This window comes from Pinus tabuliformis, chromosome 9 (genome assembly GCF_031772625.1).
Source record: "Pinus tabuliformis cultivar Carrire ecotype Pingquan chromosome 9, CPIR1, whole genome shotgun sequence".
NCBI lineage: Eukaryota > Viridiplantae > Streptophyta > Pinopsida > Pinales > Pinaceae > Pinus > Pinus tabuliformis.
The window spans coordinates 1,777,801,693-1,777,873,781 of NC_142307.1; positions in this window are offsets into that span (position 1 = coordinate 1,777,801,693).

Sequence of the window (72,089 nt, forward strand, 5' to 3'; positions counted from 1 at the left end):
AGTGATGAGTAAGAGGTTCCCAATCTCCAAGTGGAAGCAAGAACCTCCAAGTGGAATCATGAACTGACAGAGGGAGAGGACACTAGTCAGATCTCAAGCTGACTCATCCTCTCTCCAAACATCTATATATGGATCTCTCCTCCATGAGATCTAGGAGGCTGGAATTTTGTTATTGCAAAGAATTGTTGTTGGTTTGAGATTGGAATCATCGGGTGCTTAATGATTTGAAGGAAGGGGAAGATAGGAATTTCATTTGCTGGGAAGGAGATGCTGGATTGGAGCCCTCTGGGTTGTATCTCTTCCTGAACCTTGTTATTCATCAATAAAGCTATCTTGGTTTCTCCTATATACTGGTGTATCTTTGATGTATGATTGCATTAGTATGTTTAGTTTATTTCTAATCCTGAACTAGTTATGAATATGAATCTATGTCTTTTTTGTAGTGTTCTCTTCTTTTGATCTTGCAGAAACCTCTTGAAGCTGGGCGAGCGAGAAGGCAAGTAGCTGGGAACTCCCAAAGAGAAGAGAAACCGGATCGAGGGACAAACGGAAGACACCGGTTGGTCCATCCATCTCTCTTCATTCTTAATTCATAAAGGAAGAATACTAGAATAGCTGTTTTTGTTTGTTGCTAAGGCACTGTCACACCTTAGGTGGATAGGATCGTCCTGCATAGGCATTTTTCCCCACAACAATGGGGTAATTCTCTGAACCACTTTCTAGCCTCTCCATCGAGGCTCTGGAAAAATACTCTCATCCACACATCATCTTCACTGATATCCAGGTTATCAGCATAGCTATAAAAGGACTCAAGGTGTTCTTCAGCTGTTACTCCCTCTGTACCAGTAAATTTGAGCATGTATTTTTGATATTCTCATGCAGGCATGGCATTCAAAGGAACAGGAAATATCAGGGGTCCATACCTAGTAGCTATAATTCTTTCCATCTTCGTGGGAGCTTGCTGACCTGCCATGGCTGGGCTAGGTGGAAGGATACTGGCAGATTGAATGGTAGGAAGTAATGAAATAGGTGAAAGGGACAAAAAAATATGATGGACTGTATGGGAGGGTTTCTTTGCACTGAGATCCAAAGGGGAACTAAACAAACAAGGAGCTTTATTAATCTCTGAAGGAATTTCTTGACTAACAATGTTGGGCTCTAAATCTTCAAATTGTATATCCTTAGCTATAACCTTATCTTTCAAACATACATAAGTTTTCTTAGGCTTCCCTGATCCTGATGCTCCTTTTTGTGATGTTTTCCTTTGCTTAGCAATCTTCTCAGGGTCAGGCACTGGGTCAGCTGGTGATTTATGAGGATTTCTCCGAGTATGCCTCACAAACTGAGCCAGAATTGAAATATGGAGTCGCCACCAGGTAGGTTCTCCAGTAGAGTCACCAGATAGATGATTACAACCAGAAATGTGTCCAGACTTTGTCTATCATCAAATCATGGAACTGTGTCATTCTCCTAGGGAAGCTGAGCTTCAATCTCCTCTCCCCGGCAACAGTGCCAATCAATGTTATCACCCCAAGAAATTCTCCTAGGTTGTAGCTCAGAGATGCTCGGGAACATTACAAACTCAACTCAATGTTGGAAATGCATGAATGGAAGGAATGATGCTTGTTCAAGCCAGATAACCACTCCTACTTTTCTTAAATCCAGACATGTGTGAACTCCCCCAGACTACAAGGCTTTAAACCACCAATTACTCATAGTTTAAGGGTTGGGTGAATATGGAGAATACTGACCGCACCAGCAGATGCACAAGACCATGTGATGGCCAGCTACAACTAGTAAAGAGGTCTGCAAATCTAATTCCCCCGTGCCCAGATAGGATGACAGCTCTCTGTCACTAAGTGAAAAGAAACCTAATCAATACATTCACTGATACATACAAGATTATAACACAGAGGTAGGATGACAACTCCTCTAATGCTAAACATCAAGAGTTCAGGAAAAATGCATATCAAGCACAGCCTAGAACAGAATAGAAATGGAAAGTGAGAAATTAACAGCAAAAGAAGCTTGTATTAGCTAAAAATGAAGACGAGACGCTGCAAGTATCAAAGTAGTTACAGTCTCCAGAAGTTGAACCTTACATCAAAACAACAACCATCAACCCTGATTACATCTTGTTTCTGGGTATATATAGAGTTTCATTACAAAGATGTTCTGTTATTCTAGGTGTGGAGGGGTCATAATTGACCACCAACTACTTTAACTGTCTGATGGAGTTTCTGGTGCAATCTTCCTACTTCAGTGAACGAATTTGATCTTCTCAGGTGCTCTTTTGTACTTCTCAAGCAGGTGGAGTGTCGTAAAGAATAAAATTCCTAACTGCTGAACGTCTTTATCTGCTCGAGGCTGGTCCTTTCTTTCTCGGCCAGCCTTCCTGTTGAATGCAGTTGTTGAGGAGTAACTGCGCAGAGTACTGAACACTGGCCATCTTCGTCCTTTCGGGAGTATGGAATGGTTGAGTACGAGAGGACTACATGGCAGACACATGACCAGGATGTGAATAGATGTTGGTCGTTGGATCAACTGAATGAACGGTGGAGATCTCTCGGCGGGAGGAATCGGGAAGAAACGAGAGCAACAAGGAGTGTGAGCCATTCTATCTCTGGTGGACAGATCCAACGGTCATCGGGCGAAGGAGATGTGTGGAGTTTAACGGGTGAGGACGGAGGACGGGTGGTAAGCAGTATTGATCGCACCGCCATCGGGGGTCGGGTGGTAATCGTACACGGCCGAGCGATACCTATCATTGGGCGATGCGTGGCGGACGGGACGTGACGAAACCACTTTGATCGTGAGTTAACGGGTGGTTGATTTGCGGGCGCGGGAAGAGCGAATGCCGTCCAATTGAGGCGGAGATGATTGGATGGTGGGGGTTTGATCACACGAGTTTCGTTTGATGTGACAGGAAAACGGCAGGTTAGGGGTTTTGTGAAAGCGCGTGGTTATATGGGTTTAAAACTTAGCGCCCAGGGACTTGACGAAACAGGGGCTTATGCCAAGTTTTGGAGGAAAACAAAGATAGAGGGGGGTTATGAGAGTGTAAGGAGAATGAAGGAGAAGAAAGAAACAGACTGTTGCGGGCTCCCTTTGAGCATAAACACACGGCCAAGCTGGTATTTGGTCCTCCAAAAGTCAAGACATGTAACAAAGCTAATAGTCCCCCCCTCACCATCTGATCTTTACCATCGAGGGGGTCCGAAATGGATGGTATTAAAACTCGTGCCCAGCGCAACGTGTCACCATCTCATGCTTTCGCACCCCCCTTGCTGAAACCACTAACCACCTCCTCCCCCCCCTCCGAAAATTCTTTTCTCCGCCATACAAAACCATTGTCCTATCCATTACGGTCCCTCCAATTCCCCTTGCCACCTCACCTATTTCTTGCTCCACCCAATCACATCCGTTCCCTCCCAAATAAACCCATTAATTAATTAAATTACTTAACCATTAATGAAACTGACCTGTGCCATCATCAACGGGAAACCCGGAAAGTTATAAACTTCCTCCTTTCACCCATTCACAGGTTACTGATATCCAACTCTGCCGATACCATTTTATGGGACCAGTTTTCCAATTCAAACTGCAACTGTTTTACTCATCCGAGCATCACACCTACTAACTTTCGTTCAAACTATTACCTCTTCTTTCCTATCTGCTTAAATCTGAGTCCTCTCTACACCCTGTAAACTCGCACAATCAGGATTTCACCAGAATTCTAATCCTAATCCGATCATGCCTCCTAAAGATAAGGCACAGGAAGAACCCGTATGTCCTCTAATCCACCCTCCCATCGATTTTCACCATATTCCTCTAGTGGAAAGGGCTACAAAATCCAGAAACCCTATTTGAATTTGATTCATTCGAAATGTATTATTGGCTATAAGACAATTTCATTGATAAGTCTGATGCTATTAGGCTGTGGGAATCCAATTTTCCCCATTATATCTTTCTTGTACCCACAATTCCCTTGAATTCATGAGGAAATTTCACGCTTGTTATCTACCCAGTCAAAGAGTTGTTATTACCCTTACTGGAGAAATTTTATTTACCATAACTGCCCAATAAATAGATCAAATGATGCAAGCTCCTATTCCAGAGAATGCCAATCCTTTCTCTCATGAATCCCTCACTGAATTGTATCAAAAACTGGACTTCACAAAAAGAGCCAAAACCCTTGAGCTTTTCTTGATTGAAGATGCCCCTTTACCCAAGAAAAATCCTCCCTATCCGTCGTCCATTTTCCCTGATATATCTAAGCAGATCATCATTGTCACTTCCTACCTCCTTGGTTATTACTTAGATCAATGGGTAGATGAGGCTATTGTAGGTTTTCTTTCTATTTTCTCCATAGATTCCAAGCCTTCCATCTTGTTCAATTTCAGCCAATTCCTTATAGATTCCATCCATGAACAGTTTGCCAAATTCCAATTGAGGAAGTATTCAAATATGCTTCTGTGTTAGTATACATGGTTTTGTATTTTTATGGAGACAACCTTAAGCTTGCATTACAAAAGTTGGATGAAGAGGGAAATCAACAATTAGTCATCTTCTGGAATACACTGGTAATGAAGGAGCAAAAAGAATACTCACACAAACAATTCATAGAAATGTTTGTACATCTAGCACTCAGTCTCCTAAGCAGCAGTCTAAAGCCAAGAATCAGTGAAGAAATCAGGAAAATTTTGCAGTTATCAGACCAAGTCAAAATAGGAGATTGGTATCTTTACCAAAATTACACAGAACTAAGAATATATGGGTGTGAACTTGCTCCTTACATGCTGCCAAAATTCCTCCCAATGAGGATTTTTGCCTTAGAATACATAAGGAAAATGCTTAATGTTGATGAGATTCATTTTGTGTCTACCAAGAAAAAATCTCAATTCAAGATTAAAACACAAATAGGACCTTTTTTTGTAAAATTAGGGCAACAGGGGAAGAAGTAGACAAATTATTGAAAGAAATGCAATTCAACCTTAGTTTTACATGGTCATATGATCCATTAGGAGTCATCTCCAAGTTAAGGGTAGAGAACAAATCTACTCCTTATTTTCATACATCTAGACCAGAGATTGAGAAATACAAGAACAACTATAATGGACTAAAAACAATCTACAAGAAGCAGAGGAGAAATTGGTGTCAACTTTAACGTTAGAGACTCCTATCACACAGGAGAAAATAGGAAAAATGACCAGAGAAGAAGAGTCACCTTCAGTGACTGATATTCCGAGTGAAGACTTCAAAATCATGTACACGAAGAGGACCAAGCTCAATTCCAAACTAAACCTAAGCAAAGATTTGGAGCAAGAGGATATTATCACCACTAAAGAAACAACTATTTCCTCACTAGTAGGTGATCATACTACACTTTCTTCTACCACTTCTACAGCTTCACAGGATCAACAACAAGTTATGAAAACCAGCACATCTACCATAGGGGAGACATAAAAGAGAATATTTGATATATTCAAGGACATTAAAGTGAGAAATGAAGCTTTAAATATCAATACATATAATCAGTTCTGGAAGTAGACTTCTACTTCTCAAAGCAGACTACTATTAGCCTTTGACTCTGAGAAAGGAAAAATGCAGATGGCCTTCCTCCAAGCACAAATAACATAGCCCAAGGTAGCATCAGATTACAAAAAGACTTCATTTGAATTTGATGTAAAAGACATACATCCCATTGATGAAATGGAGATGCACAAACAAACTGGGCAAATGATTTCATCCACACTCACTAACACTGCTATGAGTTTGTCTAAATTTTAGGTTACTTTAGCTAATGTTCAGTCACAATTGAAGATGGAGAAAGTCTCTTCACTTTCCAAAGGCACAAGGATCAAAAACTTGGAGGACTTGGTAATCAAGATAGGATATGATCCTACAAACATCAATGCAACAGAGGACATCATAAGAAAGAAGAATACTGACATAGAAGCATTGAGAAAATAGTTGAAATTAATAGCCACAGAAGATCCCCTAGCCAAAGACATTAAAGAAATAGAGTCACAGAAGGAAGACATGATGAAGCTCATCATGGAGCAGAATGTACAGTTGAAACAAATGGAAATAGAGATGGAAAAACTAATCAAAGAAAAGGAGCAAGATGCCAGAATGTCTATTGTCCCTTTGGAAGTTGTACCTCTTACAGTAGTTCCTACATCTACATCTTCTACAACAAACACAGGGAATGATGCAGATCAGTTGGCAAGTACAGTGTAGAATATCACTCTCAAAATGGAAGAAATTAAAATATTGCAAGCTCAAGTTAACATTCTGCAAGACCAGAAGGAAAAGACTGAAACTTTCCATGTAGCAGAACTATAGAGAGCACAAAACCAGATAGAAGCATGGAAAAAATCTGCAACCAAATCCTCCATTTCTCGCACACTTGCTCAGGTTAAGGAAATTATATGGAATAATATAATTGAAGCCATGGATGAAATCTAGCCATGTAGTCAAATTATATTTGAATAGAGAGAGTTGATTGAGAAAGCCAATCAGGAAATTTCCACTTATAATAATCAGTGTTGGGCATGGAATCCCCCCAAGGCATGTTTCGTGGCTCAAAGCCCAATTTTTGACCTGATATTGTCGTAAAGACTCCGCGAATTGCGGGCACGAAGCGTGAAATGTATGGTAGAGTCACAGGGTTGTCTGCCCTAGTCTTGTAATGTAATGTCGGCCTACCCATGGTCTGCGGACCATGGGATTGTATAAATATAGCGAGGCTCTAAGTGCAAAAGATAACTAATAGAAGCATAGCGAAGAATTAGAGAGAAGAAAGAGTCTAAGTATCTAAGTGTGTCTTTGGGTTGTAGGGTAGGAGAAGGCTCTATAGCTGAGTGCGCAGAGGCCTAGTAGTCCGCAGCTGAATGTGCAGACCCTTGCAACTGAGTGTGCAGGGTGGAGTCGAGTCTGTAACCAAGGAAGGAATTAATAAAGAGAAGTTTTATCATAATTATGTGTATCTGTTCTTGGGTTATTTCATGTTTGACATAAATTGTGAATATACTGTTTATTTACTACACGCACCTGTATGAATGGTTTATATTGTTAAGTATAGCTTAAAGAATGCAAGTAGGCTAAGATAATCAAATAACATCGGAGTATCAGTAAAACCTCAGGTAATAACACATAAGCACAACGATCAGCCCTTGAGTAGGGTTGCGCGAAGGCAGTATCTCAAGCTGCGAGGTACAAGAAAGTGCGCGAAGTGACTTGCATGCAGGGTCGAACTGCAGACCACTTGAACTCATCAGACATCTCCAGCGTGTGAAATCCTAGTTCTAGCACCCTCCCATACTACTTCGGGTGGGACCTCAGTCCGCACCCAGTGGACTGTTGCCAGAAGGGCCAGTAGTACGGGATTTGTTTGGCTAAATCAACTCTGAACCTGGGTCAGGCCCCAACAAGCCAACAAATGGTTCCGTTGCCCAGACCGGGATCTGCATAAGAGATGTCTGATGTCGTGCCATTGGAATCTAACAAAGAAAGAAATTGAAGAGTGATTGGAAAGGAAAATTCATGAGTTCACAGCACAGGAAAATAGGAACCCATAAGTATCAAAGGAAGAGTTGTTAGAACACTACTTATACACGGAAATCCATGAAATTTTCTTTACATCCTTCCCCTCTGAGTTGTATGAGTGGATCATGAAGCTAACAGACAGTCAAGGAAGGTGTAGGCTCAACAAACCTATTGTGTGGACTCCATAGTTGGTGCGCAAACTAGAAGCATCAGAAGATAGGATCGTGCATGCTGTGGATCATTGGCTCGATCAGATTATAGGAGGGTTTATCACTGAGTTCGCGGTAGATACTTCAGCTAGCTACAACAAGGCGGAATGACGCTTCCTCAAAGGACTGCGAGGTAAGTATGTTAAATCTTTGAATACTTGGATTAAAATGCTACTGTGTGAAAAGTGGGTTATGCGAATAAATTGATGTTTGGGGCTACGCAAAGCAGGAGGATCTACAGAAACGAAGGTAGGATCACAAAGGTAGAAACTATCCCTTTGATTTCACCTCCGCGAGGAAGCAAGGAAGAGCTCACGAAGGTTTCACCCAGAAGTACGATTAGTTTGATAAGGCAGTAGATTCCACGCATACCACTTCCACCTACACCACCGCCAGTCTTACCATCTTCACCCCCATCTTCATCCACACCACCTCCGCCACCACCACAGTTCAATATGGCAAGCACAATAAAGTTGCTGGTATTTAAAGGAGTAGGGACGAAGATCCGAACCAATTTTGGTTCATGGTAAAGGTTGTATGGTAAGTGCAGGGAGTCATGGATGACAACATAAAGAAAGCAACACTAGTCAGTACCCTACAGAACCGTGCACTGATGTGGTACATTAAACATTCCAATGACAATACAAATGCACGGATCACGGATATCCAAGCTATGCTGGACAAGGAATTCAACAAGCCAAAATCAGAGACATAGTTGATTATCGAATTTAAGGAAATCGCGATGCTTCCAGGTGAGACCCCCTGGGAGCTGGATCAGAGATTGAAGGGTATGATTCATGAACCCAACATGACCTTGATAGATGGGAAACACCGTGCATGGTTTGTAGCATCGCTAATGTCACATCTAAGGACCATGCTATCACAGTAGAAGCTATCCACTCAGGCTAAGGCCTTGGAGATGGCAATGAGACTGCACGAGACCCCAATACAGGATCCTAACCTGGCAATCCAACAGATCCATGAGTAGTTGAAAAACTTCTGCCTTGATATGCAGAGTTTGAAACAAGACAGGACAGCTTGCCCAGAAGCACGCGAAGAGGTATGGTGCATAAAGTGCAAAGGCCAGGGACATGACAAGGACCATTATCTAGTCTTCCCGAACTACCTGATGGGAGGAGGGCTAATGCCATTGAGACCAAAGGCATAAGCAGGACCAAGCATGGTGCCTGAATTATGGTGCGTGATTTGTCAGATAGGAGGAAAGCATGCTATAGATAACTTCCATCTATTACAGAAGTATATGCAGACTTCCCAACAGTTATTCTGTAATTTCTGTAGGTTGGTAGGCCACGATGAGCGTACCTGTAGAAGTTATGAACTGATGATGGATCAAACTCCTAACTACAGGGTGCAAACCGAAACATGAGCCTTCGATCAAAACGCAGTGATGGCATGCACTGGATTTCAGGGGCGTGGATGAGGTCAAGGTGGAATGGGGCCAGGAAGGGGCCACGGACAACTGATCTATTAAAATTGCGCAAGGCCAGGGCATTATGCCCGCGATTGTACAAATATGACGAGAGCATCATGTTTACATTGTACCCAGTCTGATCATGAGACAGAGGATTGTCCCACACTGATAGCAAGGTTACGCAATAAAGAACACTCCAACCTCCCCCAACTAAGAACCTGCAAATGATGAGGTCTGAGCCGTGCGAGGAAGACCTGAATGTAAACATCGTGCTCCAAAGTGGTATCACGATAGGAGATGACAAGGGCAAGTAGCCCAAAGAGAGTGCCTGGGTTCGCAAGGCTCCAACAAAGGAACGAGAGTTCAATTTGGAGTGTGCGAAGGAGACATTCATGGAAGCTAAGAAGAGCTTCACAAAGGCCTCCACTTCAGGTAGTAATGACAAACTGGAACTGGAAATGGACCCATCAATGCTCACTACCTTTTTGGAGACATGCATGAAGTTGCTGCATGACAACAAGGTTGTGAAGGGGCTGCAAGAACTCGTCACTAGATGTGCTGGTCTAGGAGAACCACGTGTAGTCCGGAAGCTCGGGAAGCACACCACGTGAATAGGAAGAGAGATGAGATTGACCGCATAGATCGAGGAATATGAAATGGATCAAGTGATTTTGGATCTAGGATCAAACGTGAATGTCCTGCCAAAGTAGACATGGGAGCGCATGGGCAAGCTCGCATTGCAATGGTATCCTATTCAATTGCAGATGATGAACCAGCAAAAGATCCTACCTATGGGAATATTGCAGGGAATAACAGTAGATATCGAAGGTACGAGCGCGTTTGCAGATTTCGAAGTGATAGAAATTGTTGATGACAATAATTCCTATCTCGCGCTACTAGGAATAGATTGGGCCACTGACATGAATGGAGTGATAAATCTAAAGAAGTGCAAGATGATTTTTGAGAAAAAGTCACTACGCATAGTGGTACCTTTAGACCCTGTGGAAGGATTGCGCTACACAGAGCTGGTGCGCAACTGCGACAGCGATGACGATCTAGACTGCATCTACAAGATAACCACTCAGGAGTAGGACTGCGTGAATCCAATAGCGGATGGCAGGATTTCATGGGAGCGCAAAAGATCTTGCACCTCAGATTCGGACAAGGAGATAGAACAATGGCAGAATTGGCTACACAAGGTAACCAGGCTCAACTGCAACATGATGATAAGGTCACTGCACTATGTGGCAATGGATGCAAGAGATCTACCTATGTATGATGGGTTGACAATGGTGGATGATTTCCTGAACAAATTTGAAAGAGAAGTGCCATAACAATAGCATTTCTACGCTCTAAAATGGGCACTATGCGCATGTGGGGTATGCATCAAAGGAGTTTTGAGGACTAGCGCGAATGTAGAGGGATGATGGTCATATAGTTTGGAAAGCCTCAGATGCGGATGAAAGCTCGGTATGATGGACGAAATAGCTTGTGTGCCCACCTCTCCAGATGGGTACAGGTGTATGGTACGCAACCTACACGAACGTACAATGTCCTCGCTATAGGAAACAGGACCAACAAGTAGGAGCGGGCAAGATGAGGGCCTAAATAAAAAAGTATGATAAGACCTAGCGCGCTGAAGATCATCCATGTGGAAGCCTTTGACAAAGTGTGCGAAGTACTGAACACAGTCCACCATGTGAGACGCGCTGACTGGGACCTATGTATACCAACGGTTCTATGGGTTTATAGGACCATGTGCAAAACCCTGATCGCATGGGAACTTCCGACGTTGAAGTATGAAGCAGATGTTGTAATCCCTAAGGAGCATGCAAAGCCTAGTCCGTGTATAGAAGCACCCATAGATACAATGGCTCGTGAAGCCCGGAAAGAAGGAATCACACAACGTGTTGGGCATCGAATCCCCCCACAGCATGTTTTGGGGCTTAAAGCCCAAGTTTTGGGTCAAATGTATTGTAAGACTCCGCAAATTGCAGGTGCGGAGCATGAAGTATAGGTTGAGTCATAGGGTTGTCCGCCCTAATTTTTGTAATGTAATGTAATGTCATGTTGGCCTACCCATGGTCCACGAACCATGGGATTGTATAAATAGAGCGAGGCTCTAAGTTGTAAATATAGCTAAGAAGATGGGAGATGGATGAGTATGAATGGTTCGAGCATAGAGTAAGAGTCTAAGTGTATTGGGTCATAGTAGTAGGAAGAGGCTCTACAGCTAAGTGCGCAGAGGTCTGGTAGAGTCTGTAGCTAAGTGCGTGGACCCCTGCAGCTGAGTGCACAGGGCAGTGTCGGGTCTGTAACCTTGAATGAAGAATAATAAAGAGAAGTTGATTCCAATTGTTGTGTATCTTCTTTTGTATTACGTTTTGTGCATTTATATTGTTTTGTTTATCGTGCGCCCTTATATGAATGCTGGATATACTATTAATTATCTCTAGACTTACACAAATAAGCTAAGTAACTGAATAATAACAGGTTAATAGTAAGGAACTTGGGTAATAATATGGATCGCGCCCCAAGTAGGGTTGCGTGAAGGCAACATCACAAGTTGTGAAGGACTAATAGATGCGCGTAGCGACGTGTGCGTAGGGTCAAACCGCGGACCACTTGATACCATCAGACATCCCCAAGGTGTGGGAAACTGGTTCTAGCACCCTCCCATACTACTTTGGGTGAGACCTCAGTCTGCGCTCCACGAACTATTGCCGAAAGGGCCAGTAGTACCGGGATTTGTTTGGCTAAATCACCTCCGAACTTGGGTCAGGCCCCAACAAGCCAACAAATGGTTCTATTACCAGGATCGGGATCTGCATAAGGGATGTCTGATGTTGTGCCACTAGAATCCAACAAAGAAAGAAATTGAAGGGTGGTTGGACAAGAATATTCACGAGTTCGCAGTGTAGGAAAATAGAAATCTGCAAGTATCAAAGGAATGGTGGTTGGAGCGCTACTTATATACGTAAATACATGAAATTTTCTTTGCGTCCTTCCCCTCTAAGTTGTATGAGTGGATTGTGAAGCTAGCAGACAGTCAAGGAAGGTGTAGGCTCAACAAACCAATTGTGTGGACTCCTAAATTGGTGCGCAGCCTAGAAGCATCAGAAGAGAAGCTTGCACGCACTGTGGACCATTGGCTTGATCGAATTATAGGAGGATTTATCACCGAGTTCACAGTAGACATGACAGCCAATTACGGCGAGGTGGAATGATGCTTCCTCAAAGGACCGCGAGGTAAGTACATTAAATCTTTGAACACTTGGATTAAAATGCTACTGTGTGAAAAAATGGTTATGCGAATAAATTGATGTTTGGGGCAACACGAAGTGGGAGGGAGTATAGAAACAGAAGTAATGAAGAATTACAGACCAGTCCCTTGATTTCACCTCCATGGGAGAGCGAGGAGGAGCTCGCAAGAGTTTCACCGAGGAGTGAGATCAGTCTGATAAGACAGTGAATTCCGCGCATACCACCCCCACCTACACTGCCACCGGTTTCACCATATTCACCTCCAACTTCGCCCACACCACCTCCACCACCACCACAGTTTAATATGGTGAGTGCAATAAAGTTGCCATTATTTAGAGAGTAGGAAACAATGATCTAGACCACTTTTGGTTCATGGTAAAATATGTATGGGAAGTGCAACGAGTCACGAATGATAATATCAATAAGGCAACGCTCTTTAGTGCGTTGCAGGATCATGTGTTGACATGGTACATTAAGCATTCTAATGACCATCCAAATGCAAGGATCGCAGATATCCAGACCACGCTGAACAGGTTATTTAGCAGGCCAAAGTTGGAAACACAATCAATCATTAGGTTTAAGGAGATCGTGATGCTCCCAGACGAGACCCCCTGGGATCTGGACCAAAGACTAAAGGGTATTATTCGCGAAGCCAACATGACGTTGACGGATGGACAACATCACGCATGGTTTGTAGCATCACTAACACCGCACTTAAGGATGACACTGTCACAACAAAAAATTTCCACCCAAGCCGAAGCTTTGGAGATGGCAATGAGATTGCATGAGACCCCTATACAAGACCCTGGTCTGGGATTCCAGCAAATCCATGCGCGACTACAAAATCTATGTTTGGAGATGTAGAGCTTAAAACAAGACAGGACACCCGAGCTAGAGGCGCGCGAGGAGGTATGGTGCATAAAATGAAAAGGCCAAGGGCATGACAAGGACCATTTTCTAGTCTTCGCGAACTACTCAACAAGAGGAGGGTTGATGCCATTAAGACTAGAGGCACAAGCAGGACCAAGTGCAATGCCTATATTATGGTGTGTGATCTATCAGATAGGAGTAAAACACACTATGGATAATTGTCATTTATTGCAGATGTATACGCAGACGTCCCAGCAATTGTTTTATAATTTCTGCAGATTGGTAGGCCATGATGAACGTACCTGCAGAAGCTATGAACTAATGATGGATCAGACTCCTACCTACAGGGTGCAGACTGAAACGCGAGCCCTCAACCCAAATGCAAGAATGACACGTGCTAGATTTCAGGGGCCCAGTCAAGGTCAAGGTGTTATGGGACCAAGAAGGGGTTGCGGACAACTAATTTGTTACAATTGCGAAAGGCTAGGGCACTATGCCCGTGATTGTACAAACCCGACAAGGAAATCATGTTACTATACTCAGTTTGATCATGAGGAGACTGCCCTACATTGATAACAATACTACGTGAAAAATGGGTACTCCAGCCCCCTCCGACTCAGAATTTGTAGATGATGAGGTCTGAGCCGCGCGAAGAAGACCCGAATGTAAACATGATGCTCAGGAGCGGTATGACCACTGGCGATGATAAAGGTAAGCAGTCAGAAGAAAGTGCGTGGGTTCACAAGGCTCCTATAAAGGAACCTGAATTTGATTTAGAATGCGCGAAGGAGACATTCATGGAAGCTAAGAAGAGCTTCACGGAGGCCTCCACTTCAGGTAGTAAGGATCAACTAGAACCAGGGATGGATCCTTCAATGCTCACTACCTTTCTAGAGACATGCATGAAACTGCTACGTGACAACAAGACAGTAAAAGAGCTACAGGAACTTATCACTAGGTGCGCAGGGTGAGGAGAACTGCACGTGGTCTGGAAACTTGGAAAGCATACATTACGCACAGGAAGGGAAATGAGGTTGACTGCACAAATCAGTGAGTATGAAATGGATTGGGTAATCATGTATCTTAGATCAAACGGAAATGTATTTCCAAAAAAAACATGCGAACGCATGGGCAGACCCACACTACAGTGGTATCCTATTCTGTTACGAATGGTGAAACAACAGAATATCTTGCCGATGGGAATATTGCAAGGGGTGATAGTAGATATTGAAGGTGAGAGCGCGCAGACAGATTTTGAAGTGATAGAGATTATCGATGAAAATAATCCCTATCCTGCGTTACTAAGAATAGACTGGGCCACTGATATGAATGGAGTCATAAATTTGAAGAAGCACAAAATGATCTTTGAAAATAAGTCACTATGCATAGTAGTATTGTTAGATCCATCCAAAGGAGCGCAATACAATAAAACAATGCGCGACGATGATAGTGATGATGATATCGATTGTATTTACAAGATAACCACATGAGAAGAGGATTGGGTGAATCCAACAGCAGATGGTAGGATTTCATGGGAGCATGACAACTCCTGCACTTCGGATTCAGACGAAGAAGTAGAACGATGGTACAACCGGTTACACGAGGTAACCACACTCAATTGCAACATGATGATAAGGTCACTACACTGTGTAACAACAGAGGTAAGGGATCTGCCTATGTATGATTGGTTAACAGCAGTGGATGAATTCCTGAACAAATTTGAAAGCGCAGTACTAGAACAACATTGGTTCGGTGCTCTGAAGTGGGCACTACGCGCAATTCTCATATGATGGTGGGGTACGCATCAAGGAAGTTTTGAGGACTAGCATAGATGGAGAAGGATGATTTGACTATGATTTGGAAAACCCTAGCTTGGGATGAGAGCTAGTCTCCATGGGCAGAACAACTTGCGTGCCCACCTTTCCCGATGGGTATGGACATATGTCGTATAGCCCGCACCAGTGCACACCACTCCCAGAATAGAGGATCGGAACAAAACACAGTAGCAGAAAAGGCGATGTGTGCTACCAATTATCCATGAAGAAGCATTCGATAGGGTGTGTGAAGTACTGAACAGGGTTCACCAGGCAAGATGCACTGATTGGGACCTGCGCATACCAGCGGTTCAATGGGCCTATAGGACCATGTGAAAAACCCTAACTGCGGAAATGATTCCAAAGGTGCGGAACAGAGTAGGGACCGTAATTTCTAAAGAGAATGAAAAAGGGAATCCACACATAATAGCACCCGTAGATGTGATAGTGCGCGAAGCCCAGGACGAAGAAATCACATAGCTACACAAGGTCGAACACATAAGGCTTCAGGAAACCATTTGAGCGGCGAACCTTAGACTTTGTGAACTTGATAAAGACTGAGTACGACTGAGGAAGAAAAGAATTTTGATGGACGCAGAGGTCAAGAGACTGGAAAACGAGATCAAGAAAGCATGTCTTGTCGATAAACCAAGGATGACAAGGAAAGGTGCAGAGGATCATACCACTGAATTAAAAGACTATAGTTGAGAATTTATGACTCTGCTACTGATGAGCCCCAATTTTTGGTAACAATTTGGGCTCATTTGGCCTACTTACCTTGCTCAACCCTTCATCTTTTTATGACTTATGCATTCATTTCTTGGTATATTCGTGTTATTTGTAGGAAGAAGGGCAGGCATTATATCTATGTGGCTAATACATGATGATTTCAGGTTTTTTGGCATTAAAAGGGAGCAAAAGACCACGCAAATGGAGACGAGGAGACAGCCAAGGTGGCATTGCGGGTTTTTAGGGAGGTTTTCCACAGTCTTGATGACCTTCCTCGTGATTTCCACCCTAACTCCGAGCTCCAACAGCTCTCCCCACCGAGCTTAAAGGCAGCCAACGGATTCTACAGGAACAACAGTTTAACTTTCAGTTGGACAGCCAAGCTCCACTTATTGAGGAAGCCAGCTTGATCCTCATCATGTATAAATATTAAGGCCGTAGCCTTTGATAGGAGCTTTTTGAACTTTTGAACTACTGTTGCAATTTCTAAGCACGAGCTACAGCTCGGTTTTTGCTTTTTGTAAGCCAGTTTTGGCATGATGTTAGACTCATGATTATTCAATAAAGGAAGGCAGCTTTGGATTCAATTCTGAGTTTTTAAGGGAGCTATAGCTCTCAGGTTAGGGCCCAACCTAAGAGCAATAGACCTCCTTTTCCTTGTATTGTTACTTGTCTTTCCTTTCAGCACTTTATTCCTCTGTTTTGACATGCATTTGGAAATTACAGTCTGTTGATTTGATTTCTTTAATGTGATTGAGTAGGATTAGTTTATGGTTAAGGTGCTTTCAATAGCTTAGATTAGAGTAGTTGGATTAGCATTCATTTAGAGCTCCAAGAAAAGGTTGACAGTGCACTCACTGCCATCTCTGTTTAGAGATTGGGGGTGTAGACCGTACCAACCACCAAAAAAACGCAGTCTTACACTTTCATTCAAGCTGCAACACAGTCATTTCAATTGTAGATCCATCCATGCATTCTGATCTTGAGCAGTACTTCTTCATTCCAACTCCATGCACGATTTTTCTCTGAAGTTTACATTGCTGTTCGTTGATTTAATAACACAGTTAGGATAGGTTGATGAATTCTCAGTTTTGTGCAGATTTGTTTCCTTTACACTGCGTAGTATCACTCTGTTATCTTCTTCTTCTTCTAAACCACGCCCAAGTCACCTACCCAACCTCTGTTCAGCTTGTTTTCCTTCCAACACCTCTACTGTTCACGTAGCTCCATCTTTTTGGACTTTTCATTGCTTCCACCCTTCTATCCACCAACCAATTGTACCCACTCTTTCCTAATCTCATATCTCTGTCCCTGAGCCATCATAAGCTCCCTTTCCATCCTACCTACCTACCCATACAACTCCTCCACTCCTCCATCACCCAAAACACCAACCACAGAACATCCCGTAGAAGTTAGCAGACTTCCTGTAGAAATCCCGAGCTTCCTGTAGGATCCCCTGCAGACATCCTGTAGAAACCTGTAACCTCGGTTGCCAAGCATCTGAATGTTGTGGACTTCTGTGGAACGATGTTAGGGATCCCCTGGAACCTCTCCTAGCCCTCCTGACCTTTCCCAAGCTTTCTTTCCCTTCGAACTACCCCTGCACAGTCAAACCCTAATAAGAAACAAAATCATAATAACTCCAACCACTTAAGCAAAAATATAAAAACAATGTTCTTTTCAATGGAGGTAGTTTAATCTCATGCATCTCATATCACTAGAAGTAATGGCATCATTTTTAGGAGTTACATTCCCATCGTTGCATCGTAAGGACTAAGCTAGTCAGATTAGGGTTTACTAGGGTTTCCATGTTTTGTTGGCTTTCAGTTCATTCTTGCAAAGTAGGTTAATTTCCTTTCAGATAGTCTTCGTTCATCATTTAGAAAGCTTCTTCTGAGAACATATAGAAGTTGTCTTGAGCCCTAGCGGACTTGTGCCAGCTGACCAAGTGACAGCTGCGACAAGAGCTAGTACTTGTGCATACAGCACCGTCGCTTCCAAGTTTGTAACGAACTACCGGGTTGATAAAATTAGAGATAGGAAGCTCCAGGAGTTGTAGCATTATTGCTACAATACTGGAGCCCACCATCTTTTTGGCGCCGTTGCCGGGGAAGCGTCAGAGTATTAGTAATTGTTGCTTTTCTTCTACTTTCCTACTCTTGCTTTCTGCCAAGTAGTTTATTTCATTTCCATTCTGCAAAAGTAGCATAGACATTTCCTGCTTTCATAGATTAGCATTTCCTGCTTTCATAGAATAGCATTTCAATTCTGCAATTTCATTTCTGCAAGCGTAGATTAGCATTTCCATTCTGCAAGCGTAGACTAGCATTTCCATTCCTGCAATTTCATTTGAGCAAAGTAGATTAGTCCTTTCCTGCTTTCATTTCAATTCGGCATTTTTATTTCAGCAAGATAGTTAGTTGTAGATCAATCTGTTTCAGTTTTGCAGGTACCAAAGAAAAGCAAAAGCAATCAAAAAAGTCTTTCCATTTCATGCCTCGTAGGAATCGAGATAAAACATGCAAATTCTTACCCAAAACCCCCACCACATCACTGAGTCACCCTTCTCTCTTCTTCGGTGACAGTGATCCAGAAGAACCTATAGGTGAACCTCCTGAGATATACGAAGATCCTATAGCAGAAGAAGAATTAGAGACCATCCCATCTGAAGCTATGGCTGACAATAGAGGAGAAGATGAGAGAATAGAAGGTGCCTTCCCCATCCGAGAGACCAATGGAGACATGAAAATGAAAAACATTAGTCCCTCTGCCCTACCTCACTTCCATGGACTGACTACTGAAGATCCTGATACCTTCCTGTTTGAGTTTGCTGTCCTTTGTAGAACCTATGACTATACTGAAGATGAGCAGAAGCTGAAACTCTTCCCTTCAACTCTTAAGGATGCAGCATTACGCTGGTTCATGGGCTTACCTAGGAATAGTATCACTACTTGGGCTCAGATGTAGCAAGCTTTCAATACCAAGTACCGGGACTACTGTAGGTCCAAGGAAACCAAGGGAGAAATATTTCGGATGACCATGGGAAATGATGAGTCCTTAGAGGATTATGAGGAGAGGTTCCAACTTAGCTATAAGCGGGCTAGGTGCACACTTGACCCTGAATCCCTCAAGTTGGTCCTGCTCCGAGGAGTCCCTGAAGACCTCTTAGATACCCTTCACATGTTAGCTGGGGGGATATTTACCAACTGCCTTATGAGGACATCAAGACTGTGTTTAGAAACCACTCCAGGGCAGCTCGGAAACGAGGTAGAGGAAACCTCCTCTCAGCTGGTGTCCCTTTCTCCAAACATGAGTTTGCAAATCAATTAGAAGATCTTAAGAGTGAGGTGAGATAGACCATTGCCATGCAGCTAGACACATTCAGGATCCAGCAGAAGAAGGAAGAAGCTGAGAGAGCCTTGGCTATCTTCTGCCCTAGATGTACAAGGAGACACCCTAAGAACGAATGCCCATTGCATTCAGTCGAAGTGTGTTTCGTCTGTGAGGAGGACCATCCCAAAAACCAATGTCCAACCTTACCTGGATTTAAAGCCATGTACCAAGGGACAGAAGCTCCCACTGAACCTCTCTATTTCCTCAACCAAAGAAGGCCACAAGGACCTAGACCTTACCAGCAAGGGATGCAAGGGGCACCCCAAGCTTATTACAGCCCCAACCAATTGACTCCTATGCCTTCCTGGGGTCCCCCTGCTCATCCTTCTTGGTCCATGCCTCCTCCATGGTCTTACCCACCTCAGTACCCTACTCAACCCACTACTCATTCATATCACTCACATGCCCAACCACAACCTCAGTGGAATGCACCTCAGTCGGGGTGGAGGCCCCAGTACAACGCTCCTCCTGCCATTTTGCCTCCACCACCAGTTCAACCTCAACCCTTACCTCCTGCTCCTCCAAGGCAACCTCAGATGCCTGCTCAACCGAACCCGAACCCCAACAATAGATAGGCCCAACAGGTATACACTGGGGAAACATCATGCCCTACTTATGCTGTGGAGATCCAGGAGATCAATCTTCGATCTGGAAAGACTCTTCCGGATCGCCAACCTCCTCCCCCAGAGGATGAGGAGGATAAACAGGAAAGTGAACCAAAGGCTATTCCACCCTTTTCTAAGAGACTAACAGCCACCACACAACCCAACCGAGAGAAGGATGAGCTTCTGGGTGAGCTCAAGCAGTTGTGTGTGAAAATACCACTTCTCCAAGCCATCAAGGATGTGCCAATATACAACAAACTGGTTAAGGAAAAGTGTTTTAAACACCCAAGCAGGCGAAAGAGAGATGCTTCAACCATCAATGTCTTAGGACAACTGTCTGACCTTATGTTAGGACAAGTCATCTGCCCAAAGTATCTAGATCCTGGGAGTCCTGTAGTAGATGTCCACATCAATGGCATCATCATACCTCACACCTTGATTGATCTGGGGGCTACCATTAATGTGATGACCAGGGATACCATGCTCAAACTCAATCTTCAGGGTTCCTTGAGGAAGACCTCGACAGTTCTGCAACTAGCAGATCGCTCCACTGTGACTCCCGAAGGGATTATGGAGGATGTCTCGGTCTCTGTCGACTCTTGGGAATACCCTGCAGATTTCTTGGTTCTGCAACCCAAGGCAAAGCTTACTGGATATCCTCTTATTTTGGGAAGGCCTTGGTTAGCCACTGCAGATGCTTACATAAGTTGTCGTGCAGGAAATATGACCATCAAAAATGGTCCTATGTCCAAGCAGCTAGTCCTATACCCTCCTGCCCAACCTTCCTTAGAGCATGACTTACCACTTTGGTTGGAGGAAGGAGAAGAGGATGAAGTGTACTCAGCACCTTTGTGCACCCTAGATACTACTAGAAGAGACCCCCCAACCGAGGATGACTTGATTGAGACCTTGATCCAGAATCCACCTTCCAATCCACTATCCTTAGAGAAATTGGTGGAGGATGCCCAAGCCAGCACCTTAGTGAATCTTTTTACGACCAACCCGGTCACTCCCAGAGTCAAGAATGTAGAGTTCAGCCCTGAGAGAACGTTAAAGATCAGCTCCTCCCTATCTCCTCCCCAGGAAAAGGAGTTGTGTAGCCTGTTGGCCAGTCACCTAGATGCTTTTGCTTGGAGCTATAAGGAGATGAAAGGAGTCCATCCCTCGGTCTGTACCCATCACATATACATTAAAGAGGGATGTAAACCAGTTAGGCAACCTCAGAGGAGAATGAATCGAGCCCTTAAGGACATTGTCAAGGAAGAATTGCAAAAACTATTGGATGCCGGATTCATTTACCCCATCTCAGATAGTGAATGGGTGTCCCCTCTGGTGTTGGTTCCCAAGAAAAATGGGAAGTGGAGAATCTGTGTGGACTACCGAGAACTGAACAAAGCTACCAAGAAAGACCATTTCCCTCTACCTTTCATAGATCAAGTATTGGATGGACTGGTAGGAAAGAAGTTCTTCTCTTTCATGGATGGGCTTAGTGGGTACAACCAGATTCAAATCAGCCCGGAAGACCAAGATAAGACCACCTTCACTTGTCCTTGGGGTACCTTTGCCTACCGAGTTCTCCCCTTTGGGCTATGCAATGCTCCTGCTACCTTCCAGAGAGCTGTCTTGAGAATCTTCTCGGAGCTGGTCCATGATGCAGTGGAAATCTATATGGATGACTTCACTCCTTATGGGGCCAATTTCCAGGAAGCATTGTCCAATCTGGGAAAAGTCCTAACCAAATGCATTGAGATGAACCTGTCCCTTAGTCCTGAAAAATGTGAATTCTTGATGACTGAAGGGACCGTGCTAGGCCATACCATTTCTTGCCAAGGGTTACAGGTGGATCCTAACAAAATTGCTCTCATCAAGAAGGTTCCACCTCCTCAAAAGGTAAGGGATGTTCGGAGTTTCTTAGGATTAGCAGGGTATTACAGGAGATTCATTAAGGACTTCAGCAAGCTAGCCTCGCCATTGTTTGGCCTGTTGGCAAAAGATGTGGAGTTTAAGTGGACTGATGATTGTCAGAGGGCTTTGAATGAATTAAAGGACAAGTTGGTGTCAGCCCCAATCTTGAGAGGTCCAAACTGGGCCCTACCTTTCCACATCCACACTGATGCCTTGAACAAAGCCATAGGTGCAGCTTTAGGACAAGTTGAACAAAAACTTCCATATGCCATTTACTTTGTTAGTAAAAACTTGTCCAAAGCTGAACTGAATTACACTGTAACCGAGAAACAGTTTTTGGCTATGGTCCATGCACTGAACAAGTTCCGACACTATATCACTGGCTATCAAACATTTGTACATATAGACCATGCTGCAATTAGATATTTAATGAATAAACCAAATGTGAATGCTCGTATTATTAGATGGTTACTTTTGTTGCAGCAGTTTGATTTGACCATTGTTGACAAACCAGGTAAAGAAAATGTTGTTGCTGACTTTTTATCTAGATTGGATTTGTCTGCAGATGAGAATGGAACAGTGGATGACCAGATGCCCGATGAACATCTGTTTGCTATCTCAACACTCTCTCCATGGTTTGCTGATATAGCAAACTACCTTGTTTCAGCACAGTTCCCTCCGCACCTATCTTCAAGAGAGAATAGCAGAATCATCAAAAAAAGTGCCTCATTTACTTGGATCGGGGGAAATCTATTCAAGCTTGGCCCTGATCAGATCTTAAGGCGTTGTGTAAGGGAGGAGGAAGTCTTTGATATCCTCCTCACCTGTCATGATGGGCCTTGTGGAGGAAATTTTGCAGCAAAGAGAACTGCCTTCAAGATCCTGCAGGCAGGCTACTATTGGCCCACACTTCATCAAGATGTTAGAAGATATATCAGCCAATGTGACCAATGCCAAAGAATGGGGAAACCGACTCAAAGGGATGAGATGCCTCTCCAACCTCAAGTGACTCTTGAGCCATTTGAGAAGTGGGGTATGGACTTTGTGGGTCCAATCAACCCTCCTTCGAGGCAAAGGTCTTACATCATTGTGTGTACTGACTACCTGACAAAGTGGGCAGAGACCAAAGCAATCAAAGCAGCAACAGAAGAAAAGGTGGCCGAGTTCTTAAGAGAAAACATCTTCTACAAGTTTGGCTACCCAAGAGAGCTAGTCACCGATCAAGGGAGCCAGTTCACATCCAACCTAGTTGAATACCTACTAGCTCATCACAAGATCAAGCATAGGACTTCCACCCCCTATCACCCTCAAGCAAATGGGCAGGTGGAAGTCACCAATAGAGCATTAGAAGGAATCTTGACTAAGGTGGTGAGCAGCAGCAGAAAGGACTGGGCAGATCGCCTGGTTGAGGCCACATGGGCTTACAACACAACCTGGAAGACCACCACCGGCTTCACACCTTATGAGCTGGTCTATGGGAAGAAAGCTTTGCTGTCCATTGAATTTGAATACAACACTTTGAGGATGGCAGCTCATCTGGACCTAGATCTCAGCCATGCACAGCAGGAAAGGTTATTGCAGCTAAATGGACTGGACGAGCACCGGATGCAGGCCCTCCTTCACTCGGAAGTGGTTCAACTTCAGAGAAAGGTGTGGCATGACCAACACCTCCATGACAAGCAATTCCAGCTGGGAGATTGGGCTTTGTTGTATGACTCCAGATACAAAGATTTCAAGGGGAAGTTGAGAACCAGATGGCTGGGACCATATGCAGTGGAAAAATGTCATGACAATGGATCTGTTCTTATTCGGACCATTGATGAGGAAGCCATCCCCATGCTTGTCAATGGACCTCGATTGAAGATCTACAGGAAGCCTCTCTCAAGACAAGAGTTCATCAAAACTATGGAGAAATCAGTGCTGGTCATAGAGAAGGGTTCTGCCTCTGCTTTGGGCATACCCTGAAAGATCTAAAAAATAAATAAATAAATAAAAAATAAATAAATAAAAAAAATAAATAATAAAGATCCTTGGGTGAAAACCTCTCTGAGGCGCCCAAGGCAGGTGGTAGGGGTGAAAACCTCATTGAGGCGCCCCTATTGTCTTTCAAAAAAAAAAAAAAATTGAAAAAAGATCCTTGAGTGAAAACCTCTCTGAGGCGCTTAAGGCAGATGGCAAGGGTGAAAACCTCATTGAGGCGCCCCTATTATCTTTCAAAAAAAAAAAACAAAAAAAAAAGAAGAAGAAAGAAAGAAGAAAATAAAAAACAATAAGAAAAAAACAAGGTCAGCAAATTCATAATGTAAAGTTGCATGCAGGTTGCAGGTGTACTATGGAGGAGAGGAAGCCTCTCAACTCAAAGCTAAGGTTCCTTACCATGCTGTCAGGAGGCCTCACCAGCACCTCCTCCAAGAATACTCATTTTCTCCAAGGTATGTGCAATTTTATCACGGCTTGAGTCTTCTACAGGAAGACGCAGATTTTCTATAGGAAAATGCAGATTTCTACAGGAAGGCGCAGACTTTCTACAGGAAACGCAACCTTTCTACAGGAAGCTCTGTATTTCTACAGGAAACTTCCTGTAGAAGTTCAGGACGGCCCTTAATCCATTTTATGAGGAGATCTAACGACTGACGATCAGTTTGGACGCATGCAAGCTATTGTTATCTCCCTTGCACATTGTTGTCACCTCGTCCTGCCATCCTTGTCGACATGCAACGAAGTTACCTGCACCAGCAAAGCAGATTGTTGAGTTATCAAGAAAAAACAATTTTTAAATAAAAAAAAACGCTGAGATCTCATACCATATCCATCCCAGTCATCCAGAAGCCCTGGGAGCGTGATTGGGAGGCCAGATCCTTCATCGTGCAGCATGCACCCGAGGAGGAAGAACTGTTACAAGACATCCCACGGGAGTCCTGTAACAGTTAAGCCCGCTGGAGTGTATACTATTCACAGCGCTGGCCATATGCAATGAAAATGCGGTGCATGCAGCCAAGCATCAAATCCATCATCGGCAGCCTGTAAACGTGAACCTTCGGGCCTGTGCAAATTCACTAGCAGCAGATAGATCCATTCATCATCGTCCAAAACCCGAAAAATCGTGTTGCAGCCGCGCAGGTAAGTGTCTCGACCCTTTCTTCCGTCAGATTGCATGAATTTTACTTTGAATTGTTTGCAAAGTGTGAAGTGAATGGGTTGAGCTACTGTATGGCCAGTTGACTGGCCACGTTGACCGGTTAATGGTCCAGTCGGATGTTTGGGTGGCGGCCGTGACAAAAGGAATGGGCAGCACACACGTGAGAGCAATCCCCGTTGGGAAAAACGGATTTAGCAGAAGAAACGGCGGCGGATCTGCTGGAGGGATGACGCGGTAGTAAGTGAACTCGCAGACAAATGATGGAACGACGTCATCCAACGGTCCGGCGAGGACAGCTCACCCCCGCACCACGGATTCTGCCGATTCAAATCTAATCGACTAGATTGCCCGCATGCATTTATCATTCACCGTTTGAAACTCGAGTGAACATTCGGATCCCTCTGCAGTTCGAAACTCCGAGCCTTTGGCTATCAGAACGTCTATGAAGCAACACCGAGAGTGCAGACCAACTGCAGTCTTCCCCAGGAATCATGCGCTACTCCTACAGGAAAGCTATTTCTACAGGAAGGCGAGTTCCTCACATAAAAAGGTGGCAGATAAAAAGGTAACCCTGAACTCTCCATGCAATTGGTTTTTAAAGGTGGCAGAATCGTTGTCTACAGTCTGGTCGTAGGAAATGGTTGCAATTACTGTCGTTCTACAGGATGTCAGTGTAATTAAACTATGTTAAGGTCCTCAGGGATAAGTTTCGTGGATTATGTGCATGACAGAAGCGTAATTCTACGCTCTGTCTCAGTAGGCCAAATTTCGTCCGCATTCGCCACCTCTAGCAACAGTTTTTATCATGCCGGGTGGGTTTATTAGACGGGAACCCACTGATTCATCAAAGTTAAGAGAAAACCAGGAGGTGGTGGAGCTCTTCACACGGGTGCAATGGATATCCTTTTGTGACAAGTTGCAGGGTTATGACGACGAAGTGGCAGAAGAATTTTTACAAGCTTTGAGGCTGAAATCCAAAACATTGGCCACCGTGAACTTCAGGGGCCTAAACCTCAAGCTCACCCCGCAATATATCAGTCGAATTGCTGAACTTCCAATGGGTTTGCCATGGGATAAGGAAGAAAGGAAGTTGAGCCAGCAGGCCAAGAAAGAATTCTTTCCACCTGAGGAGGAATTCTCGGAGGACAAAAATAGGGTACGTAGAACCAGTTTGCTGCCACCATGGAATGAAGTTAGCCTGCAGATCATGAAGTATGTAACCTGTGAAGGCCGTTTTAGCATTGTGTACGGGTATCACTTCAGGTTGCTCACTGAATTGAGACACCAGATTGATATTCCTATAGAAAACAAACTGAGCATCCCTTATTTCCTACTACAGTCTCTAATTGAGTGTGCCACAAAGTTAAAAGAAGGCATACCAGATCAGGTAGCCCACCATGGATTGATCAAACTTCTTGTGGAGGATGCGCTTCATTCATATAAGGTTCCCCTCTCATGGGAAGCATTCAGAAATTTGATAAGAGATGGAGACATAAGGATGTTGACTGAAGAAAGTGGTTACTCCAGTAGTGAGGAAAACGAATCAGTGGTCGCGGGAAAGAAAGAAGCAGGCCAGAAGACCTCGACCACAGTGCAGAAGAAAAAACAAGAGAAGAAACAAAAGAAAAAGGATGCTGAGGAAAAAGGTGACACACCCATCTTGTCAGCAAGAGAGAAAAGGTTGCAGAGCAGAACGGACAAAGCTGAGAAGGTCCACATCAACACAAGTACCTCATCAGCACCCGCAACCAAACCAGAAAGCAAAACCCATGCAACAAAGCAAGCCAAGGTGGTGACACCTGTGTCTACAGGAAAGCAAAAACAAGCTTCTACAGGAAGCCCGAAAACAGAAAAAGGGTCTTCTACAGGAAGCCCGAAATTGACCAAAACAGGGTCTTCTACAGGAAGCCCCGGAAAAGTGAAACCCAAGGAGAAGAAGGCGGACATTCTAGCAAGGGAGGCAGCAGCTGTGCTGGCCGCCCTCAGCACGCCACCTAAGCCAAAAGAGAAGAGAAAGAGGGAGACCCCTCTATACTTTGAAGCTCGAAGAAGTGCGAGAATAAAGACGGGCAAGCCACAGCCCCCATCCAGCAGCCAAATCACTACAGGGGATGCCCCTACTTCACCCAGTGAGAGGTCCCCCTCGAAGATATCGGTCACCTACGAAAGGGGGAGCCCAAAAACAACTACTTGGAAAGGAAGGGTAGACCAATCGGCTTCAAAAGCCCGACTCAAGGTCAAGGAAACAGAGAAGAGGGAAGGAGCGGCACCCTCATCGCCACCAAGGGCAGAACAGGTAGAGCCACCAAGAGTAGGAAAGAAAGAGCGTATTCCGGAGCCTAGTTCTCGGCCAAGGACAAGGAGCTGGGGCAAAATTGCTCAAGGATGAGCAAATATTTTAGCTGGGGGGTGATGATGAGCCCCAATTTTTGGTAACAATTTGGGCTCATTTGGCCTATTTACCTTGCTCAACCCTTCATCTTTTTATCACTTATGCATTCATTTCTTGGTATATTCGTGTTATTTGTAGGAAGAAGGGCATGCATTATATCTATGTGGCTAATACATGACGATTTCAGGTTTTTTGGCATTAAAAGGGAGCAAAAGACCACGCAAATGGAGACAAGGAGACAGCCAAGGTGGCATTGTGGGTTTTTAGGGAGGTTGTCCACAGTCTTGATGACCTTCCTCGTGATTTCCACCCTAACTCCGAGCTCCAACAGCTCTCCCCACCGAGCTTAAAGGCAGCCAACGGATTATACAGGAACATCAGTTTAACTTTCAGTTGGACAGCCAAGCTCCACTTATTGAGGAAGCCATCTTGATCCTCATCATGTATAAATATTAAGGTCGTAGCCTTTGATAGGAGCTTTTTGAACTTTTGAACTACTGTTGCAATTTCTAAGCACGAGCTACAGCTCGGTTTTTGCTTTTTGTGAGCCAGTTTTGGCATGATGTTAGACTCATGATTATTCAATAAAGGCAGGCAACTTTGGATTCAATTCTGAGTTTTTAAGGGAGCTATAGCTCCCAGGTTAGGGCCCAACCTGAGAGAAATAGACCTCATTTTCCTTGTATTGTTACTTGTCTTTCCTTCCAGCACTTTATTCCTCTGTTTTGACATGCATTTGGAAATTACAGTCTGCTAATTTGATTTCTTTAATGTGATTGAGTAGGATTAGTTTATGGTTAAGGTGCTTTCAATAGCTTAGATTAGAGTAGGAGGATTAGCATTCATTTAGAGCTCCAAGAAAAGGTTGGCAGTGCACTCACTGCCATCTCTGTTTAGAGATTGGGGGTGTAGACCGTACCAACCACCAAAAAAACACAGTCTTACACTTTCATTCAAGCTGCAACACAGTCATTTCAATTGTAGATCCATCCATGCATTCTGATCTTGAGCAGTACTTCTTCATTCCAACTCCATGCACGATTTTTCTCTGAAGTTTACATTGTTGTTCGTTGATTTAATAACACAGTTAGGATAGGTTGTTGAATTCTCGGTTTTGTGCAGATTTGTTTCCTTTACACTGCGTAGTATCACTCTGTTATCTTCTTCTTCTTCTCAACCACACCCAAGTCACCTACCCAACCTCTGTTCAGCTCGTTTGCCTTCCAACACCTCTACTGTTCACGTAGCTCCATCTTTTTGGACTTTTCATTGCTTCCACCCTTCTATCCACCAACCCACTGTACCCACTCTTTCCTCATCTCATATCTCTGTCCCTGAGCCATCATAAGCTCCCTTTCCATCCTACCTACCTACCCATACAACTCCTCCACTCCTCCATCACCCAAAACACCAACCACAGAACATCCCGTAGAAGTTAGCAGACTTCTTGTAGAAATCCCGAGCTTCCTGTAGGATCCCCTGCAGACATCCTGTAGAAACCTGTAACCTCGGTTGCCAAGCATCTGAATGTTGTGGACTTCTGTGGAACGATGTTAGGGATCCCCTGGAACCTCTCCTAGCCCTCCTGACCTTTCCCAAGCTTTCTTTTCCTTCGAACTACCCCTGCATAGTCAAACCCTAATAAGAAACAAAATCATAATAACTCCAACCACTTAAGCAAAAATATAAAAAAAATGTTCTTTTCAATGGAGGTAGTTTAATCTCATGCATCTCATATCACTAGAAGTAATGGCATCATTTTTAGGAGTTACATTCCCATCGTTGCATCGTAAGGACTAAGCTAGTCAGATTAGGGTTTACTAGGGTTTCCATGTTTTGTTGGCTTTCAGTTCATTCTTGCAAAGTAGGTTAATTTCCTTTCAGATAGTCTTCGTTCATCATTTAGAAAGCTTCTTCAGAGAACATATAGAAGTTTGCTTGAGCCCTAGCAGGCTTGTGCCAGCTGAACAAGTGACAGCTGCGACAAGAGCTAGTACTTGTGCATACAGCACCGTCGCTTCCAAGTTTGTTACGAACTACCGGGTTGATAAAATTAGAGATAGGAAGCTCCAGGAGTTGTAGCATTATTGCTACAATACTGGAGCCCACCAGCTGCCATGGCTATTGTTACACTAAAATTTGTCACCATGACTATTTGCAGTTAGTATGGCTCCATCAACTGTCATACTATCCTCCTTGGCAAGTCTTATACCTCTGCTACTCATGTCAAACTCCAAGAAAGAGAGAAAGTCTTTAAAAATCTATATAACTCTGGGTACGCAGTTTCTCTTAGCCTTACCTGCGTGTACGCACCTCAAGTTCATAACACCTGCGTACTTGTACGCTCTGTCTGTAAAGGGGTGGGTGCGTACTCCTGTAAAGGTCAAAAGGCGCAAGTTTTACTCCAAAAAAGTTACTTGTGGTCGATTCTAGAGCATTCTAGAAGATGGTTTGACGTGTATTGAGTGCCTCCAGATGGTTCATGCATCCCAAAGAAAGAGGAACTTATCCCATCAAGAGGGGAGCTATCCCATTGAAAGAGGGACTTATCCCATTGATGGTGGACCTGATTAACTTCCTCTAAAGCATTATAAATACAGGCATTGGGCCAGAGGGAGGGGAGGTTGAAAGCTGAACATTCCTAAGGGTAGATGCTGCTGAAATTAGGACTCCCTTATAGAGCTTGAGAGGAGATATTCCCATCCTTTCTTAGCTTCATTTGGAAGTGGGTGAGCTGATCAAAGTAAAAGGAGAACTCTTGCTGGACCCTGGGAGGGACCTGCACAACACCAAGGCACTGGTTGTAATGGTTTCTTTTGTTTCCAATTAATACAATTAAGTTCATTTTTCTCAACAAGTTGTTATATATAATTTGTTTCATAAACTCCTTGGTCTTTATGATGAATATGTTTTATTATATGAGTTATTCAGGTGCTATGTAATCGTTTGCTTGTTAGTGAATGCAGGTTTCAAAGAGAAGGAGGAGCTCATCTGGATCGGAGAGGTTTGGCTGCTGCAAACAAGCGTTGGACTAGAGGTAAGCCTTAAACACCTGGTTGCTTTTATTTTAAACGCATATTTAGGAAAAGATAGTGCTTGATTGTTTTGTTTGTCACTAGAAAGCCTTAGCTTCTAGGGAGGTTGGTTTTGTCCGCAAAATTGACTCTTTCCGCATGACAGCTATGACTAGATCTCACCAAATGCAATGACCAGGGGAGCGTACTACATACGATAAAATGCATAGTGCCAGCTGTCGCAAGGGCAATTAAGGATTTTCCACAGACTATACTGGAAGGCGAGCTAAAGCCTCACACAGGTAGTGTGACCACCTGACTAGCCATAGGAAGCATAGTCTCAGTGCTCCAGGCAGTTGAAAGAGAGCGCGAGACTATAAAAAAGTCTATTTGGGAGCTGCACGATAAGGGAGGTGTGTGGAGAATCAACATATCACAAGGTTCGCGCCCATGCACGAGGGACAGTGCTGCCGCATGAATAAGCTGGGAAGTGACTGTTAGTGTCACTGTTCATGACGAGATGTCCGATTTAAGGCCAAATGGAGTGGCCAACAGGCATTTAAGACGCGAATTATGGGCAAGATTTGGGACAATCTGCCGCCAAGAAAGCATTGATGGCCCGGAATTGGGGGAAAGGTCGAATTTGAATTCAAAAAGGTGCTTTAAAACTCTAGGGGCTAGCCACGAGACAACACTTGTTCACTTGAGATTTGAGCAGTTGATTATAGCACACAGTGTTGAGCGTCGAGCGATATCTGAGCCCCTAAGTTCACGAAAGACCACATACAGTTCAAACAAGATAGCGGCTACCAGGAGAGGTTTGGGTTTTGTAGAAGAAACTGCTAACGAGGTCGCGTAGAACCCCACAGTACATGATGTTCCCGAAGGTACTGGGGTTGCGCCGAAAATCCCGAAATCACCTCGAACGCCAAGATTGAAAAAAGATAAGCATGCAGCAGGACCAGTCCACATGTCCCTGAGGAATCCGTTGTTTGGTAATCTCTCAATGGAAGAAAAGCGAAAGGCTATCACCATTGAGTCAGATGAAGAGGAGGAGGACTTACAAGCTCTGATTACTGAGGTGGAGGAAGCAGAGGATGTAGAGGAAGATATCCAGCCGGTGTGCTCTGCAACGAAATTTCCCGAGTACGTCCCTCCACTAAAAGTGAAAACCAAGATACCAAAGGATCTAGATGCCACAAAGAGCGCACCTAGACCCCACTCCTCCCTGATGGAATTGTGTTTGAGGGCTCGCACCTAGGCCATGTGCCCACAATGAGGTTGGAAGATTGGGACCTCGCGGACAACGAGAAGTTCCCACTTCTTAGAGATGGAGAGCCTCATGAAGTAGAACAAGGTGGGGCCAATAATCAGGTTAGAGCCGTAAAAATGGCTGCGCAGTGTGGAGAAGGCCAGGTTGCTGCATCTGCTGTGGATACAACACTTTCGCCGCACGCCCATCACCATTTTCGTCATCAAGCAGCTACTTTTCCTGGTGCATGATGGTTACTTATGGCTGGAGGAGCCTATTCCCATCACGGTGGCTCTCATACACAAAATTTCGTGGCTTCCCTGTAAGGGAAAAGACCCCACGACTATACTAGGAAAAAGCTGTGATTTGGCCCTCGCAGAAGCCATGAAGGCCAAATACAAGCTAGAAAAGAAAAAGAGGGGTTATGCTATCACTAGTATCAAGGATAAATGGGTGTGCGTAGCCACCCAACTCCTGGCTGGCAAGGTAATCAGAAAATGTTGCGCTGATGAAGTACCAGTGCCAGTGATTGCATTGGCCAAACAATGCACGGAGGGGGTCTAGTTCAACTGGGCTGAGTTCCTCTGTGAAGAATTTTTGATCAACTGTAAGGAAGCCTAGGATCAGGGTAAGACCTTCCACTATGCGTGGTTGCTCTTGTCTATCTTGTTGGTCGTAGGTGAACTACTAGAGGGCAGTCAGTTCCCGGACATTGAGCGTGACTTACTGGAGACCGCAAAGTACGCGTTGCTCTACACTACAAAGGACGCGAAGCAGATTCGCGATACAAAGGTTTTCTAAGTGCTCATGGAGGTGAGCATCTACATGTGGTTCAATAGAAGGTCATTCTTGTCCCCCACAGTGCACAACAGTCTACAGAGTTTTGCAGATTTCAAGGCGGATATGCACAATATCTACATCAGGGCATGGAAAGATCTGGCGCAACAATGGACCAAGCTCTCGTTCATCACCATGGATGATGCAATTTTTACAGTGTTAGAGACATGGCCTCCTGAGTGGCGCGCCCCAGATTTAGCAGAATTGGAAAAGGCGACAGCACAGAAAAGAAAGGTGGAGGAAAGGTTGCGTGTCACATAGCTAGCCGAGAAAAGGCACAAAAAAAAAGTGGCAGCAGAGGTAAGGATAGTCCGTGAGGCAGCACAGGCAGTCGTGGAGCAGACAAAGGCCGATGAAACAGCACAGCAGTGTAGACAATAGGGGCCACAACAAAACAGGCAGAGGAGGGCCAGAAATTGTCTACAAGATAGGAGATAGAGGACATAGACCTTGCAGATGAGGGCGCAAACCTAGGCACAACTTCCACCCAACTCAAAAGGCTGTGCGTCACAGAGAGATTGAGTCCACGGAAAAAGGTCAAGGCCTCCAAATTGGCCATCGACCCGATCACGTTAACGGAAGGTGACCTCTACGACATCAGCGAGACGGTTCACGATGTCACCAAGGAAGTGCTCCAATAAGTCATGTTGGGGTAGTAGACTATGTTGGGGGCCCTAAGGGTGCAGCTACAGGAACTACAGGGGTGGCCCCCATAGGAAGGAACCATAGCCATCTACATCGCAATAGGCACATCAGCAGTAGAATAGATGCTATGCGCCAGGATGGCCAATACCATAGTACTACCAGAAGGGACGAGCACAACAGAGAATGAGGTTGACAGAGCCGCGGTTGGCAGGGTCAGGGGACTTGGCCTTAATTTGTCTACCCTTCCGTGAAACACACTATGCCAACTACAGGATGGAATAACAGCAGAGCTCTACACTAGGAAGGGCCACGTGATACAAGTGCTAAGTGAGCAAAAGATCAACATCAAACATCTCAGCCTGCAGCGTGACAAACTTGTGTCACAGAACTAGCACTTAGTGCAGACATTTGATGAAGCGTGCCAACATGTCCTAGAGTTGTCCATCGCAACGGACCTGCCAATAGAATTATGGATCCACTGTTTGGCAAGTAGAGTTTGAAATGCGCGTGAGGAAACAACGCTAGTGCAGATGAAGCTGAATCTCCAAATTGCCGAGCTGCGGCCGAAGGCACAGCCCTCCACTCCCCCAGAAGTTAGCGAGTAGCTCATTAGCACTATTCAAATAGGGTTGGAAGAAATTGGAGGGGCAATGCAGGACTATACCGATATGTTAGACCAAGCCTTTGGCGTCCTCACATCCTTGTAGGAGGACCCCAACATACAACGCCTAGAAACAGAGGTGCACAAACTTTATGAGCAATACAATAGTGTCTAAGGAACTGCGCAGATAGTCATCCTCACTCAACGGCTCACAAAGATGCAGCAAGCAAGGGCACTGAAAGAGCACATGGATGTCGCAAGACAGAAAGAGGCACTTCTCAAAGTGCACATCTAGCCATGGATTGACGATGCCTTCACCATTACGGCAGGTATCGAGGACAAGCTCGCATAGATGGAAGGGCTCAACGCACTAAGGTAAGGATTTTATCCTCACAAAGAAGCATCAGAAGAGCTAATGCAACGGGTCCAGCAAACCGCAGAACAGCGCATTGCTGACCTCCAAACAGCGCGGGACCAGTTGGAGGGACACCGCACTAAGATCACTGTGCCAATAAAGTGACTCGAGGGTGAGTCATGATGTTTTTGTTGGGGCTCTGTTGGGCATTGGATCCCCCCATAGCATGTTTTGGGGCTCAAAGCCCAAGTTTTGGGTCAAATGTATTGTAAGACTCCGCGAATTACAGGTGCGGAGCGTGAAGTATAGGTTGAGTCATAGGGTTGTCTACCCTAAGTTTTGTAATGTAATGTAATGTCATGTCAGCCTACCCATGGTTCACGGACCATGGGATTGTATAAATAGAGCGAGGCTCTAAGTTGTAAAGATAGCTAAGAAGATGGGAGATAGATGAGTACGAATGGTTCAAGCATAGAGTAAGAGTCTAAGTGAATTGGGTCATAGTAGTAGGAAGAGGCTCTGCAGCTGAGTGCACATAGGCCTAGTAGAGTCTATAGCTGAGTGCACAGATCCTTGCAGCTGAGTGCGCAGGGTGACGTCGGGTCTGTAACCTTGAACGAAGAATAATAAAGAGAAGTTGATTCCAATTGCTGTGTATCTGCTTTTGTATCATATTCTGTGCATTTATACTATTTTGTTTATCACGCACCCTTATATGAATGCTGGATATACTGTCAATTATCTCTAGACTTACACAAATAAGCTAAGTAACTGAATAATAACATGTTAATAGTAAGGAACTTGTCTAATAATATGGATCGCACCCCAAGTAGGGTTGTGTGAAGGCAACATCATAGGTTGTGAAGGACCAATAGATGCATGTAGCAACATGCGTGCAGGGTCAAACCGCAGACCACTTGATACCATCATACATCTCGAGGGTGTGAAAACCTAGTTCTAGCACCCTCCCATACTACTTCGGGTGAGACCTCAGTCCGCGCTCCGCGGACTATTGCCGAAAGGGCCAGTGGTACCAAGATTTGTTTGGCTAAATCACCTCTGAACCTGGGTTAGGCCCCAACAAGCCAACACAACTAAAACAAACATAACACATGAGGTTTGAGGAAGAAATCCAACAGGGAAACCTTAGACCTCACGAACTTGAAAAAGAAAGGGTATGGTTAAGAGAGAAAAATGCTTTGATGGATGCAGAGGTAAAGAAGTCGGAGGACGAGATAAAGTTTCTCGCCAAAAATACTAGAATGGTAAGGCAAGGTGTGTACGATCATATTGACAAGTTTGAGAACTATCGCCATGAATTGGTTAGTTTGATATCTTGGCTCGGACCACATATCGCCAAGCATAGTGACTAAGGTAGCGCGTTGCAAATGGTGAAGTGCGCGATGCCGACCACAGCAATAGAAGGTGGGGATTCTCCAAGAACCGTGATGGAGGATAGGATGGAACCCCACATGGGTGGTGTGACCACCTGACTAGCCAAGGGAAGGATAGTCTTAGTGCTCCAGGTAGTTGAAAGGGAGCGCGGGACTATAAATTATCCTACCCGGGAGCTACATGATGTTGCGATGCATGCAGAAGCAGAGAATCACAAGGTCTACGACTGCGCATGGGGGATTATGTTGCCACACACATTGGCCAGAAAGTGACTGTTGAAGTCACTATTCATGATGGGATGATTGACTTGAGGCCAAATGGAGCCGGTGATGGACATTTAAGACGCGATTTAAGGGCAAGATTTGGGAAAATATTCCGCCAAGAAAGCATTAATGAACTGGAATTGGGGGGAATGGTCAAATTCAAATTCAAAAGGAGCTATAAAATGTAAAGGGCTACCTAGCAAACAACACTTGGTCATTGGAGAATTGAGCGATTGAGCAGAGCCTTGAGCATTGTGAGCCGAGTGTTGATTGAGCCCTTGAATTCGCGAGTGACAGATTAGAGCCCAAATACAATGACAACAACTAAGGATGGTTTGGGAATAGAAGAGGTAACCACCAACGAGGCTGCGCAGACCCAAACTGTGGAGGATGTTCCATAAGGTGCCAGGGTTGTGGCAGAGATCCCAAAATCACCATATATGCCAAGACCCAAGAGGGATAAACAAGCAATGGCTCTCATACGCATGTCCCCGAGGAACCCACTACGTAGAAAACTATCAATGGAAGAGAAGGGGAAAGCTGTCACGATAGAAACAGATGAGTAAGAAGAAGATTTGCAGGCCCTTATCATCACAGAGGAAGAAGACGAAGTCATGGAGGAGGATATTCAACCTACATGTTCTACGAAAAAACTATCCACATATGTCCCCCGATGAAAAGGGAAGGCCAAAGTGCCCAAAGACTTGGATGAAACCAAGAGTTCACTCCAGACCCCGCTCCTCTCAGATGACATTGTGCTTGAAGGCACGCACCTGGGCCACGTGCCAACCATGAAGTTTGAATATTGGGACCTTACTGATCGCGAGAAGTTCCTTGACTTGGAGATCGGGAACCTCATGAAGCAAAACACTGTGGGGGTGGTCACAATGTTAGAACGTGGAAGTGGTTGCGCGGAGTGGAAAAGGACGGGCTACTGAACTTACTATGGGTGCCACATTTCCACTGCACCCCAATAGCTATTTTCGTCATCAAGCAGCTACTCTACCTAGTGCATGATAGGCATTTATGGCTGGAGGAGCCCATCCCCATCATGGCAGACCTAATTCATCACATTTTCCGGCTACCATATAGAGGAAAGGACCCCGCAACCATATCAGAAGGGAAGGGTAGTGATTTGGCCCTCACGGAGGCCATGAAGATGAAGTACAAGCTGGAGAAGAAGAAGAGGGGCTACACCATCTCCAGCGTCAAGGACAAAGAGGTACACGTAGCAACCCAAATCTTGGCAGGAAAAGTTATGCAAAAGTGTTGCACATATGAGGTACTTGCACCGGTGATCACACTGGCCGAACAGTGCATGGAGGGGGTCCAGTTTAACTAGGATGAATTCCCCTGTACGAAATTCTTGAAGAATTGTCACGAAGCCTAGGAGAAGGGAAAAACCTTCCACTATGTGTGGTTGTTGTTATCCATAGTGCTCGTAGTGGGGGAACTACTGGAGGACAGTCAATTCCCCAAAATTGACAGATATTTACCAGCATCCACAAAGTACGCTTTGCTCTAGGCCACAAAGGATGCGAAAAGGATACGCGACAACAAGATCTTTCGGGTGCTCATGGAGATGAACATCCAGATGTGCATCAACCGGAAGCCACGCTTGTCACCCACCATGTACAACAGTCTGTAGAGCTTTGTAGACTTTAAGGCAGACATGCACAACATCTTTAACATGGCGCGAAAGGATCTGACGAAGCAGTGGACATAGCTACCTTTTGTAGCCATGGATGACACCATTTTTCACTGTCTTTGAGGCATGACCTCCAGAATGGTGCACCCTAGATCTTGCAAAACTCGAGAGGGGGGAAACATAGAAGAAGAAGGACGATGCCAAGCTGCGCATCACACAGTTGACCAAGAAAAGGCGAAAGGAAATAGCAACAACTGAGGTACGGGCAACACGGGAAGTGACACAGAAAGCCGCCAAACAGAAAAAGGCCACCGCAGTAGCTACAGCAACACAGGCAGCAACCATGAAGGTAGGTGAGGGCCAAGCAACGCCCTCACAGGAGCAGGAGGTAGAGGAAGTAGAAACAGTAGAAGGGAGCATGGGCCCAAGGACCGTGTCCACACAGTTGAAACCCCCACAAATGATAGAGCGAGCAGGACCGAGGAAGAAGGTCAAGGCCTTGAAATTGGCCATTGACCTAATCACCCTAACCGAGGGTGATTTGCATGACATCGGCAAGATAATGCGTGATGTCACAAATGAGTCACTTCAGAATTCTATGCAAGAGAACCAGACTATGTTGGGGGCCCTTAGAGTGTAGGAGTTACAAGTGCGTTCCCTTCAGTTGGGTACCCTTTCAACACAACTCGCAGCAAGATCCTCGGCAGTAGAGTAGATGCTACACGTAGGGATGGCAAACACAATAGTGTTTCCAGAAGGGACCCTAGTGACATCGAATGAGGCCAATAGATTTTCGGTTAGCATGATGAAAGGCCTTGGCCTTAATCTAGCTGCCCTTCCGCATGAGACACTATATCTATTACAGGATGAGATAACAGCAAAGTTGCGGGCTAGGGAGAGACACGTGATCCAAGTCCCTAGCGAGCAAAAGATAAGCATGGAACAACTTAGTTTACAACGCAACGAATTGGTGTCGCAAAATCAGCAGTTGGTGTAGGTGGTAGGCGACGCTTCCTGTAGTGTCCTGGAGCTAGCCATCCTAGAAAATCTACTAGTGGAAGTGCGGATCCACAGGTTAGCAGTATGAGTTCGCAAAGCCAAGGAAGAAACAACAAATGTTTAGCTGGAGCTGAATCTTCAGATTGCAGAGTTGCGGTTAAAGGCACAACCATCCACTCCCCTGGAAATCAGAGAACAACGCACTAGCGCTATCACAGCGGGATTGGAGGAAATCGGAGGTACAGTGCGAAATTGTACCAGCCTGTTGGAACAAGCACTTGAGGTCCTCACATCCCTGTAGGAGGATACCCACATCTAGCACTTGGAGACTGAAGCATGAGAACTCCAACAACAATACGATAGTGTCCAAGGAACTACACAGATAATAGTCCTCACCCAAAGGCTTGCGAGGATGCAATAAGCCAAATCACTGAAGGAGCAGGTGGACACGGCGCGACACAAGGGGGCAGTTCTCAAATCGTACGTTCAACCTTGGAGCGACGAGGCCTTCACTATCACGAAAAACATTGAATGAAAGCTCGTGCACATATAGGGGATCCACACATTGATGTAGAGAAGCAGACACAGAGGTCTTGGAATAGCGGATGCAACAGATCCAGCAAGTAGTAGCTCAGTGCGCTGCAGACCTCAGCATAGTTCGATAACAGTTGGAGGGACTACATGCCAAGATCACCGCGCTAACCAAGTGACTCAAGGGTGCGTCACGATGTTTGTGTTGGGGCCCTGTTGGGCATGGAATCCCCCCAAGGCATGTTTTGGGGCTCAAAGCCCAATTTTTGACTTGATATTGTTGTAAAGACTCCACGAATTGTAGGCGCGGAGCATGAAATGTATGGTAGAGTCATAGGGTTGTTCTTCCTAGTCTTGTAATGTAATGTTGGCCTATCCATGGTCCACGGACCATGGGATTGTATAAATAGAGTGAGGCTCTAAGTGTAAAAGATAACTAATAGAAGCATAGCAAAGAAGTAGAGAGAAGAAAGAGTCTAAGTATCTAAGTGTGTCTTTGGGTTGTATGGTAGGAGAAGGCTCTGCAGCTGAGTGCGCAGACCCCTGCGACTGAATGCGTAGGGTGGAGTTGAATCTGTAACCAAGGAAGGAATTAATAAAGAGAAGTTTTATCATAATTCTGTGTATTTGTTCTTGGGTTATTGCATGTTTGATATAAATTGCGAATATATTGTTTATTTACTGCGTGCACCTGTATGAATGGTTTATATTGTTAAGTATAACTTAAAGCATGCAAGTAGGCTAATATAATCAACTAACATTGGAATATCAATAAAACCTCGGGTAATAACACATAAGCACAAAGATCAGTCCTTGAGTAGGGCTGCGCGAAGGCAGTATCTCAGGCTGCGAGGTATGGGAGAGTGCGCAAAGCGACTTGCACGAAGGGTCGAACCGCAGACCACTTGAACTCATCAGACATCTCCAGGGCATGGAAACCTGGTTCTAGCACCCTCCCATACTACTTTAGGTGAGACCTTAGTCTGTGCCCCACAGATTGTTGTGGAAAGGGCCAGTAGTACCGGGATTTGTAAATCAACTCTGAACCTGGGTCAGGCCCCAATAAGCCAACAATGAGTTGGGAAATATGCCTGCCATAGCCAACAAAATCATTAAGTTTCTAAATTCCAAAAACATATAAGAATTAGATGATTTAGGAGTAGATGACAAGATAGAGGCAATCTTGGAAGTGAAGAAAGTTCTTACAGAGAAGAATTTGATTGCGCAACTTAAAGAAAAATGTCACAGTTTGGAAATAGTAGTCAATAGATTTTTCACTAGAATAGAGGTATTAACAAAGAGGGGCCTTTATTTGTAATTAATGACAAAGTAGTGACCAGGGAAGATTATAAGAAGAAGCTTCAAGACATTGCAAAGGATACTGCTAAATCTTCCCACGTTAAAGGTGCTATGACAAGAAGATATTTTTTCAAAGCTATCAGTAACATTATGTTCATTCAGCATGAGATAAAGCATATTTTCATGGTAAAGCCTACATTTGATAAATATACTAAGGTAGATGAGATCTACCATAAGGCAACAAAATTCACCGTCCCAGATGAAGAGCAGTGGGATAAACTATGCGAATTTCAAGATTAAATAAAAAATCAGCTACATCTAGTGCAACACCGAAATCGTGGCAACTCAGCAACTATTCTCCGGTCAAATAGTGCCAGACATCCAGACCACTTCACCAAATTCACCTTTTTTTTGTCACATTACTCATTTTGTTATTTTCTAGTTAATAATAGATTTCCATGTCAATGTGGCATTCATTGTAATATTTTTGTAAATTTTGTTTAAATACTTCATTCATTCGAAGTATTGAGGGTTGGTTCCTGGTAAGTATAATTTTTCTATTGAGCATTGTACTTTTTTGACGCTATCAGACTGTCATTAATATATATACTTTCACAGGATTATTGTGCTGCAATTTACTAGTGATGTTTTTCTTATTTTAATTTTTGTTTTCACTGTTATTCTTTGCGTTATAATCATCTGAAAATATAATTGTAAAACAAGAAGTGTGAAAAGTAAGATTTTTTAACTGAACACCTTGTTTGGACTGTTTTACAATATGTATGTTTTTCTTTTGAAGTGTGATTGAAAAATTCTTAAATGCTTTTCAATCATTACTGAAATCGCCTCTTCTCCATTTCATAAATTCACTTTAAAGATCCAGTAAAAGAAACTATCTTGCCCTGTGATTACTCTTTAAATATATTGACGCAATATCCAACATTATTTGACTCCATAGCTCAATGGAAAGAAAATAATTTGACCAGATCAACCAACCAAACCAATCAACCAAATTCAAACAAACAACCAAGCATAATTATAACTAGCCTAATATCATATTAAAAAACAAAGCTAAATCTTAAAGACAGATCCCTCTCTAAAGCTGGCAGGGATAGATCCCAACTTCATAATTGGTTTGATGTTGTCCAATGATTTTACTCCCTCAACCTCGAAAATACAGAATGATAACAGGACTAACTCTATCAACAATTTGCTGTGTTTTCTTTTTCTCTTTCTACTGTTATGTTATTTTATGCTCTCAAGTTATGTTTAAGGCATATTAATAATTAGTTTTCCGCTTTCATTCACACATATGCAACCTTAGTTAATGTTGGTAAAGTTGTGCAAATAATCAATCCTATATATTTCATATCATATTTTCGTATCAGAGTAGGCTGATCATGTTTAAGCAATATTTTCACCAATGTGAATGTTGACAAGATCCAGGTCACAACGTGGAGAAGGGAAACTTGAAGAGGCCAATCCAAACATTGGAAATAGGAAAGTCAGTTGCAAGATGACATGTGAAAATGAAGGAGAAGCTCTTGAGCCCAAGTTAGATGAGCAGTTTCAAAAGATGTGCCTTAATATGAAACAGATGATTGTAGAACTTTATGAAGACAAGAAGACTAGAGATGCAACGTCGTCTTCAAAAAGTAAGAAGGAGAAAAAGGGTAAGGAGAAAGTTGATAGTGATGAATATCCTCCTTCTCCATCTTCGTCTTCTAAAGGCATGAAAAAGGACAAGAAGAAAACTAATGGTAATGAACCTCCTTCTCCTCCATCTTCATCTTCTTCTTCATCATCTTTTGATGATTCCAGTTTAGATTCTAAATCAAAAAAGAACTATAAGAAATCTCCTTTTTTTAAGCTTGATGTTAAGTTTGAATTTTTGAAATATGATGGTGAATTGAATCCTAAAAAGTTAGCTAACTGGATTAAACAACTTGAAGTTTACTATAGAATTCAGAATATTGTTGATGATTTTGAGAAAATTAAGTTAGCTACACTTACAATGGGGGAACAACTTTGATATGGTGGGAAAGTAAAACTCAATCATATTTGAAGCATAAAGGTAAAATTATTTATTCATGGTCTAAGTTTATTAAAGCTCTTAGAAAGAAGTTTTATCCTTTAGGGTATATGCAACTGTTTGTAATAGATTGGCAGCACTTGAGGCAAGGTAAAGGACATAGTGTGCAAGACTTTACACAAGAATTCAGGAAAAAGGTTTTAGCACTTAACATTCCATTAAACTTTTTTAAATTATATTGGAAACTTTCATTCTTATTTTCAACATACGTTGCTTATGTTTAATCCAACTGACCTTGATGAAGTATGTGTGCAAGCCATTCATATTGAATCACATGGTAGACCTTTTTAGTGGAAATCGTTCAAGCAGTCAAAACACCAAGACTCCAAAGAAGGCAAAGGAAAGGGTAAGTTGAAAGGAAAGAAATCAATGACAACAAGAAAGAAGGGGAAATACCTACATGTACTCATTGTTAGAGGGTTGGACATGATGAGTCCAAGTGTTGGAAGCTTCATCTAGAACTTAAGCTAAAGAAGTTCCTTAAGGAGAAGGGTGAAATGAAAGTGAATGTTGCAGTCTAACAAGATTTGGGATTTGATTCCGATGATGAACAAAAGATTACCACAATGAGTCTAACAGGTACACTTTCTGAAGCTAGTTCTAGTTCTACTTACTATGCATCATCTTCAAAGACTAATAATGTGATTGATGAAAAGAAGAGGCTTGAAAATTTTCACATAAGGATTATTTCCAAGCACACTATGATAGACACATTAGTTGACAACGGGTCACAAGAAAACTTAATATCTGAGGAACTAGTAAGGAAATTGGAACTGGAAACTAAAAATCATCCAAAACCATACCCTTTCAGATGGTTGAAAGAAAACACTTAGAATCATGTTGTTATCACCAAAAAATTGATCATCTAGCCTAATTTACTAGATGGATCGAAGTACACCATGTAAAGCCAATTTTACCAGACTAAAATTGCTTTCACAATGAGAAATTACTTAATAAACCACCTTTTTTAAGTAATTTATAGTTAAACCCATGAAGAATAATTAAATAAATCAGTATTTATTTGATTTTCTTCTAGGAATAATTAATTAAGCCTTTGTTTTATTATTGTTCCTTGTCAAATTTGACCCAATCATGAAAAATAAATAGATAAATCATTATTTTTCTTATTTTTCTCTAAGAATAATTAATTAATCACTAATTAATTATTATTCTTTGTTAAATTTGACTAAATCCCTTAGGAATAATTAAATAAATCCTTATTTGTTTATTATTCCTTAACTGATTCCTTGAGATGATAAATAGATCATTTATTTATTTATTATTTTTAAATAAAAGTTTAAACACTTTTTCCCTCCTAACCAAATATAATAAAATATTCCAAGTGGTTATTCCAAGAATGGGATCAATAATATTTTATTATTGCTCATTATTCGAGGATAACTCAATATTTTGTTATAAATAGAAGGGTTTTCCATTCATTATTCACTTTTGATTATTTTCATTATTGCACTCACTGTTGTAACACTGATTATTTTCATTGTTGCACACCATATTTTTGTTGGGTTTATGCATTATAGAGGAGAGAGACTCTACAGAAGCTGAAGACATTTGAGGATAGCCAAGAACCCATACCACAGAGGCGGGCTGGTAACATTTATCTATTCTCTTCACATGTGTTATTATAAAATTATTCTTTACATATCTAGTTTCCATTGGATGTTTGGGGTTATTACTCTTTCTTTCACTGTTTAACTATGATTGTAGCATAGATAAGAATTTTGGCAGGTTTTGTTTCTATCAATAGCTACAGAAATATAATGTTTAGCATTCATTTCTATTGTTGAGATTGTTTGTCATCCACAATCTTAAGTGGTTTCTTTTCGTACATCATTGAGAAGAAAACACTACAAAAAATTGGCGACTTCGCTAGGTTTTATACTTTAGATCTAGAAACCTGGGTCACCTTTGGTTTTCAGCTTAGGGTTTCTTCTTTTTTGAATTCTCTTAATGTTTCCTAGTTTTTTAACCCTAGATCTGATAAATTTCTGACTTTCGGAAGATTTCTGGTCATTTTTGCAAGTCACATGAACTAGCTACGGCAAAGGCAACACTTTTTTTAGAAATTTGCAGATTGGGAGTCTTAGAACAGAAATTGCAGTTTTCATCGATCTGGGCTTTAGAATGCATCTTTCAGCCCAAAAAGTGTTATTTCATAAAAAAACATGTCAGAGCCTGTGATTTCTAGGTTTTAGGGTTTTTCTCAAATCTATTTCTGGGTTTTGCTGAGAGTTGTTTGTTGGGTGTCTGACCTCTACCTCATCTTGCTTAGGCATTGATCCATTATGTTTTACTTGTCGAAGTTGAATTTTTCCTCCACTAGGGCTTCTAGTACACTTCCACCTTTCTAGGAGGAGTTTAGCTGAGTGAAAAGTATGACTTTCTGCAGCACTTTCAGCCACATTTTCCAGATCTGTAACCTTTTTTTTCAGATCTGATAAGATAGGTTGATACCATCCATAGTTTCACATTTGAACTTGTTTGGTCATTCCCTTAGGGTCCCATCAATTGTCCTAGGTGTTTCATCCATCTCCTAGTCTTTTTGCAGCGATCTTCCCCTCTTGTTTTTTGCTATTGTTGCACCACTTTCTAGTAGCTTAGAGTCACTTGATCCCAGTCAAACTGACATTCAAATATCTTGGTTGCTTCAGTGTATTTTCCATTGGCTTAGCCACCAAGAAGTAAAATGTTTGCAAACCCAATTTGGGTGGGGTTTAGTTAATTGTTTTGTTGTTTATTGTCTGTTATTTATTTCATTTTATTTGCAGCAAGTTTTTTTCTTTTTTACAAACATGATATGGGCTTAATCAATTAATATACTTGCACACACAAGCACACCTTAAGTAAAGGATGCTTGTTTTACACTACCAAGCTAAGACTTAACATAATAAATTTATCTCACCGCATCAGAGACAGAAGATATATTGTTGATCTCCCTTCACCATTTCTATGTTTCATGTGTCCTTCCATCATTGTGCCACCAAGGCGTGAGTCACAGAGACTATTAGGCCTTCACCCCTAGTTTCTACTTCCTCCCTGTCGGGTTTGAGTTCGTAGCCCTCCGAGTCTCCATCCCGACTCTTCTCCTGGCCCTTCTGATTCCAAGCATCCTTCACTGCATATCATCACCATGTCTGGACCCACAGCTAGTGTAGGAACCCAAACTATTGTTGGCTCCAGCTCTATACCGGTGGTCACATTAGGCAGAACAATCTTAGGAACTGTTCTGGTAGCCGCCATGCTCCCCTTTATGGCTAGGTTAAGTCTATCGGATCTTAACCAGTTGGTAAATGACCCCATACACCATGACGCTGGTTGTCCCTCTATGCTGACCAAGCTTCCCTCAAACATCCCAAAGTTTGAGGGTTTTGCTGGAGAGGATTCTACCATCCATGTTTGATCCTTCCACATGTGGTGTTCGTCCAACTCCATAACCGATGACTCCATTTGTCTTCGGCTCTTCCAATGCATGCTCACTGGAGATGCTGCAAAATGGTATGTAGACCAGTGCTCTACCTCTCATTCTGTTTTTGTGACGCTTGCTAAAGCATTCTTATCATATTTCCAGTTACCTCTCTGGTACAACACTGGTACGGAGATATTGACAACATTTCGTCAATCCTTCGCCACTCGCTTTTCTGACCATGTTCAAGAGTGGTGTCGAAGGAGGAGCACATTTCGTGCCCCGCCTTTCGAACAATGTGTCTACCTAGATTGGTTTCTTAAGATCCTTTTATCCCCGATCAGAAAATATGTCACATCCCATTTTCCTTAGACCAAGGAAGAAGCTCTCCAGACCACTTTGAGATACGATTTGATTTATGCTCAATCTGGTTATGTATATACTGTCATTCCACACCTCCCTCACGCTGGAAGTGCCAATGCATCGAGGGCATGTCACACCACCGATGGTATCGTTGGATCCCCTTCACACTCTTCACCATATCCTTAGCATAGCTATGGCTATCCGCATGGGGGCACCAGTTCCTCCACCCTCCTGCTAGCAACATGTTTCTAGGACCCCAACCCGTCTACCAAACTATTTCTCCTTCTTATGCACAGCTTGGCGCTCTAGCCCTTCAAGCATTAGTGTCGCAGCATCCCATGCATCCTTAGCCCCAGCAGCCACCACCCCCTCAGGGCCAGGTTTTTACATAGTAGAGTGATACCAATCCTCAAAATTTGAAGAAAAAGAATAAGGGGAAGGGTAACAAGGGTAACCAGGGTAACCAAGGTAACCAGCCTAGTGAACCCCAGGGGAACGAACCTAACACCAGCAACCAACAACAAGGTGGCCAGCCCAAGCAAAACAAGGATATTCATATGAATATGCCTTGTCCATGTTGTGGTGTACATGGCCACTATACACATGAGTGTCCTCTTTTACCCCAGATGCCCCAACTTTGGGAAGCTCAAGTAGTTTCTCGAGGTCAACAATCACCTTAGAATCCTATGCCACCTCAAGCGGCCATGCTCACAAATCCTTTCCCTCAACAAGGATTTGTTGCCACTCAACCCTAGCCAGGTCAAGCAACCCACCTCCCCCAACCTTCTGGTCCTAGTGACTACCAAATCCTGATGATGAACTCTGATGAGGTTAACCCCTCCAATATTAACCTACAAACTTGGTCACATCAATATGACAAGCCCTCCACTTCGTCAGTTGTTGAGTCAAAAACCAAAGTGTTTGTTGAACCTCTTACAACACCAAACAGTCCTTTACAGATCCCTCAACCCAAATTTGAGGCCATTCCCAATATCCCAAAGGGACCATTACGTCATAATGTGACTTCTAACAAAGCTGCCCATACATACAGTATAGTAGACGACTTGGTGCAATCACCTGCCACCATGTCGATACTAGAAGTTCTCCAGTCATTCCCTTCCCAAAAGAAGGCTCTACTAATTGCCTTGGGTGTAGTGGATCCTTCTCAGGATCGTTTGATTTTCTTCCTGGTTGATACATCAGAGCACCACCCATTACCTTCATATGTTTCTTTCCAGATACCAGTTAGAGTTTGTAATGCCATCATCTCCGGATGCATTATTGATGAAGGTGTGTCAACTTGTGTGATGTCTTCTGCTATTTGGAAACAACTCAAGTCACCTGAGTTGTCCCCCTACACCACTTTGCATGCATGGGATGGACACTCCTCCTATCCCCTTGGCATGTACCGCAACTGTCCAATGAACCTTGCAGGCAGGACTTCCCATGTCGATATCAAATTCATTGATGCCCCTTTGGATTACAACATCCTCTTAGGTCATAGTTACACATATGCCATGTCAGTTGTTGCATCTGCGGTGTTCCAGAAGATGTGCTTCCCCCATGAAGGGAAGATCATTACCATTGATCAGTTGAATTACTATGAGTCAACATCTCTGACCTCCCCTAAGTCCATCATCTTGTCGATGTATGACAACTAGTATTCAACTCCTTGCACCAGTGTCTCACCCGGAGTCTATAAGGATTCCTCATTGTTGGGTGCCTTCCCTTTTCCTCCCCCTCCCATTTCTGAACCTGCTTCCATGAGTGTTTACATGTTACAAGCATCATGGGTTGCCCCCTTTGGACCCACTCCCCTAGGACCCCCTCCATTTATGGGTACCTCTCCTATGTTCCCTCCAAGAACTGTTCCTCTAGGTCTTAACCATCCAGGAGCTATTCCGTCGGGACATTATCCTACCGACTAGATACCTTTCTAATTCCCCCCTTCGGGAATTTTTTTTGTACCTGTCATGGCTTCGTTGGTCCTTCCTAACATGACTCTCAGGGTCCTAGTATCATACATCGATCCCCCTGTAAACACTTCGCCTAGTTAGCCAAGACCATATCACGCTTTGACCCCAGTTCAACCAGTCCCCATGACCCCTGCCACTACTTCAGTTCCATCACAACCTCAATAGGAACCAACTCCTATTGTGAAAGCATCTAGTCAGGGGGGCAAAGCTAAAAGGAAATATTTGAAGGAAAAGGCTCCCCAAGCTCCTCCAACCCCTAAGGCCCCAAAGCCGACACCCCTGTGCACTTTGTGTGAAGTTGTTGGGCATGCCACCAACAATTGTCCTGAACTTCCTCAACTTAAACCATTGGTTCATGAAGCGTTCCCTGAGTCAAATATTCTGGAAGTCCATGTTAACATACCAGTCCCACCTAAGAAACTCAAAACACTTCGTACAAACCACCCTTGTGCCCTTTGTGATCTTCATGGTCACTATTCCCATTGTTTCCCTCATCTCGATGAGTTTCACAATTTCCTTGGGGCAATTCGTGACTATGAGGCCACTCGTAGTGGAAACTCTACTCCTCTACCTGCGGATTCTGGTACTACTAGCCAACCAGAATAGGGAAACTCTGGCCCTTATATTGTGATCCCTCCCCCCAATGTCGAGATGATGGACACCAGAGGCCCCATTCTTTACTTGTCATCATCCTTGAGTTCCTCACTAGAAAACCTTCCTGAGGTTGTTGTGCGCATTTCTATCAAACCTTTTTTGACAGAATCTAAGTCGTCAACATCAATAGACCCTCCGTCTACTAGTCCATCGTCTGCCATTCAAGATGATAAGTATGTGAACCTTATTCCTTAGGTTGACGCACCAGGTAATGTCGCCGCATCATGTAGTCAGTATTCCTCCCATCTTCCTATCTCCCAGCCTAATGAGGACACCATGGAAGCTATGTCTAACCCTGATTAACCCTACCCTTGAGTAAGGGGGCATTCCTTCACGAGGATTTCGAAGGCCATCTCCCTCCTAATTCTCCCAATGTGCTCTACCTCCACAATTTTTTTTGATAGCACATCCCTTTGATTTGTGTGTCTTTGTTTCTGCCATAACGTAAGGTAGATTACATCATCTCACCATTGTCTTTTGCACCTTTCAAATGGATCCATCATCCACACCATATATCGCCCATGCTAATGGTGTGAGTTGCTTCTCCTAGAATCTAGCCTTGGTACCGTGGTCCATTTTTACCCCCTTGCATACGTTAGTCTTGTCAAACAGCATGTGCATTGGATTTTCCACCAATAATTAGACCGAATATGATGCAATGATAGGTTTGTTAGTCAATGCCCTTGCTCATCGCATCCTTCATCTTCATGTTCATTTAGATTTGTTTTAATTGTCATGCAATTGAATGGCGTGTATCATATGCATAACCAAGTCCTATTTAGAAAATATCTACAAGTGAAGCTATTGGTACATGAATTTGAAATGATTACTTTCAGTCATGTACCTAGAGACTAGGATCACTATGTAGATACCATTACAAACAACATTCTAGATTGGCATTTATCACATGTATACCACAGAAGACAACCATAAACAAAACAAATGGTGAATCATCATCATCATATAAACATGCATAATCATATTATGTATCATATAAGTGTTTATAGCCCATAGCTCTAAATACATCTAGTATGCCTATAGCATACTAGGGGGCACATAGGCCCCTACATCTCCTTTGGAGGACCTCATGCCAAATTGGGTCGAGATGCTTGAATCCCTTTTTCGAGCACTCAGAACATAATGGCACTCCAAAAACTCCTCCTATGAGGGGGGAATCATTCCCACCTTTGCATACCAGATCAACATCCCATGCTTGGGGGCATGATGGATTTCCCTTGGCCATCTTCTCAATTAGTTTTTAGCCTAGATCCTGCTAGATCTAGGTATAGTCGATTATCCTCCCATTCCTTGGATAGTTTTTCCTACTATCCTCTTTGGCGAGCCATATGCACATCACATATCATAGAGATTTGATACCATATCTTCAAATATTCTACTCTATGTCCACATAGTCCCCATGTTTGACTTTGTGGGTGAGGATGATTCTAGACCTCCTCTAGTAGTTCATTCTCATTTTCCTCTTCCCTTAATTATTCATTAGGAACCATCATTCCAAGAAGCATTAAGGCCGCCTTTAGACAAGTAAGGCCACTTTCCTGAAAGTCGTAGATCCCGATTCCAATGGTGGGTTTATCACCTATGATCTTCATAGCTAAGTTTGACAATTCATCATTACCATTGGACAGCTCTCACCGAGCTCTATAATGGGTCTTCCTTAGTTTTTGATGATTTGACACTTCACCATGAAGCCTTTTTTCCATGAAGGGTCACTTCTTCACCTCTCAAAATCAAATTTCATCATAATCGACACTTGTACTTTGAGGTCCACCTCCTGTTAATACTTGTCATACCATATGTCGACTTTCGTCATGAGTAACCATCATTGATGCATGTTTTGATGGTCCCCACTGGGCTTAGTTTGTGTGACAGTGTCATCGAGTCACCCTTGTTCAGAGCATCCACGATGAGTCACACTTGCATTCTTGGAGTCTATTCCATGCCCCATCATATCATGTCACAATATTCCATCCATATTTGCATACCGTTCATCCTGTGTTGCCCATTTTGGCCTCTAGTCATATTGTCCCCATCCCCTCTGAAGTTGAGTCAGTTGCTGCCATGTCAACCATGCACTTTATGCTCTAACAAGGGTAATCGTCTATTTGTCCCTCGGTCCCCTTTCCCCATTATCCCCAGTGTCAGTCCATCAATCACATTACTATTTTCCCTCGTGCTTTAGGTGAGGATCCTCATTGCCTCATCTATTGCGGGCCCTATTTTGTCGACATCAGCTCATTTATTCTAGAAGAATGGCCCAGAGGGTAGTGTATCTCAGTTCTCGCTTCCATTATTATTTGGCACCTTGGATTGATCAGAGGGTCTCATTATTTCCCTTTGACTTGATCATTTCATGTTTGTGATACATACACTTGATGGTCCAGTGATGCAATAGATTGTACAAGTGATTCTCAGGTGTGTGTGAGATGTTTCAGACCTCATGAGGTGGTGGCCCTTCAGGTAGCCTCCCGCAGTTCCACAAAGTTGATGGGTCCAATTCCTACCGTTCACAATGTTCATCGCATGCACGTCTCCTCTAGATGATCCATTCAGTTTTGCAGAGCCCTTCCTTGTTCAGCAGGACTTCTCCAGTTGTTCTACCCTCCCTCCCACCCATTTTTTGAGGGAAGGGGCTTTGTATCTCATGTACTAAGATATTATTGTATACAGTCCTAGCTCATATTTTTTCCAAATGCATTATGTATATGGGACACATTGTATTATTTTTTGGCTCTGTTATGCCATCATGTCATGTACCATTTAGCATGTACTTCATTTCTCAGTTTTATATTGTTGGGCGAACCATTATTTTTGTACTAAGTTATCTCGGCGGGTATGTGTATGCCTCCCCCACCTCATTGAGGTTTGGTACCACAACATAAAAGGAGACTTGCATTAGTCTTGCCCCCTCTGTCCCTATCCTCTTTCAAATTCAGCTTCATTGGTCTCTCTCTCTCTCTCTCCTTGAATTCCCTGTGTTGTCTAAGTGATTGTGTCTTTACATCATACTTCGGTCATATGTTTTGCTCCTAACACTTGTAAGTTGGGGGGCAATCTGTTATCACCAAAAAATTGATCATCTAGCCTAATTTACTAGATGGATCGAAGTACACCATGTAAAGCCAATTTTACCATAGTAAAATTGCTTTCATTGTGAGAAATTACTTAATAAACCCCCTTTGTTAAGTAATTTATAGTTAAACCCATGAAGAATAATTAAATAAATCACTATCTATTTTATTTTCTTCTAGGAATAATTAATTAAATCTTTGTTGTATTACTATTCCTTGTCAAATTTGACCCAATCATGAAAAATAAATAGATAAATCATTATTTTTCTCTAAGAATGATTAATTAATCACTAATTAATTATTATTCTTTATTAAATTTGACTAAATCCATTAGGAATAATTAAATAAATCCTTATCTGTGTATTATTCCTTAACTAATTCCTTGAGATGATAAATAAATAATTTATTTATTTATTATTTCTAAAAAAAAGTTTAAATACTTTTTCCCTCCTAACCAAATATAATAAAATATTCCAAGAATGGGATCAATAATATTTTATTATTGCCCATTATTTGAGGATATCTCAATATTTTATTATAAATAGAAGGGTTTTCAATTCATTATTCACTTTTGATTATTTTTATTGTTGCACTCATTGTTGTAACTCTGATTATTTTCATTGTCGCACACCATATTTTTGTTGGGTTTATGCATTATAGAGGAGAGAGACTCTACAGAAGCTAAAGACATTTGAGGATAACCAAGAACCCATCCCATAAACGGGGATTGGTAACATTTATCTATTCTCTTCATAGGTGTTATTATAAAATTATTCTTTACATATTCGGTTTCCATTGGATGTTTGGGGTTATTACTCTTTCTTTCACTGTTTAACTATGATCGTAGCATAGATTAGAATTTTGGCAGGTTTTGTTTCTATCAACACCTACAGATCTACAATGTTTAGTAGTCATTCCTATTGTTCAGATTGTTTGTCATCCACAATCTTAAGTGGGTTCTTTTCATACATCATTGAGAAGAAAACACTATAACACATGTCACGAAACAATGTCGTTTAAGGTTTGCAATTACGAGTAATTTTGTTGATGAAGTTGAGCTAGATGTGATTCCTTTGGATATATGTGGAGTTGTGTTGGGTAGTTTGTATATTTATGATCGGCATGTTATTTTTCATAGAAGGGAGAACAAGTATCATGTTTTTAAAGAAGGAATTGAATACATTGTTAGAACACACAAAAGTAAGACAAACTTGGATTTAATGAATGCCAGTAATTTGAAAACATTAATAAATTCAAATAAAAGGTATTTTCTCATGATTGTTAAAAAACAACCTAAAGACAAGTATGATGCTTTTCAATGGTGTAATTCTCAGTTTAAGGGAAAATTTGTTGAAATGGTAGATTCTTATGAAGAATTGTATAAAGAACAAAAAATTCTCCTTCCAAAATGAGAAATACAACATGAGAATCAATTACTATCTGTTGCACCTCTTTTGAATAATTTCATGAATCATATATCAGTCATTATGCTAAAAAGTGTGCAACAAGAAATGCTTGTTGAGAATGCAACAAGATGATGGAGCTTAGTGGAAAGGAGTCACCTTCACTAAGTGGGCCCGCAGGCAAATTATGGCGCAAGTTCTATTTTTTGATCACAGTGTGGATGATCACAGTGTGGGTGATCACAGTATGGGTGATTACAGTGTGGGTGACCACAGTGTGAGTGATCACAGTGTGAGTGATCAAAGTCTATTTTTAGACTGGTTGTCAAAAATAGAAAAGTCAAATATTATTGTCTCATAATAATATTTGGACTATAAACTTGATCTTATTCTCTTGGAGCACTTCAGGATGAGCTACGGATTTGGTACATGCAGATCCCAGAAGGAAATATGTGGTTACCTATGGGATGACTAATATTTGCATGCAGGACTTCAGTTAGAACTCAAGTGAGTTGAGTTTAGTGGACTGGAGGTGCAGTTGATGGAGTTGTGTTCAGTTTAGCCTTGTTAAACTAGTTGTATTTAGTCTAACTGATCAATAGACTAGAGATGAGTTGGGTGAATTAGTTATTAATTAATTCACAAATTATTAAATCATAATGCAACTATAGAATACATCAGTTAACTCAGTTGCATGTCAGTGTATGTTCAGTTCAGCAGGGATAGGTGTTAGAGGATCAGATTGCTATCAGTTGTGACTATAGCTGTGCATGATGATTTGCACAATCAAAGGGATTGAGTATGCCAATGAATTGGCCAATATCAAGAATTGTAGCCTGTTCTCACGTCCAACAGAGTGTGAGTGATTATTTGCAGGTCAAATACGAGTTTGGTAAGCCATTCTCATCAATTCTTGAGCAGGTATTGAGCTGTGGAGGCAGGCAAGCAGTGGAATAGATTTGGAGATCAGATCTGAGCTGTATTGTGTGTAGCATGAGGAGATAGAACTGAGTACTTGGGATGAGTATTGTGCTATGTATTGTTACATGATTCAATCAATATAATATACAGATAGTGTGGGGTTTTTAGCGAGATGCTTTCCCTGGGATACATACTGTGTTAATGAGTTTGATTGATGCTTCTATGTGCGCCTGTGAATGTTTCTACTTCTGTAAATTGATGATCAATGTAGAGGAGATTATCTATTATACATGTTCCGCTTATAATTGTATGATCAGGATAATGTCTGTGAATATGTGTCATATTATTCAAAATTTCTACACATTAAACTGGATTTAAGAAATTGTTATCATCAGATGTGTATTGCAGAGCATGATGTCTGGAAAACTACATGTGAGACTAGACAGGGGCTTGATGAATGGTTGGTTTTTTTGTTTGATGTATGTGATGCTCCAACAACTTTAATGATAGTGATGAATGATGTGTGTCATTATTTTCTTGATAAGTTTCTCATAGTCGATCTGGATGATATTCTTAATTTCAGTTCAAGTTGGGAAGTTATAAGTTTCGTGGATACAGATCAATATTGGAGGAAATTTATTTCTCATTTCTCTTTTATTGCATCACCACTTCATGATTTAACAAGTTCTAAAGTTTATTTACAGTGGGGAGAATAACAACAAAAATAATTTGATACTTTAAAGCAGAAAATAGTAACAGCTCCAATTTTAGCATTACCAGACCTTCAATAGCCATTTAAAATAGAAATTGATGATAGAGTGTATCCAATGGGTGCAGTGTTACTGCAAAAAGGAAATCCTATTTGTTTTCATTTAGAAACATTTTCTAAAGCAGTTGCCAATTATCCAGCTTGTGACAAAGAACTGTTTGTATTAGTAGAAAGCATTAAGAAATGGAAACATTATTTAATGGATAAAGAAACAATCATTCAAACAGATCATCAACCACTTCAGTACCTTAAAACTCAAACTAAGTTGTAGTTGTTGGCTTGATGGGACCTGACCCAGGTTCAACATTATGCACACCAACCAACAAAACCCTAACTGCTGGCCCTTTCAAAAACAACCTACATAGTGTAGGCTGCAGTCTCACCCGAAGTAGTATTGGAGGATGACAGAACCAGGTTTCTGCATTCAGAGGCCTATGTAATAGCTTCTTGTGGTTTCCATGGCTTAGATCTACCTTCATGAACCCTTAACCCTTCTGAACATATAATTACTGTAAATGTGCTTAAACGACTTCTAGATCTTCTTGAAGACTCTAAATCATTCATAACATTCATAAATATTACTGATCTACTACTTTCGCGCATTAGATAAGCATTAATTCATGTAAAGTTTAACACAAAGAGAAATCATAAATTCTTGCAGAAATAAGAAATAATACACAAATGCATCATAATTGACTCAAAATTGTTTTTATTAAGTATAATCGATTTAGTACATACTTCTTTTCCCTACGCACTTAGCTGTAGAGACCCACACACTTAGCCTGCAGACATGCCAAGGTCTCTGCATACTTAGCTGCAAAAGCCTTGCGCTTTCACCTAAGTATAGGAAATAGACCTTTCCTGCCTTAGCTTCTTACCTAAAACAATGATCTTCTATCTTATTTTCATACATAGACTCGCTATGACTCATCTATATATAGAATTATGCTTACAATGCCATGGTCTATGGACCATGGGCGAGTCTCAAAACCTCATATCGCCTACCCTCCTAAGGGACTAAAGCCCATTTCACTCATAGTATCTTCACGCTCTGCTTCCATATTTCGTGGAGACCCCCAACACAAATTGGGTGACTTACCCTCGAGTCACTCGGCTGGCACTGCAATCTTGTTCTGGAGTTCATGGAACTCCATCTTCAGAATATGCAAATCAGTAGTACCCTGCACTGTGGCCTGCTGTACTTCTTTGGCCAACTTCTATGTAGTAGGGCCTTCCACTATGAGGCCCATTGTCCTTTTTGTCTGCTAGATGGTCTTCAACTTGCCTTGAATTGATAGAGTGTGTTGGATTTCTTCCTCTATCCATGGCTATTTTATGGCCCCCAAGATGGCCTCTTTTCGGTGCTTCTCTTTAATCTATGTTTGCAACTGTTTCCTTCCTATAGTTGTGCGAACCACTGGACTAGTGCCAAAGTACAAGCATTCGACCTCATCTCATAAAATTGTTGCTACTTCTCCCTAATTTCATTACTGATCTTCTGCAAAGTGGGGTCCTCCTGCAAAGATGTCTAAAGTTCCATGGCCTTCTCGAATAAGTTGGTGCAGTCCTTGACTACGGTGTCTAATGTGGCCATCCCCTCCTTAATTTCTGATCCACGCTGCTCCCAGACTTCCGACGGAGTGGTCAGATGCAACCTCAAATGCAACTCTGAGATCTGTTGTTGAAGTTCAAATCAGACTCGACCAATTTCATCCTTAGATTCCATGACCATTGTAGCCAACTTTCCAATCTTTGTTGTTGACATTGCATCTTCAAGAATGTTGAGCCCTAGCATCATATGACATGCCTATGTAATTGCTACTTCCAAGTTTTGGCTGCGTGTGGCCATTTCTTCCTTCTCCTTCAACTCTTATGCCTTTTCTTCAAATATATTCTCATTGTTGGTCTTGACCTCGTTGATCACCAGCAGTGCGCGCTTCTTCCTAACCCTTATCTCATCAGATACTCCTTGGTGCAATTCATGGAGGGTTGTTTTAGGGAGTGCCGCGAGATTGAAACCTAGATCCTCGAGATGTGACAGTTGGGTGTTTGCTTCCTCTGACTGTGTGGGTAGACACCCCTCTAGCAATTGAATGAATCTGAGATCGAGAGTCTGATATGTGTCTAGCGTAGTTGTGTTTGCTTGTTGCAGGGTTTCCTAAATCCCTATCTCCTAGGAAACGCTCGCTTGGAGCTGGCCTGTTTGGATCTCCAGATCACACATATCCTTCTGCACATTGCTCAAATCCTACCAGTACTACTGCTCGAACTAGGTCCACAGTTCTATTATGGCGTCGTGGACCTTATCTCCAATTTTATCCAAGTCCCCTTTAGTGAGGACCAATGGATTGACATGTGTGTGCCTTTCGGACTTCTATTTCTTCCTAGGTCCTGAAGTTGTCTCCTTGGAGCGCTTCTGTATTCTAAATAGGGTGCCTTGCTTTGCGCCCCTGCCTCCTTCAACATCACACTCCTCTTGGTCCTCGGCATGCTGAGAAGCAAACTCCTCAATGTCAATATTAGTCTCCTTGGTGATGCGCTCTTTTTTAGCAGCTGCCTTAGTAACAGTTGCCTTGGCAGCAAATACCTTTTGTTGTTGTGCAAATTTCTCTCAAGCTATAATCTGCTCAACCTCCTTCTACTTTTATGCTAGTATCTATGACAAGTATCCGACATAAGGCACAAATTTGCAACATGGCGCTTTACCAGCCCAAAAACATTCTAGTCATCAAGATAGACTTATAAGAACTTGTGGATGAATTCCTTAAAAGATGCAAGTATGACCCTTGAGAAGATTGCGGGCACATTATTCAACCCGAATGGCATCACTGTGTACTGGAAGCATCCCTACTCCATCACGAAGGTGGTATTACTATAATCCTCTGGAGTGATCTTAATCTCATGGTACCCCAAGAATCCATCAGTGAATGAATAGGCTTCATACCCGCCAACATTATCTAAAACTTCATCCATAAATGGCATTGGAAATGGGTCATGAACACACACATCATTGATATTTCTCAGATATACGTATATCTTGATTTCACCTTGTTGCTTATTTTCCTAAACAACCATAGGGCTTACCCAATCAGATTCTTCCACTAGTTTAATGATTCCAACCTTCAACATTTTGTCCAGTTCTTTGCACACCTTCTCCTTATATTTTGGATTTAGCTAGTAGGGTCTCTGTTTCACAAGCTTCACATCAGGCTTTAAGGTGATCTTCATTACACCCAGATCCCCTACTATTCCCTTCAGATCTGAGAACTTGGTAGGAAACAAGTCCTAGTATTCGCGTAGTAGTTCTGAAACCTTATCGACTGTATCTTCATCCCAATAATCACCTATCTTTGCAAACTTAGGCTGTGCGTCAGATCCAATGTTCACATGCCTGGTCTTCAAAGGTTTTGTTATATCAAGGTTTGTTGTTTTGGGCCCTTCAACCTTGCATTGTCCCTCAGACTCTGGAATGTTGATATTTCATGGATCCTCTTCTTTTGTAGTCACGTTGTAGCATTCTAGTACATGACACAGTTGTGTATTCTAGTCCGATTGAACCCATTCTACTGGTTCCTTAGGCTTCCTGAAGATTGAGGCCTTAATTTCTTGGAATACTTCATCAATACACACAAATCCACCCTCAAAGATGAAAGTTAACAAGAAAATTCCCCTCAGGATATCCCACTCAGTCATCCCATGGCGTAGCTCCATTTCCAAGTACCAGTTCATCGAAATAGTATCTAGGGCGTGACAAAATATATGTACCCATTCCAGTTGAGGCTCCTCCTCCTAGGCTTTAGTCCATCGTGCCAAATGCTCGTGCAAATCATCCTTGCCTGACTATTTCTCTATTAGGTGGGTATTTGCATATCTTAACCTTAGATTCATCATTCACTTGTACTCTTACTAGTCAACAAAGCTACCCTTATGCGTACCCCACCAATAGGCAAGCGTAGCACACAACGCTAAATCAAGGACCTAGAACTAATGCTCTTCTAGAACCTCCTTTCCAAACTTATCTAGAAACAAACTAACATCATGTAAGCCATTATAATGAGGAATATTTATTACATGTGTGGATACACATCGAAGCGATTTTGTCATCATATTGCAACGTAGCGTTGAAACTTCGTGTAACCTACTCTACCAATGCTCAAGTTCTTTATCTTAATCAGAGGCATAGGAGCTATCTCTATCCCACGTAATTCACCCATCTACAGTGGGATTGATTCAATATTCATTGTGCACAGTAAGCTTGTATATTTGATCCAAATTGTCTTCCTCTTCTAGCGCGCTCCTTCAGTGGGATCCAATGGTACAATAACCCGGAGTGACTTTCTTTCAAGTGTCATTCTTCGCTTTTTCACATTAATTATTGAATCCATGTCAAAGGCCCAATCAATTCCTAATAGCATAGGGTAAGGATTGTTGTCATCGACTATTTCAATTATTTCAAAGTCGACCAAAGCACATGCTCCCTCAATGTCTACTATTAGCCCATACAGGTGCCCCATATGAATGATATTTTGTTGATTGGCCATGCATAGATGTATATGAGACCATTGTAGCACAGGTCTCCCCATCCTTTCTTGCATATGCTTTGGTAGCACATTCACATCATATCCCAGATCTAGGATGACTTGATCCATTTCGTATTCTCCAATCTGCACATTCAACCTCATTTCACGCCCTATCCGCTTCTTATGATTACCCAATTTCCTCATATTGTGTTGTTCAAGAGGAGTCTTGATATTACATGTACAGTTGTCAATTAGCTCTTGGAGCCCTTTCACTAGCTTCCTATCCCACAAAATCTTGATACAGGTTTTCAAAAATGTAGCTAATAGAGAGGGTTCCATGTCCTGCGCTTCATTGTTTCTAGCTAGTTTCTCCTATCTTCCTGACGTAGAAGCCTCAACGAAATTATTCTTGGTCTCTATAAGGGTTTCTTTAGCCTTACCGAGATCAAATCCGACCTCTTTTTTGGTAGCCTTATGCTCCCAACCTTCGGTTTCTGGTTTCTTTCCTTTATCTTCTCCCATGGCAATACCACTTCGTGTCATGATATTGATGCTATGGTCCTCTTCGCGAGGCTCCACCCTCATCATCTGTATATTTTGCATGGGTTGTTGAGTCTTTTTCTCCTACATTTTAGCTATTAGCATTGGGAAATCCTCTATCACATGGTCAAACTATCTGTAGTACTGACAGGATGGATGCATTGTGTTCTGACAGTCACGTGAAAAATTTCCTGCTTCTCCATAGTTGTAGCAAATAACTTGTCCATGACCTCTTCTAGCCCCTCCTCCTCTTCCTCTTCCTCGGCCCTAGAAACCTCTGCATGTTGCACCTGCATCATGATCTTAAGGCTGACTTTCTACCTGCATTCGATACATAGGGGTCCGCTGCATCATTAATTCATAGCTTTGGTAGTTTCACACATCACGCCCAACTGATTTACAAAGGGTACAAAAAAATTGCTATGGAGTCTGTACAAACTTTTGCAATAGGTGACAGTGGTTAGTTGCGTGCTTCCCAACTATCTAGGAGATAGCACAGAATAAGGGTACTCTTGCGCTCGATCCCGCAATATTCTTAGACTTCAAGGGAACAAGACCTCCTCCAATTAGGTAATTCTGTAAACAGGAAAGTGATCCTTATCATGTCCCTTATCTTTACATTTTATGCACCAAAATTCCACGTGCATCTCAAGTTGAGATTAATTTCCTGTCTTCAAGCTCTGCAACTCCATGTGCAAGCTTTCCAACTGTGACTGAATCTATTGTACTCCAATGTTTGTATCCTTCACTGGTGAGGCTTCCAACCTCATTGTGATTTCCACATCTTCTGCTTGTGTTCCTATTTTCTGTTGTGATAATAGCAATCTCAGATGAGGCAATAACGAAGAAATGTACCAGTCTCTGTGTTGATCATATGCAATTTTCACATTAGCCTGCTGAATCAAGAATTTTAGCCTCTGATCGAAGTCCCACGCTGACTCATTTACCTGTTGTTGTATTTCCTTAAACTCTATTACAGACTGCGCTTGAGACTTAGGTTCTTTAAACTCATTGTTCAATGCTTGTTGAGTCTCTACTATCTTCACGCCATGTTTATCCGTACAGAACTTGATATACGAAGTCAACGCCCTATCCTCCAATGCTATGACTAGCTACGCTTTCTTCATGTTATCATTAGTAATCTGCTATGCCTTCCACACAACATCCACAACAAACTAGAATTGTCCGGGGTCCTCGCTTCCCACCCCTTTAAATATAAACATATTTATCATGTTTTCCATGTTGAAGGGTTGATTCAGAGGTGGAGGTGGAGGTGGAGGTGTAGGTGTATATGGTAAAGGTGGAGGTCGTGGTGGCGTGGATGGATGGAGTATCCATGGGATAATATGGCTTATTATCTGTAGTGCACTTCACGGTGTTCTCAGAATAGTTCCTTCATCGTCACTATCAAAAGATCCTAACAACGGATTGTATTCAGAGCCCGATCTTTGTTCCTTCTAAAGGGTTTTCCACTTTGCATAGTCCCAAACATCAATATAATGGCCTAACCCATTTTTCACACTGCATCATCTTAATCCAGGTTTTCAGAGATTTGAAGTACTTACCTCTTCATCCCTTGAAGAACCTATGCTCCTCTTCACTATAGCTGATGGTCATATCGATCGCGAGCTCAGTGATGAATCCTCCTAAGATACGATCAATCTAATGATCAATGACATGTGCGATGTTAATTTCTGAAGCTTCCAAGCGATTTACCAGTTCTGGGGTCCACACAATAGGGTCATCAAGTTTCCACATACCCCGACTATCTTCCAACCTAGATATCCACTCTTGCAACTCGCAAGGAAAGAAATAAAAGAAGTCTTCAATCACATCTGTGTACAGGTATTTATTCATCCAGTCTTCCTTGGATAAGCACAAATTTCTATTCACCTGTGCTGCAAATGCGTGCAGTTTTCAATCAATCACTTTCTCAATTTATTTCTTAGTAGGGAACAACTTATTCAACATCACACATTCCTCAAACATATCTTGGTCCCAGCAACAGAACCATTTGTTGGATTTATGGGGCTTGTTACGCAGTAAATTGTCACTGTCTCCCTGTCAGTCACCTTACTGTGTCAGGAGTTCACAATAATCAAGTTCATGCCTTCTAAACTAGCCAAAAACCCACTTTTCCAAAGTTTTCCTCATCAGCGCGTCTGTTTCTAAAATATCCGCGATGACTGGCGCTTCATAACAGACCACGTGCGCTGCCAGCGCGGAAGCACACAACTTTTCCGCGCTGATCGGATTTCATGACCAGTGCAGCCTCTGTCTGTATTTACCCGCGCTAACATAGCCCTTTCCATTATGTCTTTGCGACGTCAACGCGTCAGACCAGTTATTCACCCGCGCTGATCCAGTTTTGGCGAATTTGTTCCAACGGCCAGCCTTCCAGATAACTCCAGACTTGGTTGTTGGCCTTGTGAGTATCGACTCCCTTCTATGGCATGTCTGTTCGACCCTTTGCAACTACTTCCCTTGAAGATAAGCTCATCCTTCCACCCTTTTAGGAGGCTCCTACTCCTATAAAAACTTCCACCATTACCATGAGCAGCTAGTTTGGAATAGCTTGGATTGTGTGGAGCTTATAGTGCTCAGATTGCTGCTATAGGTAGTTGGTGTGATAAGTGTGGAAGTGCTTGATAGCTTAGGGAAGGTTGTTTTGTGTTGCTTGTGTGAGAGAAAGAGTTTCTTGTCTTGGGAGAATCATTTCCAAAGGTGAAGGCTTGAGACACTTGCTGACTGGCCCCTCCTGAGAAGGATACCGACGTCAGAACATTTGGTTGTACTCTTCTCTGTTTGATTAATAATAGATGACTACTATTATTGTTCCATTCTCATTTGTCTATGCAATGGTTAAATGTGAATTACATCCTTTCTGACTGATGTATGGTTGCTTTTATGAGATTTCACGCTTGTGTTTGTTTCCTCTTCGTGTGTGCAGGTATCTATTCATGGAGATCGCGGGAGATTGTGACCAGCCAGGGCGAAGGAGCGAAGGCGGCATCTCTTCATCAAACGACAGCGCTGGAATCCAAGTAGGTGTTCTTTACCTCTTGTTTAATTGCAATTAGGAACTTGCATAGTGGCATTGACTGATTGTTGCTAGACCCGTTCTGGGCTAGTAGGGATCGCCTCTATCCATAGAGGGGATTTGCCTCTCCAACAATTTGGCGACTCCGCTGGGGAGTTCAACCTCTTGTCTCTCGTGTCCATTCTTATGTTTGAATTGGATTGCTCTCTCTTTTCAAGATTTGGGGATTGATTCTCTGCTTGTAGACTTCTTGGGTCCATTTGGGAAGTGTCTTAGTTGTTAAAAGGTTTCTACCTTTGGTTTGGGAGTTTTTGCTTTGATTCTACTCGGTTTTTACCCTCAGCGCAGTTTAATTCAAAACAGACGTGCTGACGTCGCATACCTGCTTCTTTGTTTTCCCTGTCATCGCCCCTGTACGACTAACAGTCGCGCTGACCTCGTTTTTGAGACAGTGCGTTTAATCCATGTTCTTCCGCGCTGACGACGCAAAGTTGCTGCAGGCCTTCTCTTGTCAGCGCCGAGTTGCTGAAGGCTACCCGTGCTGATCCTGTAGAATTCATTTTTGTCCAAATTAGCCTCCTGAACCTGTTGCTTTGACTTTCCCCTCTTCTCTCTACTTGTTCTATGACTTGTTTTTCATTGCCTGAATTCTGAGGTACTTGTTTGCGAAGTCTTGTTCCACAGGGTTTCGTTTTTGCTCATTTTTCGGTTTTGCAAATACCTTCCTCTTTGCTTTCGCTGCTTGGTTTGTATTTCGGCCATCACTTTTACAGTTGTTGGATTGTGTTGAATCTCTAATTGACTAGTTGTAACTCTCATCCTCCGGCTGTTTGCTTTTCTCCATTGATTTCGCACTCTAGCCCTAGGGCATCTAGTGGCCGTGTGTGTGTCAAGCCTTCCGTAGGGATCTTGTTCTTTTGTTTGACCAGCCAACTTCAGATTTGTTTGTTTTTACACTTGTTCAGTGATTGTTGAAGTATTTTTGGTTGTGTTTCCGAGCGGTTTGTGCTTCTTCCTTGTTTGAATCCTTGTTTGTTTTGCTGAGCTTAGATCACATAGCTCGTGCGGAACTTGGTTTTCCTTTTGATTTGGAGATCTTTTTTGGATGTTTTGGGAACTTTGTGTGCTTTCATTAAGTGATTTGCTTGGTGTTCTTGTCTCTCAAAATTCGTTTTAAAGTGCATTAGTGCCATTGAAAGAGAATCGAACTAAATCTTTTGCATTCAATAGTTAATGAAAAGAAGAGCATTTTAGTGATTTGTGTTCTTTAAAAAAAGAAAAAATTTCATTTCTTTGTCATTAGCTGCATTAGGTTGTTTGATGGTTTGATTTCATTTTGTTTGATTGAAAAGCTCTTAACCTTCTCATAGTTAGAATTCATCGAACAAAATGGTATTCTTTGGCATATAGCGTGCATCTAGGAAATTGTGAGAGACCATACGATAGGGCCTGAAATCGAAACTTAATTTCAAGATCAACCATAAAATGAACCGAATGAATCTAAAAATGCATTGGAACTAAACGCGAACATCTAAAGGTCTAGGTTAGAGACGTGTTCCGGCGTCTTTAAACATAGTCACTATTGTTTCACATTACGGTTGGGTGATTCCTCCTTCTGTGCTCCCACACGGACTGTGCTCCCACGTACCGTCGCGTATATAGGGAGACCCCACTAGGCTTTTATCCTTTATCCATAGGAAGCCGAGTCTGCCGCCTTGTGAACCGTAATGCACCAAACACAACATTCGGGAAGATTGACTGCAGTAAGGAAAGTCCTTGGCTCTCATACGATTGCTAAGGTGTATAAGGAGTTTTACGGGTCGCTTGGTAAACCCTATACCTAGAGTCTCCAGAGCAGTCACTTTTGATCCTTTTCAGACTCCCTAAATGAAAAGGTGCCTGTGAGCGTCTTGTCACTTCGTGCTCATTAAACATTCGAAGGAGACTGGAGTCATCTTTTAGTCCTTTTCTTGACTCTTGAAACATAAAAAGGTCAAGTTTGGTTCTTGTGTCTTAAAATTTATTCGGCCACGATAACATCACCTGGTTAGATTTTGTGTGCGTTAGTTTTGAGTAGGATCTTTATCGTTACTTTTCTTTAGGTTTTCTAAGGGGTCTTGTCATCCTGGCTGACCCGTCGACTCCAAGTCCAAGTGATCAAGGTTCTCCACCTTTTGTTGCTCCAGAGGTACCAGTTGTAAGTGATACTCTTCCCATTGTTCCGAGTATCCAGCCTATTAACGTACGTGCCCCGGGCGACGAAGATTACATAGAAGATTGGAATCCTATCTGGGAGCCCGACAACGATTATACCCCTCGTACCCCTCTCGGTATGTCGTCTCCGATGTATACTTCCCCCATGGATGAGACATCTTCCAGCACAGGTGAGACGCCCGTAGTGACAGACATTGAAACTCCGATCCCGGCTTCCTCTCCACTCCCTCCACGATATCAGTCAATGAGGGATAGGATAGCTGCTAGAACTACTTCTACGACTATATGGGATCCTAGTCTTATTGCCACCACGGGGCCCTTTATTTCGCGACCTCTCAATACACCTGTTCCTTCAGGTCTTAATATGCCCGTTACCTCAGTTCCCACCAATCCAACCGTTTGTGTAGTGCACTCGACTTCGGTCGTCAGTGCTGTCACAGCATCCTCATCTACGAACCCTGGGGCTGGTCCCTCTTACAGTCAGGGCCAGCCAGGGGTTTCGTCTGGAGTCATTAATCCTGCACAAAGTGCTCAGCCCTCTTCTGGTGGTGTTCCAGGAGCAGGGCCGTATGATGCCCACGGGCAGCCCATTGTGGACCCAGATTACCAAGGTCCACTCTTTTATTATGATGCTAATGGTCAGTACCTCGAGAACGTTTCATCCCTGCCTCGTCAACCTTTCGAGGAGAACTCGGCACCGTTGGACGTTACGTATGATCCCGTTACTCATACTTTCCGAGGGCACCGGAATCCTCCCGGACAGCCCCAAGGACCACCCAATCAAGGCCAGCCGCCTTATGTGCAAACCCCTCAAGGGCAACCACTTTATGGCCCGCCTTACCCAGGACAATCTGGGGGCCCGCAGGGACAACCCTACCCGGGACAACCCTCGGCCATTGGAGGTCCGTCATTTTCATATCAGAATCAACCTTCTGGATATCCAGGGCAACCTGGTACCCAGCAAGGTTACCCAACTGGACAACCAGGGCAGCCTTACATTCAACAAGGCCAACCCGGTTTCCAGCAGGGGTACCCATCTGGACAAACTGGGCAAGTTTATACTCCTCAAAATCAACCAGCAGTCCAGCAGGGATATCCTCTTGGGCAGGGGGGGCAACCCTGCTTACAGCAGGGCAAACCTACTGCCCAGTCTGGTCATCTTTCTGGGTAGAGTGGCAACCCTACGTTCAGCAGGGTCAACCCACTGCTCAATCCATGCATCCTTCTGGGCAAGGGGGGCAGCTTGCTATACAGCAAGGCCAACCCACTGCTCAGCCTATGCACCAAGGGGGGCAGCCTGCTATACTGCAAGCCAACCCTCTTCTCAGTCTATGCACCCTGGGGGGTAGACGGGCCAACCTTCTATGCAGCAAGGTCAACCCGCTGTCCGCCCTAATCATCCATCTGGACAAGCTGGCCAACCTCAGGGTCAACCAGCTGTTCAGCCAGCTCAGTCATCCGTTCCGCAAGGACAACCCTTGGTGGTCCACGGACAACCTGGCACCCAGCAAGTTCATCCTGCTGGCCAACCAGGTCCATCTCAAATCCAACCAAGTCAACCTTCGGGCCAGATGATTCAACCCCAGCCGGTTCAAGGACATTACTCTGGGCCTCAAACTCAGACAGGTTATCAAATGCAAGGTGGGCCACAGCCTCAACTTTCTTACCAGATGCAGCCTCCCTATCAGGCTCAGTATGGGGCCCAGCAACCGTATGGCTACCAGCAACCCCAGGGGCAAACTCAGTTTGCTCCTTATCAAAATTATCAACAGCCACAGGTCACTCCTTACCAAAATTATCAGTATGCTGCACCTGTAGGGCAAGTTGCTAATACATGGGGAGTTGGGGGGCAGACACAGGGACAGCCGTCCGCATATGGCCAGAATCTGTATGGACAGAACCCCTACGTAAAAGGTCCCTATGCGCCAGGCCCTTTTGGGCCAGGTCCATCGGGACAAAGTTCTTATGCGCCAGGCCCTTTTGGGCCAGGTCTGTCTGGACAGAGTTCGTGGGGGCAACCACCATCTGGTTGGAACCCTAATGTCGCCTCGAATCCGCAGCCACAAATGTCCTTTAACCCTTAGTTACCGTTCTTAGCGACGTTGGAACTGCCTGATGTGTCCAAGTTAACAAATGATCCTATTTTGCATAATCCATATTGGCCACCGGTTCCAACCAAAATACCAGGTGATTGTCCAAAGTTTGATGGCAAAGCTGGTGAAGACCCTCAGGCCCATGTAATGACTTATCACCTTTGGTGTTCATCGAACTCATGGCTTGATGATTCTATCCGGCTCCGCCTCTTTCAGAGAACTCTCACTGGGTCAGCCGCTAAGTGGTACATCGAGCTGAATCGCGGCATGTTTCAAGATTTCAACTCGTTGGCTATGGCCTTCTTGACTCATTTTCAGCTGCCCATTCGGTACGAGACTGGGACACATCTCCTCATGTCTCTCAAACAGGATACGGCTACGCACATCTCCGATCATATACATGAATGGAGAAGGCGTCGTCGCTTGATCAAATTCTGGATTACTGATCAACTCCTGACCAATTGGTTCACGACTTCCTTTGTCCCTAAGATTGCAAAAGATATCGCAATGGGAGCGTGTGTAACTGAAGAGAAAGCAATCGCGCGAGCTCAGTACCTCGACTTAGTGTACTCTCAGTCGGGTACTTTGTATGAGTATTTTCCAGACACCCCGAGGCCTAGACAGGCCAAGGCTCCACCAAAGCCTTCTGTTGATGGAGTCATTGGTTCTATGAATTCGTCATCAAAGAAATCGGTCGCGAACCCTGGGAAGCAGAAACAGAACGCCTCTAACGAAAATGCTTCTCAGGGCCAATCAATTTCTGGGAGTACCTCCGAGGTAAACGCCGTTCAGTCCACCGCGGCAGACAAATCCTCAAAAGGGAAAAAGAAAGGGAAGGCTAAAGATAAATCTGGACAGCCCAAGCAGGACCCTCCTAAGCCTCCCTCCGAGGAAGGAGCTAAACGAAAGCCTAAGTATCCTTGTCTCATCTGCGATGAGGATCACTACACCAAGGATTGCCCAAGGCGGTCCGAGGTTAGTCGACTTTTGAAAGGTGCTCCGGGGCCTCCTGCTGTGCTAAAAGAGCCTTTCCCTTCCCAGCAGACCCAAAAGGTGGTACGTGTAATTTTAAATCGATCAGCGCAGTCCCGCGTGGGAAATCCGCGCTGACCGAGAGCGCACCAACGCTCAAAGAATTCGGCCAAACGGCCAATTCCCGCCGTTAAAATGCTCAAAAAAGGACTCAAAATAGAGCACATGGCAAGGGGAACCTACCTGGAGCAAGCCGTTCGATGAATGGTGTCTGCACGGGGAAGAATTCGCTCCGTCAACTTCGCAGCTTCACAACGTTCTCAAAGGCTCAATATGGTAACAATGGTAAAAATGACTATTTACCCTTCTATTTATAGTAAAAATGGCTTAATTAACTATAGATTTTACGAATGTGGGTTTTTGTCATGATTTTACCATGGATTTAGCACTTCTGTCAAAATCTTATGCCTTTATGCATGTTTCACTATGTTTTTATACATGTCGAACGGATTTATGCGGGTATATTCTTTACTGTGCAGGTACTCAGAAACGGTGAAATCATAATGGTCCTAAATACACTTGGTCCCAAAAAAATGTCGTCTTTGAGCTCTTTTCCGACATGAAACAAGAAAAGATGGCCGAGCTTCCTTTCAGCTCGTTAAAGGGAACGAGAGGCGGTCATTTTAAGCTCTTTTTCCGACCGTGTAACTTAAAAAGATTGTCGGGTGTTTGTCGTTTCGCACTCGTTATTGGCTCAAAAACGACGTGTTTTCGACTGCTTTTTTATACTTTTTCGGGCTCGAGAGACACAACTTTACGAAAAAGGACCCCCCTGGAGTTTCCTTTTCCGCTGTCTTTTCAGACTCTCTAAACAAGAAAAGACGCCGAGTTTTTCCTTTGTCAGGCTCGTTAAACACTTGATGACATCGGGTATCGTCGAAATGACACTCTTCAAGCATATGCTATCCCCGTCAAGCTTGTCATCCAAAAATAACCAGGGTACCTGCCAGAAATGGTGGGGAAAATGGAACTGCAATTGTCGCGTCGGCAGTATGTCGCTCTTGAACATGGCACTGGTCTGCATTCGTGTCGGGTGGGAATTTCTCATTTTTGTTTCACAACTGACCTCCGTGGGTATGGGTTATCCTATTTGACCTCTCATTTGCTCGTTGCCGTCGTCATCATACCCTCTGCTCATTTTATGTCAAATACTGCCAAATCCACTGTCGTGCTGCCGATATGTTCAAGAGAAGTTGACCTCTGCAATAATACGACCTCATCTATTATCTCACACAAATCTTTTACCTCTGTCTCGTGTCGATGATGTGGGAAACATTATGGCCCACCTTCGATCAAGGTCACTTCCTATCAACTTCAGCTCATTATCCAGGAAGGTGACTTAGAGACTCCTTTCAGGTGCCTTAGAGCCTGCATGCCTCAATGGCAGGTTCTTCGTGTTCGACGCGAGGTTTTCATCATTGGCCTCCGATCGGATGATTCTGCGGGTGTTCGACACCAGCTCATTGATTCACACGCCGCAGATTTTGCCTATAGTACCTTGAGGGTCATTGTCATTATTGGTGGTACCTCTCGCGTCTGTTAACAGTTTTCATCATTGACTGGTAATCAGATAATGTTCATGCATGTTCGACTTCAGCTCATGTATTCACGTGCTTGGACTTGTACTTTGTTCGGATCGGGACGGAGCGCAAGACCCTGGATCTCTATCTGTTATGATCCAGGTTGCGATTTTGTGGATGATCATTACATGACTCATTGATGGATGGCTGCGCCCATACCTGAGTCTTCATGGATGGCTGCGACCATACCTTATCATTATTCTGGTCTCTTTAGCTGGGTGGCTGCGTCCATTCCACAAACCTTTTCGCATGTCTTTCGGATGGCTGCGCCCATGCCTAGATTGCATGTACTTGATTATCAGAGATATTCGGTCCTTCCTGGTGGTGTTCCAGTTCGGCAAGGTTCTGTAAAGCATTTCACCCCTCCCACTCTCTCGGTCTTCATGCTTTAGGGGGCATCTGTTACGCAGTAAATTGTCATTGTCTCCCTGTCAGTCACCCTACTGTGTCAGGAGTTCACAATAATCAAGTTCATGCATTCTGAACTGGCCAAAAACCCACTTTTCCAAAGTTTTCCTCATCAGTGCGTCTGTTTCTAAAATATCCACGATGACTGGCGCTTCATAACAGACCACGTGCGCTGCCAGCGCGGAAGCACACGACTTTTCCACATTGATCGGATTTCATGACCAGCGCAGCCTCTGTCTGTATTTACCCACGCTGACATAGCCCTTTCCATTATGTCTTTGCGACGTCAACGCGTCAGACCAGTTATTCACCCGCGCTGATCTAGTTTTGGCGAATTTGTTCCAACAGCCAGCCTTCCAGATAACTCCAGACTTGGTTGTTGGCCTTGTGAGTATCGACTCCCTTCTATGGCATGTCTGTTTGACCCTTTGCAACTACTTCCCTTGAAGATAAGCTCATCCTTCCACCCTTTTAGGAGGCTCCTTCTCCTATATAAACTTCCACCATTACCATGAGCAGCTAGTTTGGAATAGCTTGGATTGTGTGGAGCTTATAGTGCTCAGATTGCTGCTATAGGTAGTTGGTGTGATAAGTGTGGAAGTGCTTGATAGCTTAGGGAAGGTTGTTTTGTGTTGCTTGTGTGAGAGAGAGAGTTTCTTGTCTTGGGAGAATCATTTCCAAAGGTGAATGCTTGAGACACTTGCTGACTGGCCCCTCCTGAGAAGGATACCGACGTCAGAACATTTGGTTGTACTCTTCTCTGTTTGATTAATAATAGATGACTACTATTATTGTTCCATTCTCATTTGTCTATGCAATGGTTAAATGTGAATTACATCCTTTCTGACTGATGTATGGTTGCTTTTATTAGATTTCACGCTTGTGTTTGTTTCCTCTTCGTGTGCGCAGGTATCTATTCGCGGAGATCGCGAGAGATTGTGACCAGCCAGGGCGAAGGAGCGAAGGCGACATCTCTTCATCAAACGACAGTGCTGGAATCCAAGTAGGTGTTCTTTACCTCTTGTTTAATTGAAATTAGGAACTTGAATAGTAGCATTGACTGATTGTTGCTAGACCCGTTCTGGGCTAGTAGGGATCGCCTCTATCCATAGAGGGGATTTGCCTCTCCAACAGGGCTTGAACTAGGTTCAACATTATTTACGGCAACCAACAAAACCCTAACTGTTTGCCCTTTTTGCAACAACCTACATAGCACAGGTTGTAGTCTCACCCGAAGCAATATTAGGGGATGGCAGAACCGGGTTTCTACATCTAGAGGCCTGTTTGATAGCTTCCTGTGGTTTCTAGGGTTTAGATCTACTTTCGCAAACCCTTAACCCTTCTCAACAGATGATTACTATAAATGTGTTTAAATGAATTCTAGATCTTCATGAAGGCTCTTAGTCATTCATAACATGCATAAATATTACTGATCTACTACTTTCATACACTAGATAAACATTAATTCATGTAAATTTTAACACAAAGCAAAATCATAAATACTAACAGAAATAAGAAATAATACACAGATGCATAAGAATTGGCTCAAAATTGTCTTTATTAAGTATAATCGATTCAGTGTAGACTTCTTTTCCCTACGCACTTAGCTGTAGGGACCCGTGTACTCAGCGTGCGAGCTTGCCAAGGTCTCTACGCACTTAGTTGTAGGAGCCTTCCCCTTTCTCCTAAATACAGGAAACAAACCTTTCCTGCCTTAACTTCTTGCCCAAAACAATGATCTTTTGTCTTAGTTTCATACCTAGACTCACTATGACTCATCTATATATAGAATTTCGCTTACAATACCATGGTTCGCAGACCATGGGTAGGTC